The sequence below is a fragment of the Myxine glutinosa genome, chromosome 2, assembly GCF_964187855.1.
Source record: "Myxine glutinosa chromosome 2, kmMyxGlut1.1, whole genome shotgun sequence".
Classification (NCBI taxonomy): Eukaryota; Metazoa; Chordata; class Myxini; order Myxiniformes; family Myxinidae; genus Myxine; species Myxine glutinosa.
The window spans coordinates 167,022,484-167,089,020 of record NC_136262.1 but is presented as its reverse complement, the minus strand read 5'-3'; the positions used below and the strand labels follow the sequence as shown (position 1 = coordinate 167,089,020).

General features: G+C 44.5%; 1 protein-coding gene across 2 annotated transcripts; it reads left to right on the top strand.

Moving 5' to 3' along the window:
* The first annotated feature begins 27,955 nt into the window (after positions 1-27,955).
* Positions 27,956-64,635, top strand: EIF3J (eukaryotic translation initiation factor 3 subunit J). Of its 2 annotated transcripts, none has more exons than XM_068106801.2 (8): positions 27,956-28,067; positions 28,181-28,278; positions 30,662-30,716; positions 35,086-35,144; positions 37,948-38,044; positions 51,544-51,708; positions 56,469-56,542; positions 63,658-64,635. In XM_068106801.2, the coding sequence occupies exons 1-8, from the start codon at positions 28,040-28,042 to the stop codon at positions 63,790-63,792; spliced, it is 711 nt and encodes a 236-aa protein (XP_067962902.1). In that variant the 5' UTR covers positions 27,956-28,039; the 3' UTR covers positions 63,793-64,635. The 2 variants fall into 2 exon arrangements, with proteins under 2 accessions (XP_067962902.1, XP_078628034.1); XM_078771908.1 differs by having other exon boundaries at positions 30,662-30,731.
* Positions 64,636-66,537: the final 1,902 nt, after the last annotated feature.

Below are 66,537 nucleotides of genomic sequence, written 5' to 3'. Positions count from 1 at the left end.
TTTTTCCTTCCTCATCAGTCTTGGACAAACTGTCACCTCTCGCAAACATAAGTTTGCATCGCAAATGGTACAGTGTTTCTTCTGCTACCAAGTCGTTGATCCCTTCCAGGCGTCCAGTAACTTCAGTGCCCCAGTCATCCCCGCGACTCCGTGCTGTCTTCAGCAAGCTTGCCTTCAGTGTATCTGCAGTCAAATTATCTGGCACTCTGTATTTCTTTCTAGCTTGTGCTGGATTATTTTTGTAGAGCTGGGCTGGTTGGTTGCAAAGAATGCATACATCCTTATACAGGAGGTCAACTGACTGTGATCTTCTAGAACTGCAGCCAGTTGATGAACTGAACTCACAAGTAGTGCGTCTTCTCTTCAACTTTGATGACTCTTTCTCTGCCTTTGATGCTTGAGCTGACACTTCTTGGTGGTTGCAACAAAGTTGTTGTACAGATCATTTTTACACTTCTGGTGGTACCTCAGTTTTCCTTCCTTTTGAGCCTCCTTCATACGTTCCACAACAGTAACATTTTCGACAGTTTCTGCTTGTTTCAATAAAGTTGAGTATCCCTTTGGAGTTGCCTGTATGAGCCTTTCAGCTGGTGTATCCGAGCGTGCACAGATGAAGCAATTGAGCACAGGTGGAGTAACGTCTTCATCCATATTGCTAGACTCCATGTCCTGCAAAGTAGAAAATGAGATATATTTAGAAATTATTTTTCCACAAAGGAGTGTCTGTGGTGAAATATAAATGTTAACAATCAACTCAGAATCATGAAAAACCCTTATTTGACCCCTCATAAGTTACTTAAGGGCCGATTAAAAAAAAGAAATTCTCGAAAAAAAAATTTCGGTACCCGAATTCAACAGCTTTTTTTCTGGGTTTCCCACGGGAGTTTACCTTCAACATTTTACCACATGTTATTACACACCTTTACAAACATATTGGTGAAGAAATTTTTTGGTAACAATTTAGTTAACAGATTTTCATATGTTTCCCTTACTATTAATCATTGACAAACTCGTTTTCTTTTATCCAACAGACAGTTGTACTTCTGCCTCAATTGGATCTAGTGAACTTCATTCATCACCTACTCACTATTCCTCCGAAACAAAACTTTCCGCCAAATGTTCTTAAGCCACATCACTGGAGGTCCTTCCTCCCTTTCCTTTTGATATCACCAAATATATTGCACAAGGCCAGAAAACTCCCTTTCCTTTCCCAGCCTTGCCTCCCACTTTTCCGTTGCACTCCCCCATCCCCTTCCAACGCAAACTCCATCCTCTACCATTATACATCCTCCCTTCATTTTCGTAAAGCTCTTCCTCCCCATCTATTACACTCATACCCTTTCTCGCCATCTTTACTTTTGCATTCTGATGTTGGCTTGGCCTGAAGCTTTCCTTGCCTTCTTCACTATTGACTGCACTCCTCTTTGACTGCATCCTGTGTCACTCTCCTCACACCCCACACTTTGTTATAATCATACTTAAATGAAAGGATGCTCACAAAATTTTAAAGGAGGTTCACAAAGTTTGAAAGGAGGTTCACAAAGTTTGAAAGGAGGTTCACAAAGTTTGAAAGGAGGTTAACAAATTTTGAAAGGAGGTTCACGAAGTTTGAAAGGAGGTTCACAAAGTTTGAAAGGAGGATCACAAAGTTTGAAAGGATGTTCACAAAGTTTGAAAGGAGGTTCACAAAGTTTGAAAGGAGGTTCACAAAGTTTGAAAGGAGGTTCACAAAGTTTGAAAGGGGGCTCACAAAGTTTGAAAGGAGGTTCACAAAGTTTGAAAGGAGGTTCACAAAGTTTGAAAGGAGGTTCACAAAGTTTGAAAGGAGGTTCACAAAGTTTGAAAGGCGGTTCACAAAGTTTGAAAGGAGGTTCACAAAGTTTGAAAGGAGGTTCACAAAGTTTGAAAGGAGGTTCACAAAGTTTGAAAGGATGTCACAAAGTTTGAAAGGAGGTTCACAAAGTTTGAAAGGATGTTCACAAAGTTTGAAAGGAGGTTCACAAAGTTTGAAAGGAGGTTCACAAAGTTTGAAAGGAGGTTCACAAAGTTTGAAAGGATGTTCACAAAGTTTGAAAGGAGGTTCACAAAGTTTGAAAGGAGGTTCACAAAGTTTGAAAGGATGTCACAAAGTTTGAAAGGAGGTTCACAAAGTTTGAAAGGATGTTCACAAAGTTTGAAAGGAGGTTCACAAAGTTTGAAAGGAGGTTCACAAAGTTTGAAAGGAGGTTCACAAAGTTTGAAAGGATGTTCACAAAGTTTGAAAGGAGGTTCACAAAGTTTGAAAGGATGTTCACAAAGTTTGAAAGGAGGTTCACAAAGTTTGAAAGGAGGTTCACAAAGTTTGAAAGGAGGTTCACAAAGTTTGAAAGGAAGTTAACAAAGTTTGAAAGGAGGTTCACAAAGTTTGAAAGCATGTTCACAAAGTTTGAAAGGAGGTTCACAAAGTTTGAAAGGAGGTTCACAAAGTTTGAAAGGATGTTCACAAAGTTTGAAAGGAGGTTCACAAAGTTTGAAAGGAGGTTCACAAAGTTTGAAAGGAGGTTCACAAAGTTTGAAAGGAGGTTAACAAAGTTTGAAAGGAGGTTCACAAAGTTTGAAAGCATGTTCACAAAGTTTGAAAGGAGGTTCACAAAGTTTGAAAGGATGCTCACAAAGTTTGAAAGGAGGTTCACAAAGTTTGAAAGGAGGTTCACAAAGTTTGAAAGGAGGTTCACAAAGTTTGAAAGGAGGTTAACAAAGTTTGAAAGGAGGTTCACAAAGTTTGAAAGGAGGTTCACAAAGTTTGAAAGGAGGTTCACAAAGTTTGAAAGGAAGTTAACAAAGTTTGAAAGGAGGTTCACAAAGTTTGAAAGCATGTTCACAAAGTTTGAAAGGAGGTTCACAAAGTTTGAAAGGAGGTTCACAAAGTTTGAAAGGATGTTCACAAAGTTTGAAAGGAGGTTCACAAAGTTTGAAAGGAGGTTCACAAAGTTTGAAAGGAGGTTCACAAAGTTTGGAAGGAGGCTCACAAAGTTTGAAAGGAGGTTCACAAAGTTTGAAAGGAGGTTCACAAAGTTTGAAAGGAGGTTCACAAAGTTTGAAAGGAGGTTCACAAAGTTTGAAAGGAGGTTCACAAAATTTGAAAGGAGGTTCACAAAGTTTGAAAGGAGGTTCACAAAGTTTGAAAGGATGTCACAAAGTTTGAAAGGAGGTTCACAAAGTTTGAAAGGAGGTTCACAAAATTTGAAAGGAGGTTTACAAAGTTTGAAAGGATGTCACAAAGTTTGAAAGGAGGTTTACAAAATTTGAAAGGATGTCACAAAGTTTGAAAGGAGGTTCACAAAGTTTGAAAGGATGTTCACAAAGTTTGAAAGGAGGTTCACAAAGTTTGAAAGGAGGTTCACAAAGTTTGAAAGGAGGTTCACAAAGTTTGAAAGGATGTTCACAAAGTTTGAAAGGAGGTTCACAAAATTTGAAAGGAGGTTTACAAAATTTGAAAGGAGGTTCACAAAGTTTGAAAGGAGGTTTACAAAATTTGAAAGGATGTCACAAAGTTTGAAAGGAGGTTCACAAAGTTTGAAAGGATGTTCACAAAGTTTGAAAGGAGGTTCACAAAGTTTGAAAGGAGGTTCACAAAGTTTGAAAGGAGGTTCACAAAGTTTGAAAGGATGTTCACAAAGTTTGAAAGGAGGTTCACAAAGTTTGAAAGGAGGTTCACAAAGTTTGAAAGGATGTCACAAAGTTTGAAAGGAGGTTCACAATGTTTGAAAGGATGTTCACAAAGTTTGAAAGGAGGTTCACAAAGTTTGAAAGGAGGTTCACAAAGTTTGAAAGGAGGTTCACAAAGTTTGAAAGGATGTTCACAAAGTTTGAAAGGAGGTTCACAAAGTTTGAAAGGAGGTTCACAAAGTTTGAAAGGAGGTTCACAAAGTTTGAAAGGAAGTTAACAAAGTTTGAAAGGAGGTTCACAAAGTTTGAAAGCATGTTCACAAAGTTTGAAAGGAGGTTCACAAAGTTTGAAAGGAGGTTCACAAAGTTTGAAAGGATGTTCACAAAGTTTGAAAGGAGGTTTACAAAGTTTGAAAGGAGGTTCACAAAGTTTGAAAGGAGGTTCACAAAGTTTGACAAGAGGTTCACAAAGTTTGAAAGGAGGTTAACAAAGTTTGAAAGGAGGTTCACAAAGTTTGAAAGGAGGTTCACAAAGTTTGAAAGGAGGTTCACAAAGTTTGAAAGGATGTTCACAAAGTTTGAAAGGATGCTCACAAAGTTTGAAAGAATCTGCAGCTGTTCGTTTAATCCACACCACTCAGGCTGAGTTTTCCGAACCAAATTCGGCCTGCTGTGTGTGTATCATTCGCCAATTTGTTGCTGGTTCGTCGAGTGCAATATTTCATGGTAATTAGTTTGTTGTTTTTTGCTATTTGTTTCGTATTGTCAAGGCCTTAATGGCTGTTTCAGGGCCTTCCCTCTGATAGAAAAGAAAGTTTACTTCAACAAATCAGTCCTGGGTATATTCCCAGGTACTCTGCTTTTATTTCCCAACTTTATCCGATTTCGGTGATTTCCTATTATCTCCTCGTTTCAAAAAATCGGAATAAAACAAAACAAAAAAAACTTTATACTTTATTTCTCCCCAAAACGATTCCCATTTTTATTCAATTTCCTTCTGCTTGTGGTTCCACACCACGATATATGTGTCTTCCTCTTCTTCCTCAAAAGGATTATTTTTGTGAGGTTTTTGTCTGCTTTGTGCCTCCTCAAGCCTACCACCACATACTTCCCCCTCACCTCCGCTCATACAGTGCAGAGTTTTCTCATGCGTTTAACGAGCGTTCTTATCTCCCATCCCATGATCTTTGTCTCCGTTTATCAAAATTGGGAAGATGGAATCAGGAAAAGCATCCACCCTCCCAACACCCCCATCAAAGCTTCATGTCCCCCATTTCTTCCTACGTCCACTACAGTCCCTGTATACACAGAGTAGTGACAACTTGCAATACGAGGCCATTTTGTTTCCATCAAGCCAGTGCATCGAAACTGCTCCCATTGTGGGTGAAGCGTAATGTGTCCGTTTAATAATCAAACTGTCTTTCTCTGCGCCCAAAAGGAAGATTATTACTTCCGCCACCAAAGGTTTTACCCCTGTCTGTCCGTTTGTCTGTCTGTCCGTTTGTGAACAAAATATCTCAAAACGTTGTGGACGGATTCGGACGAAATTTGGCAGAGATGTAGCATGTGTGACAAGGACGACATGATTATATTTTGGTGAATATCAGGATTTAGATCCGGGTACTAGAATTGTTAAAGTGATTCTTCACCATTGGGAGATAGGGCCAAAAACGATACATAGCAGGATATCTCAAAAGGTTGTTGACGGATTTGGACGAAACTTGGTGGACCGGTTGGGTGTCTGACAAGGACAAATAGATTCGATTTTGGTGAAGATCTGAATATGGATTCGAATATGACAATTATTTAATTTTTCAAGTGATTCTTCACCATTGGGAGATAGGCCCAAAAACGATACATAGCAGGATATCTCAAAAAGTTATGGATGGATTTGGACGAAACTTGTTGGACAGGTTGTGTGGGTAACAAGGAAGAATCGATTCGATTTTGGTGAAGATCTGAATATGGATTCGAATATGACAATTATTTAATTTTTTCAGTGATTCTTCACCATTGGGAGATAAGGCCAAAAACGATACATAGCAGGATATCTCAAAAAGTTATGGATGAATTTGGACGAAACATGTTGGACAGGTTGTGTGTGTGACAAGGAAGAATCGATTCAATTTTGGTGAAGGTCCGGATCCGGATCCAGCTAGTTGAATTTTTTAAGTGATTCTTCACCATTGAGTGATATGGCCAACCAGGCGGAGGTTTGCTCTCGACTGAGTGCTGTTATAGTATTATGTAATGATTTATTTTTGTTCTTCCAACACGTCTGAATAAGCATACAATCAGACAGGATTGCTTTAACCTTATAACATATCGCAGAAACCGTGGCAAAATGAAGTGTAATGCACCAGTAAAGGTTTACACTGATGAGTGCCTAATTATGAGGTGTACAGAGCCCGTGAGTACAAGAAACACATAGGTGTAGTAACAGAATGAAGAAATTTGAAAGAAGTGGAAGAAGGAAAGTGAAAGACAGAGATGGAGGCACACTATTCATGCTGGATGTGCACACCATCAGAAGAGTAAATAATTAGTGAAAATTGTTGGAAACCATAGGAGGGTGGCTGGCAGATCTTGTGCGACCTGTAGGAATATTTGGGGGACAGAGCACAGAGAGAGCTGGGGGGGCAAGGCCGGAGAGGAGTCGGTAGAAGACGGAAAGACCACCAACCTGCCTGCGGTGAGTGAGTGAGAGGCCCTTGGAGTTAGCTTCATCGCCGGAGATTCCAATGATTCTGAAAGCTTTGGTTTCAACAGCGTGAAGACGAGCTAGGTGTGAGGCAGGAGCACCAGCCCAGAGGGGAGAACAGTATTCCATTGAGCTGCGGTGAAAGCCTTGTAGGTGGTGAGGAGCTCAGGTGTGCCAAGGAAGGACTTCGCATGACGGAGGATGCCCAGTCGGTGACTTGCTTTGGAGGCCAGATTTGAAATGTGGTTTTCCCAGGAAACATCATGGCAGATAGTGAGACCCAAAAGCTTGAGTGACAGAACTTCTTGGAGAGGATTGTTGAGAAAGTAGATGGGAGAGTTGTCCAATCGGTCTTTTCGGAGAGACGTAGTAAGAGTGTGAGATTTGTCAGGATTGAAAAAAAATTGATCAGGATGCCGATGATAACTCGCCTATTCTTGAAGGACACCGCCGGATCTTGAAGATACACCAACTAATGATAGCAGATAGGACACCTGGCTTAAAGTCCATCCGAGGAACGGCACACACACTGATTATCACCCTGTCTGTGAAGCACCGGGATACAAGTATATCGGTGTATCCTTACCTGTGTGGCGTGCACAGTGGTGTATCTGTTATGCTGGATCAGTGTGCATATCATCAGCACTGTGGCTCTTGCACCATATCAAACTTTCGCTGAATCCAAGATGATGATTACATGACTTATTTTAGTTAATTATTCTGTGAACACAAGCTAATATATGTCCACAAAGTAAATTTAGAGGAAGGGAGAGAAAAGAAAAAGGAAATGAAGATTGGCAGAGAAATGCAACAAGTAGATAAAAAGGTGAAGAGATGAAAGCTCGGAGTGATGGAAATACAGATATTAGATGAAGATACACAGCGAACATGAGAAATGAGTGAAGAAAATCAATAATTACAATGAGAAAAAGAATAACAACTAGAACGGCACTCAGTAGAGAGCAAATCTCCGCCTGGTTGGCCATATCACTCAATGGTAAAGAATCACTTTTAAAATTATACTAGCCGGATCCGGATCCGGATCTTCACCAAAATTGAATCGATTCTTCCTTGTAACACACACAACCGGTCCACCAAGTTTCGTCCAAATCTGTCCACTACTTTTTGAGATATCCTGCTATGTATCGTTTTTGGCCCTGTCTCCCAATCGTGAAGAATCACTTTAAAAATTCTCGTAGCCGGATCCGAATCCGGATCTTCACCAAAATCTATTAATTTCTTCCTTGTCACATACGCTACATCTCTGCCAAATTTGGTCCGAATCCGTCCACAACACTTTGAGATATTATATTCACAAACGGACAGACAGGGGTGAAAACATAACCTCCATCCACCTTTGGTGGCAGAGGTAAGGAAATAGAGCTACTGCATTTGAATTGGATTTGGCCATCAAGAAAAAGGTCTTTCTCCCATGTTGATATTGTTATCATATTTTGCCACCAAAACATCATGTAATCATGTTATATTCATTATTTTTTCACAGAATGGAACTGACTGATTTGTCGTGAATGGAAACAAAATGGCGTACAATGGCCTACCCTCAGCACCCCTCCCTCTAAAACCTTCTTGCCCCACACCTTTCACGCTCAAACAGTCCCCCGCACCCCACACTCAAACCTTCTGCCACTTCCATTTACCCTTGATCATCTTCCATCTGCTTGGATATAAGCCAACATCACAGCATTACATAAAAAGTGCAAAAACATATCCCCTCAATTACACATCAATTAGCTTACTTCCAATCATCAACAAGGTCATGGAATCCATCATTGCATTTGACATAAAAATCATTCCTTTTCTCCAACAGTCTCATCTCAGATCATCAATTTGGGTTCAGACCTGGTCGCACTGCCTTGCATATGCTACATCTACTCTCCCAACGATGGATGTAAGCATTTAATATCAGTCATGAGTTCAGGACCATCTCTCTGGACATATCTCGAGCTTCCGAATCAGTCAGGCATCCCGCCTTGCTCTCCAAACTGTGTGTCTATGAAATCCAAGGATAACTCCACTCTTGGATTACTGACTTCCTCCACTCTCGTAGCAAACATGTAGCTCTCAACAGAACCCTTTCTTCTCCTTCCCTATCAAGGCTGGAGTACCCAAAGGCAGTGTTCTCGGCCCCATCCCATTCATAATCTTCATCAACGATCTCTCTGACTATCTGGAAAATCCTCTTTATCTCTTTGATGACTCCACCCTCTGCTGTAACATTCCTCATCCTTCTGACAGACAGGCAGCAGCCTCTTCCCTCTGCTCAGACCATGACAAAATCACAATCTGGTGAAACGCTTCGAACATGTCTTACAATCCTGAGTAACACCACACACACGCTCTTTCTCCGAAAGGACCGTTCCTCAAACCCTCCTCTGTATTTTCTCAACAACCCTCTAGAAGAGGTTCGGTCACTCAAATTATTGGGTCTCACTCTCAACCATGATCTCTCTTGGGCAAGCCACATTTCAAAGTTGGCCTCCAAAGCAGGACGTAGACTGAGCATTCTCCATCGTGAATGTCCTTCCTTGGCACACCTGAGCTCCTATCGACCTGCAAGGCTTTCATCCACAGCTTGATGGAGTAGTGCTCTCCTCTCTGGGTTGGCTCCCCTGCCTCACATCTTGCTCACCTAGATACTGTGGAAACCAAGGCTTTCAAGATCATTGGAATGTCTCAAGATGAAGCTGTCTATGGGCATATCAACTTACCATCACCGACAGGTAGGTGGTCTCTCCATCTTGCACATGGTCCATCCATCAGCAACCCTCCTAATGAAGCAGTCTTTTCTTTTTCTCAGTTACTGACATTCTCAAGGTCCCGATTTATATTGACGCTGGCTTGACGGCGGAGTGATGCAGGCAGGGAGCCAGGATAAATAGTGTGTAAGGTTGAGTCATCAGCATAAATGGCTAACTGAGATGAAACATTGTCGGGTAGGTCATTTATGTAAAGGAGAAACAAAGAAAGCCCCAACACAGAGCCCTGGGGAACACCTGCATTAACGTTACTAGTGGGGTCACCCGTGGGAATCCCATGGGCATGGAGGTGTATCGTTGCATGGAGTTGTGCAGCCGTTTTTGTGGTAACCGGGACAATAACGTTAGGCGGGAGTCCTAACCTGAAAATGCTGGAGACCAAAGCTGAAATTGGAAAAACAATATAGCCTATTTTACTCCAAGGGGTCCCAGGATTACCCACCCAAAATTTCGTTACGATCAGTTCAGCCTTTTTTGCGGTACCTGGGAACGGACGAACGGACAGACAGATGGACGGACATTTGGTGAATTATAGTAAAATGGTCTACAGAAGATTGACCCTGTAGCCACACCAAAATTTGGTGATCTGTGAGAAAATGCGAGATTATTCCAAGCAAATGCATCGTAGAGATAAGGTTTCTTTTCTGTAGGAATCTATCTCCACTTATATAATTGGAGTATATGCGATAATTAAATTTGTGTTACTTATTACCTCCCCAAACCCCGGTTACGGTGCACCTCAGAGTCTCGAGAGGGAATGCAGCAGAAAGAATTGTTATTTTGAGTGTTCTAATAAGCCATGGTAAAACCACACCAATGCAATTGTAGAACAAAACAAGTAATTGTATTAATAACTCTCACATACACTATAATAACACTATCAAAGAGAGTACCATGAAAATATCACTTGCATCAAATGAACAATACATATGATGGTACTATCATTCCCCAATGCTCTCAAAGCAATGAACTCACGATACGCCAAACGTGAGTGGAATGTAACATTCTCCAAAGTCTGTGCATGGATCTCCACGCTGGTTGAAGCCGTGCAGAACGACGAGAACAGGCAGGTATCGGCACGATGGCGAATGAGGAGTTACGAGGTGAGAGGTCGATATGGGAATTGAGCCGATATGGGAACCAATGGCAATCAACACGATGAGGTCGATATGGAAATTCCAACAACAAAACAAGATGCACAAAGCGGACAATCTCTTCGAGGACAAAATGGCGTATCAGCCTGTAATGGAGGCGCTGGATTTTTCTCCAACAATAACTCAAGCTTGGTAATAAAACCTGAGACGCAGGTTTAATTGCACTCACAATATAGGACGATGTCGCGGGCAATCCCTTTCACGGGAAGCCTCAACTCATTTGCGACCAATATCAAAAAAGTCAGCTCGCAGCCTCGATCCGATTTACGGCTGTATCTCTCTCATGGCCGTCTCTTCCTCCTCTCCCAAGCTCTTCCTCTCTCTTCTTCCTGCTTCTTTGCCGCATTTTTTCTTTTTCCTCCAGAAACATTTCTTTTTTCCATTTATTAAAGTCATCTCTATTTCACACAAAAATCTTAACAACATTATTACCTGAAACGAAAAATCATACAAGTATATAAGGCGGAAGTGACGGATCCGTAACATTTGATAGAAGGAAATTTACCTAACAGGGAGATTTTAAGGAATGTAACCCTTCCGGACATCGAGGGATTATTGTAATGACCTTTATTTGTCGTCTTGTTAGCATGGGAGACGGTTTTGTAATCACTTGTGTGTCTTTCCGGGCCGTAACTTTTTTTTTACTATTTGAGATTTTGTCATTAAATTTTCAATGTAGCTTTATTATGAGAATATGGAGAAGACAAATTAATAATTTTGTCAAAAGCTCAAAGCTCAGCATCACATAAAATCATAATTTTTCATCCAATTGATCTGAAATTTTAATTTATAATTTGAGCTTTGTCATCAAATTTTCAACAAAGCTTCATCTTACTATAATTCACCAAATATCTGTCTGTTTGTCTGTCCGTCCGTCCGTTCGAAGGTACCACAAAAACGGCTGAACGGATCACAACGAAATTTTGGGTGGGTAATCCTGGGATCCCCTGGAGTAAAATAGGCTATATTGTTTTTCCAATTTCAGCTTTGGCCTCCAGCATTTTCAGGTTTGGACTCCCACATAACGTTATTTTCCTGGGTGCTGCACAAACGGCTGCACCGATCGCTGCACAGCTGTGCTGCACAGCTGCACCGATCGGATTTGGTGACCTCGGACAAAGACCTTTTATAAGGAGATGGGTTGAATCCCTGCTTGAGAAAATGCCAACCTCCTCCCCGCCATCACAGTCGTCTCTCCAACTCACAATCTCACGAGATATGTGGAAAGGACAACCCAAAACCAATTATCTTCTTTTTGATTCGTATATAAACATCATTAAAAGTAAATAATGACCTCGGCCAAAGTTCAAATGACGCGGGTTTAATCTCTACATGAGAGAATTCCATATAGCTATTTGGGCAGTGTATAAGCTAACAGATCGCTGTCTCCATCGATCTTGCCGAGGCCGTAACACCTATCGGCTCAAAATCCTTTTAACTGTTGACTTGGTAGTTTTTACAATGAAGGAAACATTAACAATGTTGTTAAAAGTTTATTTTGTGATTAATTTGTGATTGGAGTTATGTTGTTTGGAATGAAAAAAGAGATATCGAGTTCAAGTAAATGACGACATGCCGTGCTGGTTTCTACTTTCGAAACGTGAACTTCATGGATCGCCATATGCAGATTCGCCACGGTCCCACAATCGATGTTTCTATTCGTGAACATACCCGTTTGTTTGCGAACGGGTACGTTTTTCATGGAAGTCCTTCACTAACTTGCTGTCTATGTCTGACGTGCGACTGAGGGTGCTACAGGAATGTGGAATTTATTGGTTTCATGCTTTCGCATTCGCCGTATCTGCATTGCCTGTTTGCTTCTGGCCTCCCACCTGTGCGTAGCACGGGTATCTCACTAGTTATGAGACTATGGAGAAGACAAAATAATAATTTTGTCAAAAACTCAAAGCTCAGCATCACATAAAATCTTCAATTTTCATCCAATTGATCTGAAATTTTAATTTATAATATGAGCTTTGTCATCAAATTTTCAACAAAGCTTCATTATGAAAATATGGAGAAGACAAAATAATAATTTGGTCAAAAGTTCAAAGGTCAGCATTACATAAAATCATTAATTTTCGTCCAATTACTCTGGAATTTTAAGAATTTGCATATTGGGTCACTGAATTGGTTCACCAATCAAAAGCTGGAAGCGGATTGTGTTTTAGATCAAAAGGTCAAAGGTCAAGGCCACATAAAATCGTCAATTTTCAGCCGATTGACATTAAAATCATCTTGTATTAAAATCGTCAATTGTTTTTATATTTTTAAGCCGTTTTTGTCATGTTTGGCATACAAAATAAGTCTGAATTTAAAGTGGACGTGACGGGGTTTTGCATTTTCAGATGCTTTCTAGTAACCCTCGCCTGAGGAGAGGGTATTGCATTTGAGTCCGTTTGTCTGTTTGTCCGCACAGAATAAATATGATTTTCTCTACAACCTTTGGTCCGATTGAAAGGTAATTTTCACCATAGGTGCAACTCCACCTGTATAATATTTTAATGATAATTATGACGTCATAGGTCACGTGGTTCGGCCGCCATCTTGGAAAAACCGAAAAATGTTGTACCTCTATTTCTCCGAAAGCACTGAATAGAAAAAATTGAGACATGGCTCATTGTAAATATCTCTCCATGGGGAATAAAATATGTTAATGCTGATGTCATAGGTGCCTCCATTATGACGTCATAATTCAACAAGAACAAAACTTCATCCAATCAAGATGAAATTTCTTGAGCGTCATGTAGACATAAATTGGTGGAGAAAGAAAACAACGATGACGTCATCGGGCACGTGGTTCGGTCGCCATCTTGGAAAAACCGAAAAATTTTGCACCTCTATATCTTCAAAAGTGCTGAATAGAAAAAATTGAGACATGGCTCATTGTAAAGAACTCTCCATATGGAATAACATCTGTGAATGATGATGCCATAGGTGCCTCCATTATGATGTCATAATTTGACAAGTACAAAACGTCATCCGATCAAGATGAAATTTCTTGAGCTAGGAATAAATTAGTGGAGAAAAAAAGTGCTGACGTCATCAATCACGTGGTTCAGCCGCCATATTTGTTTTAACACAAAAGCCTTAAAAACCATGGAAAATACATCCTGGTGAGGGTTTGCATCTCTTATTGCTCTTTTTCTTGTTAAATTTGTTTTATGCTTTTGTAGAAATTTTTGATGTCTTTATTGATATTGATGACAATATTGTTACGGTCCGTGGTTAAGGATGGTATGTTTGCCGAGTGGAGGCTCCGCGACCGAACAGTTGTTCCCCGACTAAACCCGATTCACCCAAACGTTGGCCGTATCGCGCCACAGATACTCAATCAGGAAAAGACTAAGACAACGAATGCAAAGAGGAAGAAGAAGAAGACGTACAGAAGAGTAACGGGGTTTATTATTATTTACACACACATAAGCAAAAAGAGCAGTCACGGGTATTTACAGCGGACATGAAAACGCAGGTGACACAGTGAAAATTACTAGCTTATACAGACTTAGTTACTACCCAGGACAGCACGAACAAAACAAACTCACGTACGCAAATGGGGAACTTGCAGGCAGGAATGGCTGGAAAGGATGAGCAGGTGGGATCACAGGGCACAGCGAGCAGGTCCACTCCGGGCGGGAAGCGGGGAGCCAGCAGCTCCTTGTAATCCGCTTTACAGCGCACGCTGGCAGCTCCTGGTATTCGGCTTTACAGCGCACGCCGGCAGGGTCACTCTCTGCCCCGTCAGGGCTTCACGCGGCTGGTTGAAACGGGGCTGGACACATCTGTCGTATCTCTTTGCAACTCGTTCGTAAAAGTTCCTCTGCTTTCTCTTGGACCCTTTCTTTGTCATGTACCTCTCCACGCAGCTCAGCTCGTATTCCCTGCCTCTCACTTCTCTCCAGCGCGGGACTGACACGCCCTCTCCCCCGTGCTCTGTTTCGTGACCTTGTATGGTAATCCCACGGGCTTGTCTCCTTATTTGGGCATGGCGCCGACGGCACGCCCCTCGTGGCGAGCCACGGGCTTGTTTCCTTATTTGGGCATGGGGCTGAACAGCCCCGCCCTTCGTGGCGCGCCCTGGGCTTGCCTCTCCCGGGCGACCCCGCCCCTCCTGTTCAAACAGAGCATGGAGCACATATTCACTATAGCAGCGAAATGAGAGGGCGTGCACCCCACGCTTGTGAACTGCTTTACCCGCAGATGGAGAGTTTGGCTGGGAAATGGAATTATTGAAGGGGAGCTATTCTTAATTGATTCGGTGCAATGGAGTATTATTTTAATGGAAGACAAGGCCTTACTCTAAAACACATAATAAGATATAAGCTACTGAACAAGGGTTTTATCGGGTCCTGCAATGTGGTGTTTCATGGAATAACTACCGGGACGCCCTTTTTACCTTTACACAACTCTGGAGGCAGGAGGGGCCATATCCAACCAATGTTACACAACAATTTACCACTACAATACACACAATCAAAAAAATGCAATCCTCATATCCGCAACACTGCACCCTCCTCCTCTTAGGCACGTTCCGGGCCTACAACTTTTATTTAGTGTGACACGTAGGTGTAGTTCCCTCTACTTTTAACCTGACCCTGAGTGTGACAGTTTTAAAACATAGATAAATATGTCCCACTGCTCCATTGCACCCTGCCTAACAGACTCACGCCCACAGTTAACCGAATTGCGGAATGGTCTTCAAACTACACACTGACGGTGGGGAGCATTATTTACAATTGACGCTACTTTATTTACAAAACGCAACCCAGGACCTGTGATTGTTCTTTCTGGGGGGGGGGGGATGGGAGACGGTCTGCTCTGCATCAATGCACCATGAAAGCACCCATAACGCACCAACACACCCTCAAGCACCAATCGGTGCAGTCAACACAGTTCAATTAGTGTTCATGAATGTTCAATAATAAAAATAAATCAACAACCCCTAACCCTGCAGGTGATCTCTTGCTCTTCGGCTCCCTCTGCTGGCTATTATTATTTCTTCCAATTGTTGGCTTTTTCCTCTGCTGGCGGCCTATTTGCAATAAAATGCACCTAACGTATCCGTTTTTATTTATTTTATTTATAGCCCACAGGGCCGACTAGTGTGGTTCACCTGTGGGGCATGGAGCCCTGTGGCCCTGTGGCCCTGTGTACAACTTGGCCCTGTGGCCAAGGTCCGCCAGCAAGATTTCGGGCCCTCATGGCCGGTTCCAGCAGAGGGGCCATGCCCCAACCCATGGGGTCCATCAGTGGTGCTCGGCCACAGACATGTGGTCCATAATGTGGTGCATCGATGCAGACAGCTGGTTCTGGGAGTTCCGGGTGCACAATGGAGGACTCACGCACGCTCCCCTCGGCGCCCAATGGCGCACAGGTCATGTGGGAGACAAAAGGGGGAAGACAGATGAGCGAGGGGTAAGGTCACAAGGGTACACATCAATAAGGCAATGCAAGGTGAAATGCGTACGGAGGGCGAAGTGAGAAAGCTCGTCCCTACCGTACATCACCCCCCTGTCACCTACACTACCCTTGCCCTTACCCCATATGTACAAAAATCTACACATTTACAAATTCATCACTACTGTCACGTCTTCCCCATATTTCCCCAATACCAAATTCGTCTCCACAATCCCTCTACTTCAAAATTTGCCATCACCCAATTCATCATCAATCCTCATAAGGAGGGAGAGATGGAACATCAAGCACAATGTCACACCCACGTCATGATGCGTCTCACAATCCAAACATTTGCATCAAAAAATAATAAAACATGGCATGGTGTGGAGTTACGTCACCTCAGGTGAGTGGATGCAGATGGTGCAAGGAGATTCTTCATCCTAACTACTTTCTAAATGACATTAACACACTTTACACTACCCGGGGTCTTCCCTGCCAATCCATTGGCCAACTTACACTATGGGTTCTAAAAACCAATTCCCATTGACCAAACTGTGGTGCTTCTCAATTTGGGGTCTCACTCCCCCGATTCATCTCCCGGTGCCCTTGCACAATTTCTGGGCTGAAACGTGTAGCTCTCCCAGCAGGTCTACCCACCTGCACACCTCCACCACTGTAGTTGCCACCCGAGCTTACCTAGCTCCTCACCCTAACCTAACTAACTGGGGAAGGCCCCTCCTGGCTCTGTCACCCCTTGGTGCCCTCTGGCACTGGGCTACCCGGGTCCGTCCTCCGGATCCTCGGGCCCCATCCACAACTACCGGCTCCCAGAGTCCACCTGCGGCCTCACCTGGCCGACATCCTCACAGTGGTGGAGTGCCCAAACCAACTACACACACTAACAGGCTACACGCCCAGCCATTTCCACAACACTAATGCACCCATCCAAATACCATTCTCTCACCCGCACCACAGATGCCAATATCCAACCACAATTTACCTATACCCTCTACCTAACACTTACACTACCCTCCCTGGGTATTCGTGATGGGGGTCCACTCTTCCCCCATTCACACCTTCGCACCATCCACTCCACTCCATAGTTTCCACCATACTCACTCCATGACCATCCATTCCAATACTCCAGATATTCCACACTACATGTTTTCCACACAACCATTCTCCATACACCTGTCGTTGCACACCTGTGCACTCACACCTGGTGCCACCTGCACCCTCCTCCTCTTCCTGGACCAGTTGGTCAACACAATACTCATCTCACTATTCTTCTCACTCATACACTGCTCCATCCACCTGTTCAGTTGCAGACCTGTGCAATCACACTTGTCCTTACACACTTTTCACAATACACTTCTATACATCTCCAATACTCACACGGCATCATCTGAACTACCTGTTGCCCTGCTAACTTAGTGCTCCCCGTCTTCCCTTTAAACTAAGCACATACCACGTCATTATCATCGACACTAATCTACCTGCGTCCCCACTACAGGTATCATTGTCACTACCTAATCTTAACGTCACCTAAGGTCATCTCTCTAGATCCCTACACACGATATATCCTAACCCACCCGGGCTAGTTTTCACTGCCATCAACCCCATAAACTAGTGCTCCTTTGCCCCCCCGCTTGTGAGGGATGGTGGATTGGCCATCCCATCACATGGGGCATCTCTTACTATAAATTTTGCTCGTCCAATTTCCACAAATCAAAAATTTTCCAATTACTGCCAATCACTGTACCATTACCAATCATCACTCTGCCAATCCCTTGCCAATCATCAAATTTTGTTTTTCTAATTTCGGGTCCAGACCACTATCCTCATCATTACAGTCGACTTAATAATGCCTCTCGGTGCGCCAATTCGCTCCTACAGCCCGGCTTCGCACGGCCGAGCAATGAATGCGGGTTGCTTGGTGCCGGCGGCTGGATACGTCCGGCACTCGGTGCAGGGAAGGAGGTTTACCCGGGCCGAGATCCCACGCACCACCTCGGTATGGAGCCATCCAATGGCCCGATCTCGACCTGCCGGAAAGCCTCAACAAAAAGTGGTCGCCATGACGACCCTTCCTATCGGGCTGCCCGTTCCGCCTAGCGGAGCACGGACGCGGCCGTTCCAAGCGCGGCCCAGCGTGGATCACGTACGGCGGTCCTTTCGGACCCGCCGTGGTTCGGATCCCCGCTGGTCCTCGCGGCACGCGAAGCTGCCCGACGCGCACCGAGGGCCCGATTCAGCTAAATGTCGTTCTAACCGCTAACCCGGTTACCGTCGATGCCTCACCTGCATGCTTACATGCATACGCTACCCCTTTCACCCTCACCGAGCTCGGTGCTCCAACGCCGCCCGTACACCCCGCATACTTCGTCATTGCATTCGTTCTTTCGCTCACAGACTTGGTCACACACCTGACCACCGAACACCTTGGCACACATTCGTCGTTCGCACACCTCACTAACACACCTCTTCGCACCCCCTCCTCGGTCACCTCCTCTGTGACAATCACAGGTGTGCTCTCACTCGCACACCCAACCACGTGCCTCACTACCAATTCCAGTGTGCATTCCCACACACGCTCTACCATTCCCACATCCCTCCATTCCAGGTGTACTTCCTCTCTCACCTGTCACAACCAACTCACGCTCCGTGTCACTCTCACTACTTTCACCACCACTCTTGACAGCGCACTCACCCTTACTCTCGACAGCGCACTCTTTCCTCATGCACCTGTCCGTTACACCCCTTTCTCGTGCACCCTCTTGCGCACACTCTCCCGTTACATCCTCTGTAACACTCACCATAGGTGTGCATTCTTCCTTACTTTCGACAGCGCACTCTTTCCTCATGCACCTGTCCGTTACACCCCTTTCTCGCGCATACTCTTGCGCACACTCTCCCGTTACACCCTCTGTAACACTCACCACAGGCGTGCATTCTCCCTCACTCTTGACAGCAATTGTTACGGTCCGCGGTTAAGGATGGTATGTTTGCCGAGCGGAGGCTCCGCGACCAAACAGTTGTTCCCCGACTAAACCCGATTCACCCAAACGTTGGCCGTATCGCACCACAGATACTCAATCGGGAAAAGACTAAGATGACGAATGCAAAGAGGAGGAAGAAGAAGACGTACAGAAGAGTAACGGGGTTTATTATTATTTACACACACATAAGCAAAAAGAGCAGTCACGGGTATTTACAGCGGACATGAAAACGCAGGTGACACAGTGAAAATTACTAGCTTATACAGACTTAGTTACTACCCAGGACAGCACGAACAAAACAAACTCACGTACGCAAATGGGGAACTTGCAGGCAGGAATGGCTGGAAAGGATGAGCAGGTGGGATCACAGGGCACAGCGAGCAGGTCCACTCCGGGCGGGAAGCGGGGAGCCGGCAGCTCCTTGTATCCCGCTTTACAGCGCACGCCGGCAGCTCCTGGTATTCGGCTTTACAGCGCACGCCAGCAGGGTCACTCGCTGCCCCATCAGAGCTTCACGCGGCTGGTTGAAACGGGGCTGGACTCATCTGCCGTATCTCTTTGCAACTCATTCGTAAAGGTTCCTCTGCTTTCTCTTGGACCCTTTCTTTGTCGTGTCCCTCTCCACGCAGCTCAGCTCGTATTCCCTGCCTCTCACTTCTCTCCAGCGCGGGACTGACACGCCCTCTTACGCACCTGGACTCATCTGCCGTATCTCTCGCATAGCTTCTCCCAGCGATCGTCGCACCCTTCTGTCCAAACCTTCAGTGCGGGTCTGACACGCCCCCTTCAGTTTTGGTACCGCCCTCCCCCCCCCCCCCCCCCCCCGTGCTCTGTTTCGTGACCTTGTATGGTAATCCCACGGGCTTGTCTCCTTATTTGGGCATGGCGCCGACGGCACGCCCCTCGTGGCGAGCCACGGGCTTGTTTCCTTATTTGGGCATGGGGCTGAACAGCCCCGCCCTTCGTGGTGCGTCCTGGGCTTGCCTCTCCCGGGCGACCCCGCCCCTCCTGTTCAAACAGAGCACGGAGCACATATTCACTATCGCAGCGAAATGAGAGGGCGTGCACCCCACGCTTGTGAACTGCTTTACCCGCAGATGGAGAGTTTGGCTGGGAAATGGAATTATTGAAGGGGAGCTATTCTTAATTGATTCGGTGCAATGGAGTATTATATTAATGGAAGACAAGGCCTTACTCTAAAACACATAATAAGATATAAGCTACTGAACAAGGGTTTTATCGGGTCCTGCAATGTGGTGTTTCATGGAATAACTACCGGGACGCCCTTTTTACCTTTACACAACTCTGGAGGCTGGAGGGGCCATATCCAACCAATGTTACACAACAATTTACCACTACAATACACACAATCAAAAAAATGCAATCCTCATATCCGCAACAATATTTTCACCAAAAAGTGACTTTATTTCTGACTGTGTTTTTAGTAGATGCAACTCCAAGTGTTTGATTAATTGGCTGGCATTTTCAAAAACTCTCTCCACATTCTCAAAGAAAATATGCAATAATGAATATTGTAATCTCTGTGAGAACTCTGCTGGAGTTTTTCTTCACTCACCAAATGTTGCCACAATTGGAAACGTTTCTCGGCCAAATTGGGGGTTTGAAATTTGTTTTATCATAAATCTCTCAAGGCAAGAATATTCTGGAAACCATAATGAATATACTCTGTCATCGGAGCATTGAGTTCCAAGTAGAGTTGGCATCAATCTGAGAAGGGCAAAGTTCCTTGTTGTTGCGCAATAAATCGGGCACGACCCTTCCAGCTAAATCGATAAATTTATGTTCACTCGGTTAAGAGTGTTAGTGAAAATGAAGTTTAACGATTTATCTAATAAATGTTTGTTCCATATATCGAGTTATTTCAATGTCATCCAAGGGTTTTATATTACTGGTTCTTCTTACCATCATGATAGGATGGCCACCATTCAGATTATGGTCTTGTTTGGTCTATTTTGAGTTATTTCATTGTCAAGGATTCCGGTTGTTCTTCCCATGTTTGGTTTGGTTTGACTGCAATTCATGTTGAGTTTTGTATTTATGTTTAAAGTACCTAGGAGTCTTAGAAATGTGATATATTTTAGAACATTTATTTGCATCACGGTACTTTTCAAACTCTGGACGATCATGTCAATGTTCTGGTGATGTATGTGTTCTCGATGCCACCCTGCTTTACGCCGTGTGTGTTCTCTATCTCTCCCACCCTGCACGAAAATAACAAGTTTTGTTCACCGTTCAGATGAAATGGCAGTTATCTGTATCTTCAAAGAAGTCATAAAGTTTGGATTTAGCGAGGGGATGAAAGACAAATGTTTATTTTGCGGGGAGAGGAACGAGCTTTGAAGCATGTGCGAAGAAAGATACGGAACAGGATTTTGGCGCAGCAAAGCCATCAGAAAAGAAAGAATACATAGATAAGTTGGAAAACAGGTAAAGTCGTTTTTTTGTTGTTTTTTTTTGTATACAGGATCGAGGCTCGTGAAAGAGCTAACATTTATCACACAAAAAAAAATCAAACAGACACACAAAACATATAATAAGGGTAGCGGTAGACAAGATGGGGAGAGAAGGGGAAGCTTTATATATTATAACATATTAATTATATTATCATATATTAAGCTTTTATATTATAATATTAGTATTTAGAACTACTAATATTGAATACCTACTAATGTTGATGCATGGTTTTAGCTGAAACTCTTATTATTATGGGTATTATGGAGACCTGTTGGTGCGGACATGACTGGTGTCCCAGCAGTTGTTGCTTCTAAATCTAGCTGAAGGCTGCAATGTTGAGGATTTGGGTTATATAAGTTTCTGGAAACTGAGCTAGTCTCGGGGCAATTACTATGTCACTGACATGGGATTGTTGGTAAAATCACAGCTGGCTCATCATTGACCTGCAGAAGGGGAGGTTCATCTTCGGCCTCGTTTGGTATGGTCCACTGTGATTGACTCCAAATGTAATCAGGGCAACTTGGGATGGGCACTCAAAATCTCTCAAGCAGAATAGAAAACAAAAAAATTCGGAAAGAAAGTGCATAGTTATTTATTCGTGATTGTTTATTTTTATGCCTCCGCTGACAAAGTCGCCGGAGGCATTATGTTTTTGGGTTGTCCGTCCGTCCGTCCATACGTGCTAAACCTCGTTTTTCTCAGCAACCACATGTCCGATTGAGACTAAACTTTCAGGGTAGGAGTGACACCCATGCAGAATGTTTTTATGATAATTGTGACGTCATAGGTCACGTGGCATGGCAACCATCTTGGATTACAAGGAAACAATAAAAAAATTATTTCTCGGAAACCGCTGAATGGAAAAATTTGAAACTTTGCACATTGTCAAGTACTCCCAAAGCGGCACGAAAGCATGATAATGATGACATTATAGGTGAAGTCGTATACCAAAAATGTGTATTTTTTTTAAATCCCTTCTCTGAAACTGCTTCACTGATCAATGTGAAACCTGTCATGGCTGGTGAAAATATGACACTTGAAAACAGCTGAAGGGATTTAAATCAAACTTGTTTATTTTTAGGACAGTGAACGAGGGCATCTACCCATTGTGGGACTATGCGGGAGGCATATTGGCGACACAGTCGCATTGTTCTAGTTTCGTTATTTTTTAAAGGGCTCCATTGTCAATAACACTTTGTACTAAAATCTGGAAGGTTGACAGGATGACCTCGAAGAACGCACACTCACCTTAGCTGTCTAGCCTGAGTTTGAATATTGGCCAAGCTATAAACTGTCAGTCCGGTTTCACACAGGCAGGGCGATTTGTCAGTGTGTGCCGTCCCTCGGATGGACGTTAAACTGGCGACCAGGCTGCCAGCATTAGTTGGTGGACGTTGAAGATTCCCAGGGTGTCTGTGAAGAGTAGGCAAGTTATTGGCAACACCCTAAAAATTACAAATTCCTGCCCAAACCAGCAGTTGGCACTGCATCAGCATCATAGGCATATCCTCAGCCAATGATGCTACCCCATACAGCCTTGTGCTGCGTATGAACGAAGACAAAGAAGACAAAAAATTGGCAGCTACCAAATGTAATATTTCTAACATAGAAAAGTGTGAAAAATTGTGTTTTTATGTTCATCAATCATCGGCATCCTCCCTGGAAGACCGTGGACACAAGAAGAACCACCTTTAGAGGCCATTTTTCCCCGCAGGGTGGGGGTTGGCCTTTTTCGGGGACCGTGGTCCCCTTTTTGAAGCAATGTTTTACAGCCGGATGCTCTTCCTGCCACCAACCCTGTTAGTCGCCTCTTGAAACACACAGGGAATTACCAGTGAACTGGTACTCAATTTGCCGACCTCGGAAGGATGACAGGCTGAGTCAACCCCCCTGGCGTTAATTCAGTGATCGACCGAGATTTGAACCCAGGATCCTTGGATCCAAAGCTGGCACCCTAACCGCTATGCCAACACCAGGCTAAGTGGACACAAGGAAGCCAGATATTCTGACCAGATTCCCTCAGAGATGGTAAAGAGAAAAGATGTTGATAGTTTTCAAAATCGTGTAAGAGGAATTTTTAAGTGATTCATCACAATTGAGAGATCGGACCAAAAATGATATATCGCACGATATCCAAAACGTTATGGGTGGATTGGGACACCACCTGGTGGTAACTTTGGGTGTGAGGCAAGGACGAACTGATTCGATTTTTGTGAAGATCTGGATGTGAGAATTCTTTATGTGATTTCTTCACCATTGAGAGATAGGCCCCAAAACTATATATATATATATATATACAGTCACGTGAAAAAGTATGTACACCCCATGTAAAGTTTTGACTTTTTCAACATATTTCAACATACATCTATTTGATCTTCATTACAACAATATTGATAGATAAAGGTGATATATGAATGAATGAATGATCGTTTTAAGGCCATTTTCCCCGCTGGAGCAGGGGTTAGCCTTGCGGGCCCCATGACAATCATGGTTCCCTGTTTGAGGCAATGTTTTTATGGCCGGATGCCCTTCCTGACGCCAACCCTTGGTCGCCTCTTACGATGCGCAGGGATACGTTGTACCTATTCTAAATCGGGGTACACACCGTGATCATTCATCCCAGCAAGCTGGTACTCAATTTGCCGACATCGGAAGGATGACAAGCTGAGTCAACGCCCCTGGCGTTAATTCAGCGATCGACCGGGATTCGAACCCAGGATCCTCGGATCCCAAACTGGCACCCTAACCGCTAAGTCCAACACCAGGCTTAGCTATGAGTGATTTTTGGATGATTGAGCTAAAACCAAAATTGAGCCTTGGCATAGCGTGGGGAAGCCCATGTGAGCCTTGCCCTCTGGGCATGTTTCCACTAGTTCTTCATAGACACAAGACCCCTGAACATATTCATTGCTCATATGCTACCCCTTCCCTGCAATGCATACTTTTGTGACACATACAGTCACGTGAAAAAGTAAGTACACCCCATGTAAAGTTTTGACTTTTTCAACATATTTTCAACACCAGCTCAGGCGCAAATGATTAGAACATCGTTGGAGAGGATCTTGGAGAAACCAGTTTTATTTAAACCTCAGACATTTAGTTTGGTTTGCTCTTTGTTGTTGAAGTGTGCGGCGTCACCATGCCTAGGACAAAAGAGCTCTCTGAGGCCTTCAGAAAGAAGGTTATAGATGCCTACGAGTCTGTGGAGGGATTTTAAAAGATCTCCAAACAATTTGAAATCAATCATTTGACTGTCCGGAAGATCATCTACAAGTGGAGAAGATTCCAAACAACTGCCAACTTGTTCAGGCCAGGCCGCCCCAGCAAGTTCAGCCTGAGAGCAGACCGCAAGATGCTGAGAGAAGTCTCTAAGAACCCCAGAATGTCATCACGGGACCTACAGGTAGCTCTTGCCACTGTTGATGTCAAAGTGCACGAGTCTACCATTAGAAAGAGGCTGCACAAACTTGATCGACATAGGAGGTGTGCCAGGAGTAAACCTTTGCTGTCCAGAAAGAACATCAGGGCAAGACTAAAGTTTGCCAATGAACACCTAGGCAAAGACCAGCACTTCTGGAACAATGTGCTCTGGACAGATGAGTCAAAGGTAGAGCTATTTGGCCGCAGTACCAGAAGACATGTTTGGCAAAAACCAAAGACAGCATTTGACCACAAGAACCTGATACCAGCTGTAAAGCATGGTGGTGGAAATATAATGGTTTGGGGCAGCTTTGCTGCATCAGGGCCTGGGCAGCTCACCATCATAGAGTCCACTATGAATTCTTCATTGTACCAGAGGGTGCTTGAGGATAATGTGAGGCCATCTGTCGGAAAGTTGAAGCTCAACCGAAGGTGGATCTTGCAACATGACAATGACCCTAAACATACCAGTAAATCCACCAAGGAATGGCTGAAAAGAAAGAAATGGAGGGTTCTGGAATGGCCAAGTCAAAGCCCGGATCTAAATCCCATCGAGATGTTGTGGGGGTTTTGAAATGTGCTGTGCATGCAAGAAACCCCTCAAACATCTCACAGCTGAAAGAATTCTGCATGGAGGAGTGGGCAAAAATTTCTCCCAGTCGATGTCAGAGACTGGTAGACAGTTATAAGAAACGCCTACTTGAGGTTGTTCCTGCCAAAGGGGGCAAAACCACCTATTGGAGCCAAGGCTGTACTTACTTTTTCCACATGTGAAATTTGCATTTATGTTTGTTGAAATTATACAATGGACTACAAAATGTAAATGTTTCATGATATTTGTTACATTATATCACCTTTATCTCTCAATATTGTTGAAATGAAGATCAAATAGCTGTATGTTGAAATATGTTGAAAAAGTCAAAACTTTACATGGGGTGTACTTACTTTTTCACATGACTGTATATATATGTATATATATGTATATATATGTATATATATATATATAATTATATATGTATATATATATATATATATATATATATATATATATATATATATATATATATATATATATATATATATATATATATATATATAGCAGGATATCTCAAAAAGTTATGCACGGATTCGGACGAAACTTGGTGGAGAGATTGGGTTTGTGACAATGAAGAATTGATTTGATTTTGGTGAAGATCCGAATCCGGATATGAAAATGTTAAAATTTTTCAAGTGATTTTATTCATTATTGAATGATCGGGCCAAAAACGACATGCATATGGCATGATATTTCAAAAATTGAAGACAAAATTTATGACATTATGACAAAAAATATGACAAAATTTGGTGGATTTGATGTTTCGATGACAAAAACAAACCGATTAGAATTTTGGGTCAGGTTCGAATCCAGATTAGGCCTATCAGTTGGATACAAAATCAAAATGTAACCTGTTCACCTCTTTACCTAGTACCGTTCTAGTTACCCTCTCCGGAGGAATGACACCCGGAGGAGAGGGTATTGCATTGAGTCAGTTCGTTTGTCTGTCTGTCTGTTTGTCTGCACAAAATAAATATGATTTTCTCTGCAACCGTTGGTCCGATTGACAGGAGATTTTCACCATAGGCGCAACTCCACCTGTATAATTTTTAATGATAATTATGACGTCATAGGTCACGTGGTACGGGCGCCATCTTGGAAAAATCAAAACACGTTGCACCTCTATATCTCCGAAAGCACTGAATAGAAAAAAATTGAGACATGGCTCATTGTAAAGAACTCTCCATGGGGAATAAAATATGTTAATGATGATGTCATAGGTGCCTCCATTATGACGTCATAATTCGACAAGTATAAAACTTCATCCGATCAAGATTAAATTTCTTGAGCATCATCTGGGGATAAATTGGTGGAGAAAAAAAAATGATGACGTCAGACACGTGGTTCAGCCACCATATTTGTTTTAGCCCAAATACCTTTAACAGCTGTTCACCACCATCTTTTATCTTCCCCCATCCAAAACCTTCATCTTTTCTACCCCCGCTAATTCACCCCAGATCCACTTTTTTGAAATGCCGACTTCTTTCATGGAAGTCCTAGCAGTGTCCATGTGTTTTCTACCTCTCCCACCGCCCCCCCTTCCCATGCCCCTTCAACCCAAGCCCTCTCCCTCCCACAGATTTCCCGACGTCCCTGTTCTCTGCTGTTGCACTTGTGTGCTTCCCTCTCTCTCCCCATCTTGTCTCCCGCTCCCTTCATTGTTCGTTATTTGTGTCAGTTTATTTTTATGTGTTAATGTTTGCTCTTACACGAGCCTCGATCTTGTACACAAAAAGGCCTTAAAAACCACTGAAAACACGTCCTGGCGAGGGTCGGCAATCTCTGATTTGTCTTACTAGCTTGTAATTGTATATGTGAATACAGTGGGGGAACCTGCGACCAGAACTTCATATTATAAACACTTTTATTTTTAAACTTTAATGTGGATCGGGAGGGAATTTTATATTTTATACTTTGGATGTTTCCTAGTACTGAAGAAATAATAATTGTCTCTAAAGGGCTGATGTTGTTGTTAAGTTAAGGCTATCCTAACACTCAAAATAAAAAAAATGTAGTAATTAATGCTCTGAGGAAAATAATTGGTAATTTATCGTCAGGGCTTCGATGTTGAGGTGGTGTATAAGCAAAATTTCCATTACAACGGAGATGGTTTTTTTTACCTTTCTTACGTTAGGGGCACGTGCACGGTACACGAAGAACGGATGACGCATTGGGGCGCTGCTACCGGAGCGTCACATGGAGGGGAGGGGTTCAGAGTCACACTCACGTGACATCATCTTCTTTCTCCACGGTCGCAGCAATTCTTTATTTACCTTCACTGACATGATACGTCAATTTAGAACGACCTTGCTTTCTGTTGAGTTCGTCCAAAAATGTCGGAGGTGCTATTAAAATCATCAATTCGAAATTATTCGGAGTTTCCGAATTTCGAGAAAGCGGGAAGTTCAAGTGGAAGTTTGTAAAATTTGGAAGGAGCTGAAGGGAACCACTACTTCATTGACTGAGCAGTCAGATGGCATATGGCAGCGGGAAAACCAAACTTGCGGAATGGAATCTGAGGGAATTTCAAAACGCCACATTGCTATCATTCACGGTCACGTGGTGTTTTCGATTTGGAGGGGTGGGGGGGGGGGGGGGGGGGGCAAAAAACTGGCAAAAAGTTACCTATTTTGTGTAGAATGACATCACTTCATCTGAAACTACTCCGATATTGCAGAAATAACTCAAACCGAATCAATTTATCACATCGTCGTTTCTTTTTCGATTTGTGGATTCGCAAAGAATGAGAGAAAACAATTACAACAACAACAACAACAACTACGTGGGGTCGCGACGAATCGGCGAGAGCCTTGTCCCGGCATCCTTAGCGGCTGTGCCGATTTCCCAATCGGACCCGCGGCGGATTCGCCGGCATGGCCGACCATGAGATTGAGATGTGGGGTGAGGAACTGAATAAGAATGTTTCGAGATCGTTTTTGGCAATTTCTGGTAAAGGAATGTGGGTTCGTGTGTGATGTTTGTCCTCATAACGTTCTCTTGTGCGTCCATATCAGACACAGAGGACTTCGTACCTGAGGAGGTGAAAGAAATCATTACGCTGCCCCAGCACGTTGACAGGTGGGAAGGTGAGGACGAGGATCAAGACGTGAAGGTAACTGAACAACGTGCAACACCTCAAGACTCAATTCGGTTCTTTCTTTTCTAAATATTCTATCGGTTTGATTTATGATATTCATATTGGTGTGTTCTCTACCACACCATGTGCGTGCGTAAGTCTCCTCCTCCTCTTCCTCTACCCACCTCTTTCCGCTCTCTCTATACAATATACATACTCTTTCTTCTCTCTTCACTCTTTATTTCTATCCTCTTTCAATCCTCTCCACCCTCTTTCTCCTCTCTCCCCCTCTCTCTTCACTCTTTCCCCTCTACTCACCTCTCCCCCCTCTCTCTCTCTTTCCTCTCTCTCTCTCTTCCTCTCTCTCTCTTTCCCCCCTCTCTCTTTCCCCCCTCTCTCTTTCCCCCCTCTCTCTTTCCCCCCTCTCTCTTTCCTCTCTCGTCAGCCTCCTCTTTCCTCTCTCGTCAGCCTCCTCTTTCCTCTCTCTCTCTTTCCACCTTCCTCTCTCTCCACCCTCCTCTTTCCTCTCTCTCCACCCTCCTCTTTCCTCTCTCTCTCCACCCTTTTCTCTCTCTCTCTCTCTCTTTCTCTTTCTCTTTCTCTTTCTCTTTCCGCCTCCTCTTTCCTCTCTCGTCAGCCTCCTCTTTCCTCTCTCGTCAGCCTCCTCTTTCCTCTCTCGTCAGCCTCCTCTTTCCTCTCTCGTCAGCCTCCTCTTTCCTCTCTCGTCAGCCTCCTCTTTCCTCTCTCTCCGCCTCCTCTTTCCTCTCTCTCCGCCCTCCTCTTTCCTCTCTCTCCGCCCTCCTCTTTCCTCTCTCTCCGCCCTCCTCTTTCCTCTCTCTCCGCCCTCCTCTTTCCTCTCTCTCCGCCCTCCTCTTTCCTCTCTCTCCACCCTCCTCTTTCCTCTCTCTCCATCCTCCTCTTTCCTCTCTCTCCACCCTCCTCTTTCCTCTCTCTCCATCCTCCTCTTTCCTCTCTCTCCACCCTCCTGTTTCCTCTCTCTCCATCCTCCTCTTTCCTCTCTCTCTCCGCCCTCCTCTTTCCTCTCTCTCCGCCCTCCTCTTTCCTCTCTCTCCGCCCTCCTCTTTCCTCTCTCTCCGCCCGCCTCTTTCCTCTCTCTCCGCCCTCCTCTTTCCTCTCTCTCCGCCCTCCTCTTTCCTCTCTCTCCGCCCTCCTCTTTCCTCTCTCTCCGCCCTCCTCTTCCTCTCTCTCCGCCCTCCTCTTTCCTCTCTCTCCGCCCTCCTCTTTCCTCTCTCTCCACCCTCCTCTTTCCTCTCTCTCCGCCCTCATCTTCCCTCTCTCTCCACCCACCTCTTTCCTCTCTCTCCACCCTCCTCTTTCCTCTCTCTCCACCCTCCTCTTTCCCCTCTCTCCACCCTCCTCTTTCCTCTCTCTCCACCCTCCTCTTTCCTCTCTCTCCACCCTCCTCTTTCCTCTCTCTCCACCCTCCTCTTTCCTCTCTCTCCACCCTCCTCTTTCCGCTCTCTCCACCCTCCTCTTTCCGCTCTCTCCACCCTCCTCTTTCCTCTCTCTCCACCCTCCTCTTTCCTCTCTCTCCACCCTCCTCTTTCCTCTCTCTCCACCCTCCTCTTTCCTCTCTCTCCACCCTCCTCTTTCCTCTCTCTCCACCCTCCTCTTTCCTCTCTCTCCACCACCCTCTTTCCTCTCTCTCCACCCTCCTCTTTCCTCTCTCTCTCCACCCTCCTCTTTCCTCTCTCTCCACCCTCCTCTTTCCTCTCTCTCCACCCTCCTCTTTCCTCTCTCTCCACCCTCCTCTTTCCTCTCTCTCCACCCTCCTCTTTCCTCTCTCTCCACCCTCCTCTTTCCTCTCTCTCCACCCTCCTCTTTCCTCTCTCTCCACCCTCCTCTTTCCTCTCTCTCCACCCTCCTCTTTCCTCTCTCTCCACCCTCCTCTTTCCTCTCTCTCCACCCTCCTCTTTCCTCTCTCTCCACCCTCCTCTTTCCTCTCTCTCCACCCTCCTCTTTCCTCTCTCTCCACCCTCCTCTTTCCTCTCTCTCCACCCTCCGCTTTCCTCTCTCGTCAGCCTCCTCTTTCCTCTCTCTCCACCCTCCTCTTTCCTCTCTCTCCACCCTCCTCTTTCCTCTCTCTCCATCCTCCTCTTTCCTCTCTATCCACCCTCCTCTTTCCTCTCTATCCACCCTCCTCTTTCCTCTCTCTCCATCCTCCTCTTTCCTCTCTATCCACCCTCCTCTTTCCACCCTCTCGCTACTCCTCCTCTTTTGTATCTCTCTCTACCCTCCTTGCCCCCCCTCTCTACTTTTCTCCCCCCCCCCCCCTTCTCTCTCTACCCTCCTCTTTTGTATTTATCTCTTTCTTTGGTATGTTCCTTCTCATCTCCCAACCACCACCAACATCTGAGCACCATCACTACAATTACTCTTTCTGTGATGTTTCTTACAGGATAATTGGGATGATGAGGAGGAAGAGAAGAAGGTTGAGCCTATGATTGTTCTGGGTAAGCACGTGAATGGTTTGTATCCCTCCGCTGCCAAAGGTTATGTTTTTCAGGTTGCCTTGCATTGCCTTGCATTGCCCTGCATGATGATTTTGATAACTTGTGAACCACTGTTCAAAGGAATTTTGAACAAACTTGATGCACGTATGGGCTGCATTGCAAAGATGAACTGATACAATGTTTGATTAAACAGAGCAAACAAAAGAAACTGTTTAATTGGAAAGTCATGTACCCTTTAAAAATCCCCTAGTTCTTAACTCGAGTCAGAAGCATCTGATGTTTTCTTTCTTCTCCATGTCTTTTCTCTCACGCTCTTTCTCAGGTGACTTTTGATTTTTCACGTGACCTTTCATTGAGATCAAACATAATAGTGGGTTGACATGTAATGTAGGCGGAGGCATATCCATCGACACATTCATGTCAAATCCTACTTTCTTGTTTCGTATAGTGCTCTATTCTGAGGTTTGATGCATTTGTAATGCCATTGAAAGGTATACAAGGCCTGATTGCCTTTGGTGTTATACTTGGTCAACCTAAGGGGTGCTTGCAAAGTCACTCATAGCTGGATATTGATTGGTTTATCAGACTATTGACGATGCTATTTCTCAGATTTCCATGAGTGGGATAATTCTATTGATATGGATAATGAATGGATGAAATCACCAGAACCTTGAGGTATGTTCACCAGCATGTGAAGCAAGAAGAAGCTGACGTTTCGGGCGTTCGCCCTTCTTCGGAGAAAAAAAGAGCGAAGGTCTAGGGGCAAACATTGATGATAGGTGGGGGTGAGTCAGAGCAGGGTTAGAGGCCAGGATTCCCAATGATGGGGAGGGTCATGGTTGAGTAATCAAAAGTCCAGGGGAGTGGGACTGGAAGAAAAGTGAAAAACAATAGGGGTGAGGGGGGAGGCTGTGGGTGGTGGGGGCAGGTGGAAACCTAACAGAGGATTAGTTAAATAAATTAAAGCAACATTGAAAAGTAATTTAAAATGTATAAAAACTAGAGAGTTCGTTGAACACCTAACCCCATGCAGTCTTGAGAAAATGACCATGGGACGGGTCTTTTCAACTCTTGTTTTGCATTTTCAAGCACTATCTGTTTTAGTTTTCTTCGTGAACTTTGAATAACAGGTGCGATAGCAACCATACAAAGATGGGTCAACCCGAACACTCCAGAGGTGAATCTTCCACCAACTTCACCCTCAGACCACGTGGCAAATTTGATTGGGCGAGTCGGCGTACAATTTTACCCAAGTGCTGCTAAACTGGAGGGTTTTTGGAAGTCCCAAGAAGGCGCTTTGTGTTATCGTGTTCAACTATATCAATCGGTTGAAATAAAATAAAAGTTAAGGTTGGAGAAAAAACCCCAAAACAAACCATTGAATTGGAAGTTTACTGCTGTTGAAGGAGCGTTTTTTACAACACGTTATATTCGGTCTTCATGCCTGCTTGGGTCCTTTATGCCATCCCTAAAACAGTTTCCTGTTTGGAATGATTTTCAATTTTGTTTGACTGCCAAACTTTCAGGCAGACTGAAGCGAGTGCATGTGCGAACGGGACCACACTCCGTACAATTTGCCAAATTCAGACTGAAATACTGCTAAACTGGAGGTTTGTGTTCTGCATTGTTCAAAATATAAAATTAAATTTTTATTAAGCGGTTCCTCAATCATAGAAATGGAGTGAACCAAATGCTTTACCCTGATTTGTGTTAAGCGCACAGTATGATTAATCATAATAATATGCCAAAATAGTAAATGAAGTACCCAAACTACAAAAATAAAACTGATATATGTGGGTTAGTGGAATAGGAGAGAGAAGAGGACAAGAGGGTATCCTGTGTGTGGCGGAGATGGAGATGGAGAAGATCCTGTGGGGGGTGGGGGGGGGCAGAGAGGAGAGTGATGGGACAATCCTTTGGGGGAGGGGATGGGTAGGGAAGGACAGAGAGGATCCTGTGGTACATTCTTAAAAAAGAGAAACAAATAAGTTGAGGTGAGCAAGGGATTCTAGATTTTTGGAGTTTCACCATAAGAGTTTGCCTGGGGACCGCGTGGGCCCTGTATAAACCTGGTGGGTATGGGTGGGGGGGTGCAGAGAGAGCACGTAGAGACCAGAAAGGAGGCGGGAGAAGACAAAGTGACCACCGACCTATCTGCAATGTGAAAATGATGTAGGCCCATCATTTCAGCTTCAACACAGAATATTCCAATGATCTTGAAGGCCTTGGTTTCATGGCATTAAGCTGAGCAACATGTGAGTTTGGGGCACCACCTGAGGGTAGAGCAGTACTCTATATAAAGCTGAAGATAAAGGCCTTTTAGGTGGATTAGAGTTCATGTGTGCGAAGGTAGGAATTTACATGACTGAGGATGTCCAGTCAGCGTCTGGCTTTGGAGATTAACTTAGAAGTACGGTTGACCCAAGAAAGATCACGGCTGATCTTAAGACCCAAAAGTTTGAGTGACTCAACTTCTCTAAGTGGATTGTTCAGTTAGTAGAAAGGAGGCTTTGCCAAATGGTCAAACTGGGGGGGCATGGCTGGTGGTGCAAGTGTTATAAGAACAAAGGGGAAACTACACACAGGAAATCTACCCTTATACCCTTCGCATATGGAGACAAATATACACTTACACGACATCCGGGCCTGACTTGATTACAGGAAGGTTTCTTCTTTTTCGTGACAGTGGGAGCACACTACCCTATACAATCCTACCTTGACTAAGGTATTTCATTACCTACCCCCGCCCCTCCCCCCATAAACATAACAATATTATTCACACCCGTTGACTTTTACCCATTTTGTTGTTGCAGCCTGAATTTAAAATGGATGAAATTAAAAACTTTTGTCACCGATCTACAGAAAGAACCGCATGATGACAAATTACAGCTTCGGCAGCGAGTACAGCTTCAAGTCAACTTGGGCCTGTCTATATCAGCTTTGCACATCTGGATTTGGGGAGTTTCTCACATTCTTCCTTGCAGATTTGCTCAAGCTCTGTGAAGTTGGATGGGGAGCGTCGGTGAATAGTGATCTTCGTCTTTCCAAAGATTCACAGTGGGATTCAATTTTGGGCTTTGACTGGGCCACTCTAGGACATTCACGTTCTTGTTCTGATGCCATTCCAGTGTTGCTTTGGCATGCTTGAAGTCATTGTCCTGCTTGAATGTAAATCTTTGCCGCAGTCTAAGGTCTTTTTGCTCTTTTAAACAGGTTCTCTTCAAGGATTTGCCTGCATTTGGCTCCATTCCTTATTCCCTCTATCCTTAAAAGTCTCCCAATCCCTGCCGCTTAAAAGCATCCCCACAGCATGATGCTGCCACCACCATGCTTCACAGTGGGGATGGTGTTAAATGGGTGATGAGTGTTTCTGCCAGATGTAGTGCTTTGCATTCAGGCTGCTAAAGAGTTAAATTCTCAGCTCACCAGACCACAGAATATTCGCCTCATGCTCTGAGTCTTTCATGTCCCTTTTTGCAAACTCTTTTGCCTTTCTCAAGGAAAAAACTGCCTTTTCTCAGGTTCAATTGCTTCCATCTGGCCACTCTCCCATAAAGCCTGGATTTTTAAGTGCTGCAGAGACTGTTGTCCTTCTGGGAGGTTCTCCAATCTCAGTTGAGGAACTCTGTAGTTCTGTCATTGGGTTCTTGGTCACCTTCCCGACCAAGGTCCTTTCCCGGTTGTTCAGTTGAATCGGAGGGCCATCTCTAGGAAGTGTCTGGGTAGTTCTATATTTTTTCCATTTCCTAATGATAGAACTCACTGTGCACTTGGGAACTTTCAACACTTGAAATTGTTTCATATCCTTCCCCAGATCTATGCCTCCTCAATTCTATGAGTTATACAGACAAAAAAAAAAAAGTTGTTGGAGAGACAAAAAAAAACTCAATTTGACCCATTTTTAATTCAGGCTGTAACACAACAAAATGTGAAAAAAGTCAAGGGGTGTGAATACTTTATTTGGCACTGTATATACTGTATGTGATTTGAGCAGCATTTTGCTACTGAAGATTGCACGCATGACTAAATCCATCCTTTTTGGAGTTGTTTAATTGTTTCCCGGTCGTTGTATTCTGCCTGGTGCTAAAATTCAAGCACTGTTTTTTTAGAGGAACTGAGTTACTCGTAGAGGAACTGAACGACTTTGAATGGGAGATTAACGTTCCAACCACAGTGGCTGAAACAGTCCATCCTGATGCACATCACCATTAACAGATGCTCTGTCTCATAAATACTGCATTTATTAAGTTAGCAAGCATGCAGCACTTCTCCAGCTGCAAAAATTTTATTGGAACATGTTGTAACAATTTTCCACACTAAATGTTGCTGATCTCAGATTCCATTTTTTTGTTTTTGTTTTTTTTATCAGCGAAACCAACAGAAAAGAAGAAAGGAAAATTAAAAGCTAACATTGAAGCAAAAACAAAGGTAATGTTGGAATAAGCTTTGAGCTTTGGACTGCTGCCATTCTTCTCGCCCTTTCATCCCTCCCCTCCTACCCCCGCCCCCCATTACCAGGCATCCACCATGTTTCTATGGACAACTGGACATGTGATAATGAGGAAGGAGAAAAGACAGATGGATGCTATGAAAATTTTAATCTACCAAAATAAAACAAGTCGATCCAAGTAGATTGTAACCAGCTTTTGCAGGCTTTTGTAAAAGGAGAGAGGAATTCAGCAGTTGGGTATTTCGGAGATTGCAAACTCAATTAGTTCATTGTTTGGAATACTTATCCTCCCTCTAGGCTATGAGCCAGACCCCCCAAATTGACCGGTCGGTACCATACAGATGGAGTAAGGCTCATTGTGATTTTTAGCAAGATATATGTCCCTAGATATGAAAAAAAAGTGATACCAGTGTATAACTCTCGGCCATCTCTGTGTTATCACCCGAAATATTATTATACGCCCGCTTCGCTTCGCCAAAAAATGTGATATTTGCTAAAATTGGAATAAATATGTTTTTAAGGACCACAGAGTGCCAATAATTTGCATACTGGATGCTAACTAATATAGTAATAGAAATATAGAACATTTGTGGGGGTTATTTATCAAATTTTTGATATAATGACAAAACATATGTTAAATTTAGTGAAAAAGTGGTCGAAATCGCTTGAAGTTCAGAATTCACATTGTACATTTTTGTCAATATTTCAAAAATGAAAACTCCCAGAGTAACATTTGACCCCTCAAAGTCTTCGCAAGGAACCTTCAGTCAAGATGGTTGAACGGTTGGTTGAACGGTTAGGGGGTATGGTTGAACATATTTTGAACTTTGCCAAAATATGTGCCCCAAACAACCACCATATTACAAAGTAATGATATATTCCAATGCAGTGGTTCCTTGCGAAGATTTTGAGGGGTCAAATGTTACTCTGGGAGTTTTCATTTTTGAAATATTGACAAAAATGTACAATGTGAATTCTGAACTCGAAGCGATTTCGACCACTTTTTCACTAAATTTAACATATTTTTTGTCATTATATCAAAAATTTGATAAATAACCCCCACAAATGTTCTATATTTCTATTACTATATTAGTTGGCATCCAGTATGCAAATTATTGGCACTCTGTGGTCCTTAAAAACATATTTATTCCAATTTTAGCAAATATCACATTTTTTGGCGAAGCGAAGCGGGCGTATAATAATATTTCGGGTGATAACACAGAGATGGCCGAGAGTTATACACTGCTATCACTTTTTTTTCATATCTATGGACATATATCTTGCTAAAAATCACAATGAGCCTTACTCCATCTGTATGGTACCGACCAACCCCCTTGGCTCATAGCCTATAATAATATTTCGGGTGATAACACAGAGATGGCCGAGAGTTATACACTGCTATCACTTTTTTTTCATATCTAGGGACATATATCTTGCTAAAAATCACAATGAGCCTTACTCCATCTGTATGGTACCGACCAACCCCCTTGGCTCATAGAGGAACATCGTTATGTCCAAAGATATGTGGACAGGATGTGATGCGATATAATATATCTTAACGCTGCTTGATTGGATAGTCACATAAATCAACCACCAATTATTTGTGAAGTCAAAAGGATGCTCTACCGAGTGCCATTCTACTTTCTTCTCTTTTGCCAAGTGTCGCTCTGCTCTGAATTATTTCTCATTTGTTTGTCTGTCTGTCCGCACAGAACAAGTATGCTTTTCTGTGCAACCGTTGGCCCGATTGACACGACATTTTCACCACAGAAGCGCCTCCCCTGTATAAGTTCTTAATGATAATTAGGACGTCATAGGTCACATGCCACATGGTATGGGCGCCATCTTGGAATAACCGAAAAACTTTGCACCTCCATATCTCCAAAACCGCTCCATTGAAAAATTGACAACATGTCTTATTGTCAAGTACTCCCCATGGGGAACAACATATATTCATGATGATGTCATTGGTGCCTTCATTATGACATCATAATTATACAAGTAGAACGCTTGATCCGATCAGTTTGAAATTTATTGAGTGTGATCTACACAAACATTGTATGGAAGATTTTAATTGATGACGTCATCTTTCACTTGGTTCGGCAGCCATATTGGATTGAACATAAATCTACGTCATCGATAAACTACTCAAACACAGCAGCAAATAAACACCATACAAACACGTCTTAGCGAGGGTCTGCAATCTCTGATTGCTCTTTCTTGTTCTTCATATAATTTATTTATTTTTCTCCTTGCAGAATGCAAGCACAATCTATTAGTTATTTGTATAATTTATAATCTAGACGTTGCAAAATATCGTAATAAAAGCGCAGTTGACTAACGCTCTTTCATGCCCAGCCACTGAAGTATCGCACACACCACATTACTGCGAAGGAACTGGATAACATTAAACTCATCCTCAGTAATTACCTGGAACCATTTTCCACTTCCGAGGTCACTCGAGGTTGCACAGCCATTTCAGGAAGGAAGTAAGTGGCCACTGGTCACGTCAAGTAGGTGGTCTTTTAATGAATGATCATTCACAGAAACTCTATTTTGGGAGGACCTTTCAGTGGTCATTGAAGGGTTCAGTCTTTGAAGCAAGGTGGCCATGTGTGTTGTGTGCTATAAATACAAACAGGTCTACATTGTTAAATTGTATTATTATTATTTGGCTGGAGGAGAGCAAGTAACCATGGGTCTTTTTTATTTTAATTTTTTTCCTCCATGCATATGATGAGCTATTTACCTGATATTTGCATCCTCTGTTTACCTGGACAGGTGGAGCAGCTGCAGCCCGAGGATGCTCTTGCTGAGAAACTGAGATTACAAAAGCTGCAGGAAGAGGCAGATCTGCATGTTGCTTGTGAAACATTTGGTATGAAGGACTGTAGGTGCTGTGTTCAGTGATATATATATATATATATATATATATATATATATATATATATATATATATATATTGTTACAGACGTGGCTTGGATGTTATTTACCGAGCGGTTTTATGGTATGACCACGTCTGCACAAGTTACCCGATTGTGCCCGAACGTTGACTAGTCGCGCGATGCTGGCTCAATAAGAAAAAGAAGACACCCGGCTGGATTACAATAACACAATACGACACCAGGGGTTCAGTTCTCAAGACCTCCGGAGGAGGTTATATTAAGGCGGAAGGTTAGATTACAACTACAAGAGGGACAGCATAGAAAGACAAGCACTTAGACACAATCTTATATTATTCCCAACAGACGACAGATAAACGGGACAAAGCTGACTCACACGGGGATTGATGGAAAGGACAGGCGGGTAGCGATGGCTCCAGGTGCACCTGGGCTCAAAGGTCAGAATCGACTCGGTCCGGTCCAGAGATGCGGGGAGGTCGCAGCGCTCGGATGGCGTCTTGTCTGCTCAAGCTGGGGGCGCATCTGACTCAGCGCTCGCAGGTGGCTTTCCTTCTCCAAGCTGGGTGCGCATCTCTCGTCACATCCGGCGCGTGGCCGCGTATATCCGGCGGGGAGTGACACGCCCTCGGCTCGTTAGCTCCGCCTCGTGGAATCGGCACGTTGCTTCTCATTGGGTGCGTGCGGGGGGGTTTACCAGGCTCCGCCCTTGACGAGGAGCTGACAAGGAGCCCCTTCGTGGTAACCCCGTGGAGCGCATGGTCTGGAGCTAATCGAGCCGGTGTGAGGACGCATCCTCCCCCGCTCCGCCGCCATCTCCTCTGTTGTTGTTGTAATTGTTGGGGAAGAAGATGGAAGGAGGTATGGGAAAGGTCCTAAACTCACTACTGATGCCATATAATCACATTCTGGTGCAACGAAGAGTCATAATTAATGGAGACGAGGCCTTAACTGACATAGAATAAGAATAACTAGGAAGATGTCCGAAAGTTGTCTACGTGTGGTGCGGTGGACCTGGGCACGACATTTAATGGGGGAATAAGGGGAAGGTCGGCTCTACTGATTGTTATTTACATGCAATGGGACTAGGGAATGGGGGATTGGGGAAAGTTGGGGAGTATTGGAGAAAATAGGGGAATATTTACAAGCGGATATGGAGGCCAAATTCCATATTCGCAACATTGCACCCTTCTCTACCCTCGGGGCGTCCCGACCCGATAAATTTTTACCTACTTTAGTGTGGCACGCAATGTAGTTCCCTCTACTATTAACTCTACCCTGAGTGCGACAGTTTTACAGATATTCACAAATGAGTAAATATGTCCCCCTGCGACGTTGCACCCTTCTCCTCACAGAAACACACCCACAGGATAACCGAATCCGGAAAGAATTCGCAAACTAACCATACAGCCGGTAGGGAGCATTATTTACAAGACTACGCTGCTATTTACACTACGATCCAGGACCTGTCTTTGGAGGAACACATGCAGATGTTATGCATAGAGAGAGCGCGCTTGCCAGCATCGATACACCAACCCACGAGTGCTCTGTGGCCGACGGCCTTTAATAACGTGCAGAGCACCCTTTCCCAGCATCAAAAGCACCACCCCACCACACAGTCAGCACCATCCGGTGCAGTCACCATTGTTCATTGGTATAAAAATAAATTCGACAACCCCTAACCCTGCAGGTGTCTCTTGCTCTTCTTGTGGTGCACTTGGTGGTAACTAAAAGTGGTTCACCTGTATGGCATAGGTGCCACGTTGACCCATAGGTCCATCCCCGGGTGGTGCTTGGCCGCAAACGAACTGCGGTCCATTGTGGGTGGCCACAAACATTGCGGTCCATATGGTGTATCGATCCCGGCAGCAAACAGCGAAAGTGCAGGCCCACAACTGCGCAGCCAGCACCTCTCTCTCCTCTCTCTCTACCCCAAAGCCAGATCCTCGGAGGTGGGAGACAAAAGAAGAAACAAGTGAGTAAGGTGGTAAGGGCGCAAAAGTGCACGCAATGTAAGGTGATGCACACTGGGGGCACATGGGAACCAGGTGAGACAGGTACGTTCCTATCGTACGCCCCCCCCCCCCCCCCACCAGGTAACCTACATGGCCCCTCCCTTACCCCTTACTGTATCCACACAACACAACACTACCCATAAACATCTACTTTACAAATCACAAACATCCCTACTGTCTTCCCCGTTCCTCCCATAAACCAAATTCGTCTTCTCTCCCTCCTAACCAATCAAATTTGCCATTTTCAACTCATCAAAATTTGCCATCTCCAACTCAACATCAAAATTTGCCATCACCAATTCATCATCAGTCCCTCCTAGGGAGGGAGAGATGGAATCACCCCAATGTCTCATCCACGTCGTGATGCGTCTCACAAATCCAACAGCAATTCTCATTTCTGCAACACAAACAAAGAAAACACAGGTGTGGAGTCATCATCATCACCACAGGTAAGTGGCTGCGTATGGTGCGACAGGTTCTTCAATCCTAACTATTTCCTAAATGACTTTAACAACTTTGCACTACCCGGGGTCTTTCTCCGGCCAAACCATTGGCCCTCTTACTCTATGGGTTCTAAAAACCAATTCCCATTGGCCAACCTGTGGTGCTTTTCACTTTGGGGTCTCACTCCCCCGATTCATCTCCCGGTGCCCTCGCACAATTTCTGGGCTGCGGCGTGTACCTCTCCCAGTGGGTCTACCCACCTGCACACCTCCACCACTGCAGTTGCCTCCGAGCTTACCTGCTCCTTACCCTAACCTAACTACCTGGGGAAGGCCCTCTGGCTCTCTCCCCACTCCGTGCCCTCTCTGGCACTGGGCTGCCCGATCCACACCCGGGATCCTCAGGCACCCACTCACAACTACCGGCTCCCAGAGCCCACCTGCGGCCTCACCTGGCCGACATCCTCACAGTGGTGGAGTGCCCAACCAATTACACACACTAACAGGCTACACGCCCAGCCATTTCCACAACACTAATGCACCCATTCACAACACCATTCTGCAACCGCACCACAAATGCCAATATCCAACCACAATTTACCTGCACCCTCTACCTAACACTTACACTACCCGCCCCGGGTACTCGTGAAAGGGGTCCACTCTTCCCCCATCCACACCTTCGCACCATGCACACCACTCCGTACCACTCACTCCAACTCTCTCCACACACCTGTACCTGCACACCTGTGCTCTCACACCTGGTGCCACCTGCACCCTTCTCTCCCCAAGCGCATTCGCGCTGATCCACAACACTCACTACTCATACACTGCTCCACACACCTGTCCAGTTGCACACCTGTGCAATCACACTTGTTCAATCATCACACACACAGCATCATCTCAGCTAACTACTCCCTTCTGAAACTTGCGCTTCCCAGTCGTCCCTTTAACTATTGCGCTCCCTCGTCATTATAATCCACACTAATCTACCTGCGTCCCCACTACAGGTATCAGTCACTAACTAACCTTAACGTTACCTAAGGTCATCTTCTCTAGATCCCTACACACAATATCCTAACCCACCCGGGCTAGTTTTCACTGCCATACACCCCATAAGCTATTGCTCCTTTGCCCCACCTTGTGAGGGATGGTGGATTTGCCATCCCACCACATCGGGGGTCTCTCACTACCAATTTCGCTCGTCCAAATCCAACAATTCAAAAATTTTCCATTTACTGCCAATTCTATTCACTTTTCTAAATTTCGTTTTAAATCACTATCACTATCACCATCACCCGTCTACTTATTACTGCCTCTCGGTGCGCCAATTCCTATCCAAAGCCTGGCTTCGTAAAGCCAAGCAATGGATGCGGGTTGTTCTGTGCCAGCGGCTGGATGCGTCCGGCACTCGGTGCAGGGACGGGGGCTTACCCGGGCCGAGATCCCACGCATCACCTCGGCGCGGAGCCATCCAATGTCCCGATCTCGACCTGCCGGCACGTCTCAACAAAACGTGGTCGCCATAACGACCCTTCCTATCGGGCTGCCCGCTCCGCCTAGTGGAGCACGGACGCGGCCGTTCAAAGCGAGGCCCAGCACGCACCGAGGGCCCGACTCGGCTATAAGTCGTTCTAAACTCTACCCCGTCTAACGTCGATGCTTCACCTGCATGCTTACATCCCGCAGCCCGTTCCTTGCTCACACATCCAGCCGTTTCCATGCCCCTCGTACCTTTCCTTACACACCCAGGTACACCCATTCCACTCACAGCCTTGGTCACACACCTGACCACCGAACACTTTGGCACACATTCGTTGCTCGCACACCTCACCAATACACCGCTTCGCGCCCCCTCCTCGGTCACCTCCTCTGTGACAATCACAGGTGTGCTCTCATTCGCACACCCAACCACGTGCCTCACCACCAACTCCAGCGTGCATTCCCACTCACGCTCTACCATTCCAGGTGTGCATCCTTCCATCCCAGGTGTACATCCTCGCTCACCTGTCACAACTAACTCACGCTCCATGTCACTCTCACTACTTTCACCTCCATTCCTGACAGCGCACTCACCCTTACTCTTGACAGCGCACTCTTTCCCCATGCACCTGTCCGTCACACACCTTTCTCGCGCACACTCTCCCGTTACACCCTCTGTAACACTCACCACAGGTGGACACTCTTCCTTACTTCTGACAGCGCACTCTTTCCTCATGCACCTGTCCGTCACACACCTTTCTCGCGCACACTCTCCCGTCACACCCTCTGTAACACTCACCACAGGCATGCATTCTTCCTTGCCTTTGACAGCGCACTCTCTCCCCATGCACCTGTCCGTTACACACCTTTCTCGCGCACACTCTCCCGTCACACCCTCTGTAACACTTACCACACCGCGCTTCCATGTGCTCCCTCGCACACACGCTACGACCGACTCACTCTCGCCAGCACACTCACTCCTTGGCACGCACTTTTTCCTCACACACCCCAGAGTCGGACTTTCTCGCACACCTCCTCTTTCGCACACCAGACCTGTCGCACACTTCACCCACGGCCTCTCACGAACACCCGGGTCTATCTCGACCCCCAAGCTTATTAAATCCCCTGGCGCATCATACGCACGACCATATTGGTCACCACTTACACCGGGTCCTCTTCCTCTTCGCTTCTCCTCCATCACCTGCGAATCCCTCATCCGGTTAATGAGCACATCATCACGATCCAAACACAGACTTTGGACCAATTCTTTTATCTCCTCTTTTATCTCTTTGTTATCCCCTCTCCGTCGCTTCTTAATTTCGCTCACCCCTTCTTCCACTTCTTCTAATTTGTGCCTCACCTCTTTTATTCCCCGGTACGTCTCCTCAAGCTCGTCCTCCAAGGCTACCTTGACCGTTTCCATGTGCGTCCTCACCTGCCGGTCCTTCGTCTCCATTACCTCTATCACCTCGTCCAACCTCGTTGTCAGTCCCTCACGTACCATCTGACATTCCCTCTTCGTCGCTACCAAGTCATCTTTTAGTTCTTTCTGTGTCGCCTTTAAACCTCCTAATACCGCAGTGTTCCTTTGAACCTGCTCCACTAACTCCGTCTGTCCCACCGTCAGCTGCTCCACCTCCTGCGTCAGGTCCTCTATGCCCCCTTGTAACTTTACAGTCCCCTTTCTCACCTCCTTTTCCATGTGCTCCTCACAGTGCCTCACCTCCTCGCGCACTCCTCCGACCTCCTCACTCACTCCTCTTCTGATCTCCTCTCCCATCACTTGCATCTCCTGCCCAGATGCCACCCTCATCTGCTCCATTTCCTCCCTGTGAGCATCCAGTTTGGTTTCTACCCCCATTCTGACCCCCTCTATCTGCTGCTCCATTTGTTTAACTTCCCTTTCCGCTTGGTCCCTCATGTCCCTCAATTTGCCTTCCATACTGTTTTCTAACCCCTCTAACCCATTTTTCACTCCCTCTATCTGATTCTCCTGGGCAGCCATTCTATTTTCTACCCCCTCTAACCCATGTTTCACCTCTTTTATCCCGTTGTCTAACCCCTCAAATTTCTTTTCTAATCCCTCACCGGTACCCCTCATTTGGCCCTCTAATCGCCCACTATCAACCCTCATTTGGCCCTCCAATCGCTCACCCTGAGCATCCATCCGGTTCCCCAATTGGTTACTCTGCAGTTTGAGGGACGCCTGCATTTGCGCCATAAATTGCTCCATGAGGACCTGCATCTGGGCCATCCCTCCCACTTGTGCAGCGGGTGCGGCCGCCGTAGCTATGTGCGAGGCGCCATTTCGCGCGTCTGCTACCCCCGCTGTTTCGCTCTCCTCATGTCCCTCATGTCCCTCAATTTGGTCCTGGACCGACCCTGCTTCACTCTCCCCTACCGGACCCCAGCCGTCTTGATCCGCCATAGCGCGACTTTCAAAATTCGGGTTTTGTAAAACAAAACGAATTTCGGCCGCTCCAAATTTTGACCAAATTTTTTTTTTTTCCTCTATTCGTTTTTTTTTCTTCAAAATTTGGTCGGGCCTCGAATCCCACTCCTGACACCAATTGTTACAGACGTGGCTTGGATGTTATTTACCGAGCGGTTTTATGGTATGACCACGTCTGCACAAGTTACCCGATTGTGCCCGAACGTTGACTAGTCGCGCGATGCTGGCTCAATAAGAAAAAGAAGACACCCGGCTGGATTACAATAACACAATACGACACCAGGGGTTCAGTTCTCAAGACCTCCGGAGGAGGTTATATTAAGGCGGAAGGTTAGATTACAACTACAAGAGGGACAGCATAGAAAGACAAGCACTTAGACACAATCTTATATTATTCCCAACAGACAGATAAACGGGACAAAGCTGACTCACACGGGGATTGATGGAAAGGACAGGCGGGTAGCGATGGCTCCAGGTGCACCTGGGCTCAAAGGTCAGAATCGACTCGGTCCGGTCCAGAGATGCGGGGAGGTCGCAGCGCTCGGATGGCGTCTTGTCTGCTCAAGCTGGGGGCGCATCTGACTCAGCGCTCGCAGGTGGCTTTCCTTCTCCAAGCTGGGTGCGCATCTCTCGTCACATCCGGCGCGTGGCCGCGTATATCCGGCGGGGAGTGACACGCCCTCGGCTCGTTAGCTCCGCCTCGTGGAATCGGCACGTTGCTTCTCATTGGGTGCGTGCGGGGGGGTTTACCAGGCTCCGCCCTTGACGAGGAGCTGACAAGGAGCCCCTTCGTGGTAACCCCGTGGAGCGCATGGTCTGGAGCTAATCGAGCCGGTGTGAGGACGCATCCTCCCCCGCTCCGCCGCCATCTCCTCTGTTGTTGTTGTAATTGTTGGGGAAGAAGATGGAAGGAGGTATGGGAAAGGTCCTAAACTCACTACTGATGCCATATAATCACATTCTGGTGCAACGAAGAGTCATAATTAATGGAGACGAGGCCTTAACTGACATAGAATAAGAATAACTAGGAAGATGTCCGAAAGTTGTCTACGTGTGGTGCGGTGGACCTGGGCACGACATTTAATGGGGGAATAAGGGGAAGGTCGGCTCTACTGATTGTTATTTACATGCAATGGGACTAGGGAATGGGGGATTGGGGAAAGTTGGGGAGTATTGGAGAAAATAGGGGAATATTTACAAGCGGATATGGAGGCCAAATTCCATATTCGCAACAATATATATATATATATATATATATATATATATATATAGATATATATATATATATATATATATATGTATGTATGTATGTATATGTATCTACACACACATACACACACGTACATGCATAGGTACCCGTCAAGGTACCTCCGTCAAGGGGTCGTAAGTGTCTCACCTGAAATGAGCAATTTCCTTCGGAGTGTGTATTGATTGAAATGGGAATTCAGTGTAAATATTCAGTGAGCAAATGTCGCAATGGGTGAAGCTGGTAACCTCAACAACCTCGTTCCATTCTATGAGCTAAGATTTCCAATCCATGCTTGTTGCACCTCCGAAGTACTGCTCAGGAATGAGGGTGATATTATGAAAGCTCAGCTGGGAAATGGGTTTAGGCATGTTTTGGGCCTACAGCTTCATGGAATATCACCAAAGTTCTTTCCATACCAACCGACCACCTCCAGGCACCTATCCCTCTCCACATCGTTTCTTCAGCTCCAACCTTCCACCTCTCTATATATTCACCATAGCTTTGGTTTCAGCAAATTCCCACAGCATTTCATTCTGGTTTCCCATTCGATGATTCATAGATCAGTAGTTTCAGCGTCACGTTTCAACATCAGTTTTACTTTGAGATATCAGTTTAGATTCATCATCGCAACTTGTGATGCGACGTAAATAGTGCATGGAAAAGGTCGGCAAAACTGATTTTGGGAGGAAAATTTTTACAATTATCTAAGGGGTCTAAAGTATTTATTTATTTATTTTTTGGGGTCATAAAGGGGTCTCAAGTGTTTAAAGAATCAAGGATCTTAAATGGCCAAATGGGGTCTAAAGGTGTCTAAGGATGAAAGAGCAAAAGGGTTCAAAAGTGTCCAAATGGTCTTAAATTGGCCAAAGCGTCTTTAAAAAGTCAATAGGTCTGAAAAGCGTCAAATGGTGTATATGTCTCAAAAGGGTCGAAATGGGTATGAAAGGGTGTAAAGGGTCTAAGGAGTATAAGGGTATCAAAAGGGTTGTAAATGGTCAAAGGGGACCAAGGTATGTAAAGGGTCTAAAGGGGTCCAAGCGGTGTAAAGTGTCAAAGGAGCGTTAGGGTCTAAAGGGGTCTAAGGAGTATTAGGGGTCTAAGGAGTATTAGGGGTCTAAGGAGTATTAGGGGTCTCAAGGGGTATAGATGGTCAAAGGGATCTCAGGGTAATGAGTCGAACAGGAGTCTAAGGAGTGTAATGGGTCAAAGGTTTCTAATGGGGTGAAAGGGGTCTAAGGGGGGTGTAAAGGGTCTAAAGAGGTCTAAGGGGTGTAAATGGTGTAAATGGTCGAACGGAGTATTAGGGCTTTAAAGGGTCTAAGGGGTGGAAAGGATCTAAAGTGTGTAAATAAATTTCCTCGGGTTCATAAATAAATTAATTCGGGAGTGCAACACGACAATAACGGGCCAATTGACCTCCTCATCGCTGGTATAAAACCCATTTGCAGGTATATCGTGGTTAAAAATCTGACAGTAGAAAGTTTTGTTGTGATTAACCTAGGGAGCTCAAAGCAGTATGATCCCAAACAAAGAGCAAAACAACAACTCACCTTGTTGTGAGGATGAGGTAATCATTGGAGGTTCACCCGTTGTCAAGTGGTGGTTTGTCGTTGGCGTCATGTGGGTACTTTTTTCTACAAACTATTTTTTCACACTTGAGTTTTGTTAGATGAGCAGTAAAATTACCTTGAAAAACGATGTATAGGGTGTGTTTGTACTATTTTTGGTTTTTGAATAATTAGCACATTTGAGAGGTCATGTGACTCCTTCTTTGCCAAACTTACCGATCATGGTAACGTCTTAATTAAGAGTTGTTTCTCACATATGATAACATATTTTATGATCGGAGCTCACCATCAAACTCATTATATCGATATCTGTGTTGAAATCTGATAAAAATTGGGTTTTTACAAAGAAAGATTTGTAAATGTGGATCGACCCTCAGAGATCATGGCGACATGTGGCGGCTCGGATGGTTTCAAGTTATGGATTGCAAGAAAATAACTTTAAAAAACCCTATTTATGTGCAGGATGGTAACATATGTTATCCTATAAAGTTTCCTGCCCATTAACCTTGGGAGCTCAGAGGAGTAAGTTCACAAACAAACTGTGTGTGTGTGTGTGTGTGTGTGTGTGTGTGTGTGTGTGTGTGTGTGTGTGTGTGTGTGTGTGTGTGTGTGTGTGTGTGTGTGTGTGTGTGTGTGTGTGTGTGTGTGTGTGTGTGTGCGTGTGCGCGTGCGTTCAGGGTCATATGTGTGGGAAAAAGTTTTAAGGAAATGAAATAACTAATTTTTAAATAAATTGTCATTTGAGAAGATCTCAATTTTAAATTGCGATTGCAAATAAAAAAGGCAGAAACAAAAATTCCTAATGAATTGAGCACCTGGGTCTCAAGGTCGACTGTATCTTCCCTCTCCACCTTGCTTCCGAAATCCCTTGAAAGCTTCAAGACTTGGACACACATTGCCTGTTTGTTCTGAGGGCAAACGCTTTGCGATTGAAACCATTTCTCTACCTATTTTTGGGATTATGAAGCTTGCTTTTGTCTTGACACAACACTTCAGAAACGAGTGCCCACAATTCTGCTTTAAATGGTGGCTTGAATGGGATGTGTTAATTGATTGGTGAGATGCCTTCCCTCCCTCGCAGTTCTTTCACAATCCTGAAAACTGTCACCACTATTATAGAATATAATTAAAAGTGTTGTGCAATAATTATTATTATTTTTGATTTGATTTAGTTTTTACTTTGATCCTGACCGTGTTTAATTTTGTCATAGTTAAATTTGTTTTGTCTGATGCTTTAACCCTTTGAGTACGGGCTTTTTTTTGATAAAAAATACCCCCGGTACACGATTAATTTGGCATTTTAGTATGGGAATGCAACCACGTACTGACGATCTATTTATAGGTATAGTCGATGACGTGTAGTAACGTCATCCATACACAAAACTTTTTCGCGGGTTGTGGCACTGGACGTTATCCGTACTCAAAGGGTTAAACTTGAAATACAACAACCAACAACAACATGCATTTAAGGCCATTTTCCCTGCTAGAGCAGGGGTTAGCCTTGCGGTCCCCATGACAATCTTCTCCATTTTGCCCTATTTTCTGCATCTCTCCTTGTTAACCCCCTTGCCCGCATTTCTTCTTCCACCATCTTTAGCCAAGTCTTTCTCGGTCTTCCCCGTCCTCTACTTCCTTCTACATTCATTTCCATCACTCTTCTAACCAGTCACTTTCATCCTTCATTAACACATGACCAAACCATCTCAACCTGTTCCTCTTCACAGCATCAATCACAGGCTCTATTCCCATCATCTTTCGCAATTCATCATTTGTCTTCCTCTCTCTCAACGATACTCCGCACATCCACCGAACCATTCGCATTTCCACCCTTTCCACCCTTCGTTGCTGCTCTACGTTCATTACCCATTGTTGTAAAAATCAAGTCTACAACATTGTCCCAATAGTAGGTTTAATTCAGTTTCGATCTCTAGCAACACCTGTAAGAAATCAACAAGCTTTGTATCAGTATTCCGTAATCATAGAAGTAACAGTGGATTAGCAATTAGTGCAAGCAAGCCTGGAACATCTAGCAATACGCACCATTCGAGTATACACTACCACAGAATAAATGTCACAGGAATGTGTCAGAGCGATGTCCGTCCGAGTTCTTATCGGAGCCTCTCAGTGGTCGGAGACAGCATAACACCTGGGTTCAACTTAGACACAATTTCATTACACCCATGTCTCGCTCCCATAAATCATAACACTTCTCACACATGCAGCATACACCTTTCCCTTCAGCTTCAACGACACTCCCCTCCTCATCAGCACGCCACTCAGTTCCCGAAACTTCTTCCATGCACATCTCACTCTAGCAACCGTTGCTGAGTCTGATCCACCTTCTCCATTCAGCACGTCTCCGAGGTAGCAAAATGTTTTCACACCTTCCAGCTTCACGCCGTCTCCAAGATCCAACTCAACATTTCCTCCATCTGCAGCTCCCTCTGTGCACACCTTACATTTGGTTAGGGTTAAACATTTTGGTTTGGTTAGGGTTAGGGTTACAAAGGGTTAAACTTGAAATGCAACAGCCTAATCCCACGGTCTCTTTTGCAAAGAGTTTGTGAGTTATCACCAACACCCTGGCTAAATTACAAAATTCCTGCCTGGATTGCAGGTGGTCTGGTCATCTTTTGAGGTTCGCTGACACCAGGTTATCCCACTTGCTGCCTGTGCAACTGCTTATGCACTAGAAACTGATAAGGTTGATTTCATGTTTCATGTTAATGCCCTTCAGATACAAGTCAAAAACTAGAGGGGCACTCGGTGGAGTGCATACCTTTGCCAGGCTGAACAGTTTGCGTTTTGTATCCAACTGATAGGTCGGATCTGGATCCGGACCTGAATCGAAATCGAATCGGCTTGTTGTTGTCACTTACCCAACTCATCCACACTAAGTTTTGTCATAAGTCGTCCACCACTTTTTGAAATACCGTTGCGGACGGTGAAGAATCACTTATAAAAATTAAAGAAATGTCGTATTCTGATTCGGATCTTCACCAAAATCAAATATATTCGGCCCTGTCACACACCCAACCTGTCCACCACGTTTCGTCCGAATCCGTGCAGAATTTTTTGAGATATCGTGCTATATATCGGTTTTAGCCCTATCACTCACTGGTGAAGAAGCACTTTAAAAAATTCTCTGATCCAGATTTGGGGTTGAATCTTCACCTAAATTGAATCAATTCTTCCTTGTCACACACCCAACCTGTCCAAGTTTCATCCGAATTGGTCCACAACTTTTTCAGATGTCTTGGTCACAAACAGACAGGGGTGAAAACATAGCCTTCATCCACCTTCATTGGCAGAGGTAATAATCCTTTAGAATTACCCCTTATAATTAACCTTTAGAATTAAACACTGTGGGTTAGAAAAGTTATTCATTTTTGATAGATGGACATAGCGGAATATTGAATCGCCTTCATCGCTTTAAAATATCGGGTTGCCAAAAATGTCGGTATATTACCAACAAATCGTAGAAAGGTGTTGACAATCCTTAAATACATGATTTGACTGACTTTGATGTACTCGGTTACACCTGGAACAGTGAAACGTACGACGTCAAGATGTACCAGGAAGTAGGTACAGTAGGTTTTAACTTGTAACCCTCAGCAGCGTGCAAGCGATCACGTTTTCCTTTGTCTTGGTGGCTGTTTTTAAAGCAATTGGTTAATTTATCTGAATCAGGTGCACTTTAGAAAGCCTGTATTGATTACCGATATCGGCCTGTACCGATTACCGATATCGGGATTATCGACCTGTTCCGATTACCAATACTTGTATAGATGTCATCATCGCTCACGTGTGCCAATATCAGGCACTGAGCTAGCTTTTTATTCAGAGCTCTATATTTATATAGATTTTTACTGAGCTAGCAAGCTGAGCATGCGCTTGCTATCTATGATTAATGGTCATCGACTACTGTCTTTAGAAATTACCCCACAACAATATAATGTAAGCGAAGGACAAAACTAAACCCCTTTTTGCTTTCTATCAACCAAAATCTCCATCGTACGAAAGATATTTGCCAGAATTTGTAAAGATATAGTGCATGATGAATGCTGTGAATTATCGTGCCAATGATGTCGTATATGAATTCGTAATGGACCATTATAGATTTTTGGAACTTGTATTAAAAAAATAAAAATAAAAATAATATTTATTTTTATATAACTCTATTTGTAAAAAGGAAAAGAAAAAAAAAGTCTTTATCTTTGCTAATTTAAATGCATTGTTGAGTGGCAACTCAATTTTTCCTTCTTTTTAAGGTGAAAGAGGAGAGGCCATTGTGAGTATTGATACGCAAAACCCTGAAACCAGGGATGAGTTTTTAGAGTTTGAGGATGCACTTCGCAAAAAGATCACTCTGTTTGAAAAGTCTCCACACTACGTCTCCATGCTCGAATCGCTCTTCCGTGATGTCTGCATTTCTTGTGAGTGGCAATTTTTGTTTTATCTTGACAATGTGTTGAAATAAAAGTGCCTCAACATGTATGTTGAATGTATTTTTGGTTACCTAAGTGATGTTTTAAGATGCTCATAGATTGGTACCACAAGCAAGGAATGTTGAAATGTTAATGCACCCTGTTTCCTGTTTTCCTTGTTTTTCATGTGATAGCATTTCCCATCATACAGACTTGGCATTTAATATGGAATATTTTTTTTGTGGGGGTGAACTTACTTTTCAAGATGACTTAGAACCAAAAGTTCATTAGAATTATGTTGAAATTATTCTAGATTTTGTTAATGTGACCTTTAAAAGAAACAAAAACCACATTTGACATTTCGAAACAAATAAATTGATCCTTGAAAGTGATGTAAACTGATATCAAACTCGATTCACAGACAGTACTGTGTTAAACTTCTGTATGTTTTCCAGAAGTATCTTTTTATTTTGCACATTAGCCAAAAACATTTTTAAACAAAAGTTAAATTACGACTGGGATTACGGACAGTAAAATTACAGTTCAGTACTTTGTGTAACCCCCACGAGCATTCAGGAGAGCACGTACATGTCGAGGCATGCTGTTCACGAGATTTGCCAAGGTTTGGACAGGAATTGCTTGCCATGCAGTGACAATAGCCTGCTGCAATTCACGCACAGAGGCAGGCTGCTGGTCCAAGTTGTCGATTTGACGCGTTAATTCTGCCCACAAGTTCTCTATCGGATTCATATCCGGGGACATGGCAGGCCACTCCATATGCTCTACACCACGGTCAGCAAGAAAGTGTTGGATCATGCGAGCACGATGAGGCCGTGCATTGTCATCTTGGAAGACAAAGTTTCCTCGAAAGGCTGCACGAGCAAATGGAAGCAATGTTTCTTCCAGAATGGCCCTGTACTTGAACTGGTTCAGGTTTCGATTCAGAACAACCAGGTCAGTTTTGCCCCCTGCATGAAAAGCAGCCCAAACGGTCACCCCACCACCTCCAGCTTGGACTCTTGGCACTATACAATCTTCGTTGTAGGCTTCATGCACTTGTCTGCGCACTCGGACGCGGCCATATTGACGATACACCAGAAATCTAGACTTGTCACTGAAGATCACGTGATTCCAGTGTCCTGGCTGCCATTGACGGTGCTCTCTGGCCCACTGCAATCGGCGCTGGCGGTGTTGTCTGGTCAGACGTGGCTTTCTCAGGGGACGTCTGGCATGATAGCCTGCTTGAACCAGTCGTTGGTTGACTAGCCTTCTGGATACAGGCACATTTGTCAGTTGCTGCCACTCAGCCCTAAGCCGATTAGCTGACTTGGTACGGCCATTGCAGACTAACCGGTGCAGCTGGCGATCATCCCTCCTTGTGGTTCTGCGGGGACGTCCTGACCTCGGTATTGGAGTAGGGACACCCCTCTGAGCATTTTGTTTCAGGATCTTTGACACCTGACCTTGAGTGATGCCATACTGCCGAGCAATAGCATGCTGTTTCATGCCGGAATTTCGTAAAGCCACCACTAAATGACAAACAGCATTGTCGAGTTGACGGACCATCTCCAGGGGAAGCGGCAATAACTTTCGTAGATGTGCAGCAGTTGTTTTCCACTAACACAGAATGCAACAACCCTTATATACCCGATTGTGAAGCCAATCGTCAAATGTACCTGTCCGTACATTTTGTCACGCCACCTGTGATATAATCCTGTTATTGACTTCTTGCTGCGACAGACAATCAGTGACATGGTTCTTTTAACAAAGAAATCACCGAAGCGTAAAAGAAACTCACCAGATTGATATTCTGAGTTCAGAAAGGAAAGCCAAGTCAAGAAAAAAAAAAAATTCCATATTAAATGCCAAGTCTGTCGTAACGGATATGAAGGACATTTAAAATTGAGTGTTGTTCCTGAGGGTAACTGATTAAATTGGGCATCACCATGAAAAGCATATGTTGTACACACATTTTCATCTGACTTCTTGTCCAATATGGGACTTTCAAATCATTTTCAATCAAATCAATTCTCAACGTATGAATGCTAAATGAGGCCGTTTGCCTCCTTCATAGCTCCAAAACCATGAAATCTATCCGCCCCAAACTGTGAATGCATACTTCACGGACTCCAAGGGAGTGCATGAATAACAAGCGTTACGCCTAGGTCCCCCGTCGTTGAAGTGATGCGAGTTGACAAAGTGGAAGACGCAAGGCGGCCATCTTGCATTTTGACGTGGTGACCCAATTTTCAATAGCGTTTTTCCTGATGCGTAGATACACCCACACACCAGATTAGAAGTTGGTAGTTCGTTTATTTTTCAAGATATTTTGCTCACAAGGTTCAGACATGTATATGGTGGCGGCCATCTTGGATTTTGACGTGGCGACCCAATTTTCAATAGCGTTCTTCCTTATGTGTAGATACACCCACACACCAGATTACAAGTTGGTAGTTCATTTATTTTTCAAGATATTTCGCTCACAAGGTTCAGACATATATATGGTGGTGGCCATCTTGGATTTTGACGTGGCGACCCAATTTTCAATAGCGTTCTTCCTTATGCCTAGATACACCCACACCAGATTAGAAGTTGGTACTTCGCTTATTTTTCAAGATATTCCGCTCACAAGGTTCAGACATACATGGCGGTGGCCATCTTGGATTTTGACGTGGCGACTCAATTTTCAATAGCGTTCTTCCTTATGCATAGATACACACACACCAGATTAGAAGTTGGTACTTCACTTATTTTTCAAGATATTCCGCTCACAAGGTTCAGACATGCATGGCGGTGGCCATCTTGGATTTTGACGTGGCGACCCAATTTTCAATAGCGTTCTTCCTTATGCCTAGATACACCCAAACACCAGATTATAAGTTGGTACTTCGCTTATTTTTCAAGATATTCCGCTCACAAGGTTCAGACATACCTTGGATTTGGCTTGGATTGGCGGCTTGGATTTTGACGTGGGTTGCACCCACACACCAAATTAGAAGTTGGTCCTTCGCTTACGCACAGACGCACGCACGGACGCACGCACACACGGACGGAGGGGAAAACCATAGTCCCCCTTTCGCTCCGCGGTGCGACGGGGGACAAAAACTGGGTGTTTGGGTGTGTTAAAACACCCTTTTTGAAGATTATTAATGGCCTTGTTTAATTCAATCAAAAACAGGCCTTATTCTTGGTCAGTCCGCTATCCCACACAGGTGTCTTATGCTTTTTTTGGCTGCTCAAAAACTCCTTTCCTTGGAATAGGCTGTAAGTTTCTGCACGATTAAGTGCTCAAAAATAATTTTTTTCACTTTCCTCACTCGTCATCGAATGGTAGATATTCATACCTATGAATCACTGCATGCATTGCTATTGTTGGTGCTATCGCTTTCAAATTAAGAGCTTCAAGCGATTTTATGATTGGCCTCTCATGGCCAAATTAAAGTATATACTCAAGGTTCTGAAAATTTTAAGAGTAGGAAATATATATCATAATACAGATTACATAAGATAAACACTCCTTCGTTCACCGCTGTTGTCTATGACCACGTGGCTTATATAGAGCCTCGCAAAATAATGCTATAAAAGTAAGGCATTCCTTCTCAACCGATGTTTGTAAGCCATGGCAATACATTCGCAAGTGGTGTAAATGACTTTTTATCACAGCGGATGGCATTTTTTTAAATGAATACTACAAATGTTAAGGTGATAAAATAAACGTGCTATTCTTCAACCGTTTAGTTGGAGTGCTTGCGTGAGTGCTTAAGCCACTTGGCTTCCATGGTGAAACGGCGGCTCGGTACAGTACTCCGTGGGGATATCCCATAAGTTAGGAAGGCAAAATAAATTAGAGAATTAAAAGTAACGGGCCAATCATTATGTCTGAGAGGTATGCACACTCACTCCCAGCCTGGGTTTGAATCCTGACCCAGCTATAAACCGTCATCCCGGTGTTTCACAGGCAGGTTGATTTATCAATGTGTGTGCCGTCCCTCAGATGGACGTTAAACTGGGCATCACATCTGCTGAATTTTCAATCGCTACCCTTCCTCTTCCTCCCTGTCTTTCCCGTGCCCCCACTCGCCTCCTTGTACCACCACTCCCTCCCAGAATGAATGTACAGGATAGTGACATGTGGTGAGGCTTCGCTCTCCCCCCTCTCATATTCTGCCTGCCTTGATCTCTATCTCTCTCTCTCTCTCTCTCTCTCTCTCTCTCTCTCTCTCTCTCTCTCTCTCTCTCTCTCTCTCTCTCTCTCTCTATCTCTATCTCTATCTCTATCTCTATCTCTATCTCTATATCTATCTATCTCTCACTCTTCCCTCCTCCCTCCCCTCTCCCCCCCCCCCTCCGTGCCCTCCTCCCCCACTCCCTCCCCCCTCTTGCTCTCTCCCCCACTCCCTCTCTCTCCTCCCTCCCTACCCCTCTCTCAGGGTGACATTTCATGGATTGGTCACATCTGCCTGCCATCCTCACCTTGGCCATCTTCAAGGGACCTGCACCCACACTTAGCCACCATTTGTCTATTGTAGAATATGAGCGTACTTTCACCATGCACTATCTCCATGCACTATCACATGTTGGTTGGTTGATTTATTTGGAGCTAGTATTTTACCATTGTAGATTTGTATTGTTTTTCTAAATCTGTTAAAATCTGTCAGAAGATTTGATTAGTGTATTCATCATTTTCAATATTCAGGAGATGCACACCATTTTGAACATTATTTTTGGATTTTTTTTTCCTTTCTTTTTTTCTGAAATCCTTTCCACAGTGGATGTTGACAATCTAAAGAAGGTGACGAGTACACTCACCATGTTGTGCAATGAAAAGCAAAAGGCAGACAAAGTAAGTGTTCATTTAACCTTTATTTGGTTTGTAATGCTCATTGGGAATGTTGATATATCTATGTGAAATAAACGTTTTATATGTAAATAAAAATGTAAATTTGACTTTGAGGGTAATGTAAATACAGTACATTGTCGTGTCCCTGGGGTTAAGACTCCAAGAGGATGAATGACCGAAACGAGCTTTAACTCCGAGGCGTATTCCGAATTTGGTGGGATTATGTTTTCGCGCGCGGGAAAGTTTGAGACCTTATCTGATTGGAAACACACGCAGGGGTTATCCGAACCCACAAACAAAAAAACGAAACAAGCAAAGTAAAGTAAAATTCGACAGATAATAATAATAATAATAATACATTTATTTTATATGGCGCTTTTCAAGAAGCCCAAAGGCGCTTTGACAGAGTACAAAAAACAAGTGCAAAAAGACAAAAATCAATAGGTAAATAATCAAAGCAAAAGGAAGGAGAAGGAGAAGAGATAGTCAGGGGTTAAATGCTGTGGGTTAAATGTTGAATGCAGTGTTGAACAGGTGAGTCTTGAGTGATGTTTTGAATGTGGTGAGTGAGGAGGAGTCTCTGATGGTGTGAGGTAGTGAGTTCCAGAGGGTGGGAGCAGCGATGGAGAAGGCCCTGTCCCCCCAGGATCTGAATTTGGTCTGGATGGGGGGGGGGGGGGGGGGGGTCAGGAGGTTGGTACCAGCAGAGCGGAGGTTGCGGGTGGGAGAGTGTCTGGAGAGGAGGTCAGTCAGGTAGGATGGGGCCACGTTATGGAGGGCTTTGTAGGTCAAGAGGAGGATTTTGTACTGGATTCTCTGGGGTATGGGGAGCCAGTGAAGCTTATAAAGGACGGGGGTGATGTGGTCACGGGTCCGGGAATGGGTGAGTAGACGGGCAGCGGAGTTCTGAATGTATTGGAGTTTATTGGTGATTATTGAGGGTGAACCATAGAGGAGGCTGTTGCAGTAGTCCAGACGGGAGGTGATGAAGGCGTGGATGAGGGTTTCTGCAGCCGTGGAGGAGAGGGATGGACGGAGATGGGCGATGTTTTTCAGGTGAAAGAAGGCTGTCTTTGTGATCTGTTTCGTGTATTTGTCGAAGGAGAGGGTTTGGTCAAAGATGATGCCAAGATTCCGGATGTGAGGGGAGGTGGATACTGGGAAACCGTCGATGTTGAGGGCAAAGTTATGGGTGGATTTGGTGAGCGTTTTTGGGCCTATGATGATTATTTCAGATTTATCATAGTTAAGTTTGAGGAAGTTGATTTGAAGCCAGGATTTTATTTCAGTGATGCAGTTTGTCAGGATAGAGTGGGTGGCGGTGGAGATGGACTTAGTGGAGATGAAAAGCTGGATGTCATTGGCGAAGCAGTGGAATTAGAGACCATGACGGCGGATTAAGTGACCAAGGGGGGACAGGTACAGGATGAAGAGGAGGGGGCCAAGAACTGAACCTTGGGGGACACCTTGGGGGAGGGGAGCAGTGGGGGATTTGCAGTTATTGATGGAGATGAACTGGCGTCTGTCAGAGAGGTATGATTTGATCCAAGAGAGGGCAGTGCCGGTAATGTTAAAGGTGGTTTCAAGTCGGGTGAGGAGGATGGTGTGATTGATGGTGTCAAAGGCGGCGCTGAGGTCGAGGAGGATGAGAATGTTGAGGTTGCCGGCGTCAGAGGAGAGGAGAAGGTCGTTGGTGATTTTGAGGAGAGCAGTTTCAGTACTGTGGTTGGAGCAGAATCCGGATTGGAATGTTTCATACAGGTTATTGGCAGAGAGGTGATGTTTGAGTTGAGTGGCTACAGCACGTTCCAAAACTTTTGACAGAAAGGGTAGGTTGGAGATGGGTCTGAAGTTGTTTAGGGTGTCAGGGTTAAGTCCAGGTGTTTTCAGAATGGGGGTAACAGCAGCAATTTTGAGGGATGGTGGGACGATGCCTGTAGACGGGGAGGAGTTTATTGTTGCAGTGATAAGTGGAGAGAGAGCAGGAAGGGAGGCCTTGACAAAGCTGGAGGGGATGGGGTCAAGAGTGCAGGTGGCAGTTTTCATTCCTATGAGGAGTTCAGAGAGGTCAGTAGGGGAGACTGGGGAGAACTGAGACATGGGTTGGCAGGATAAGGGGGAGCAGGTGGTTTGAGGGGGAGCGGGTGCGGTGGTGGTGGTTAAGCTGTTGTAGATGTTGTCTTTCCGCTTCCGGTCCGGTCTGGAGAGGACGCTGGCGTTACTTGTTCGCCGCTTCTCCGACTGGGTCATTGTACAATGTACATAGTCTGCTTTTCTGGTGGTCGTGGTGGCTTTTTGGCCGTTGGGTCTGCTCCCTGCTCGGTCCCGGCTCTGCCCCTGGCTTCGCCTGCTCGGCTCTTCCACTGTTGCCTCAGGCCCGCTCCCGGACTGTCCTGCGCCTTGTCTGCCGCTCCGGCCTTTACTGTCTTGCTCGCCGCTTCTCCGACTGGGTCATTGTACATAGTCTGCTTTTCTGGTGGTCGTGGCGGCTTTTTGGCCGTTGGTCTGCTCTCTGCTCGGTCCCGGCTCTGCTCCTGGCTTCGCCTGCCCGGCTCTTCCACCATTGCCGCAGGCCCGCTCCCGAACTGTCCTGCGCCTCGTCTGCCGCTTCGGCCTTTACTGTCTTCCTCGCCGCTTCTGGCAAGCCGCTTCCACTGGCAAGGCCTACTCGTCCTCCTGGACCTTGGCCTTGTCCTCGTCCCCTTCGCTCCTGCCTGACATGGCTCTAAGGTACTCTGCTGCAAGGCTACTTCTGCTCAACACTTACTCCACCCCATCATGCATCTCTGCAATCAAATACCACGGACTCCTGCGACGACCCAGATATATTCATAGAGGCTCTGGTCGTAAGTTTGTTTACCTACAAACAGGTCACTTCATTCCCATACTCTGGTCGGCTCAGTGCACTCCCACTCATCGTCCCAGCGCACCTGGTCACAGCAACGCACACGATCGCACCTCCTGTCTGCAAACCCTGGCTAAATCACCTGAGTTCATCCCCACCGTACTAACAAACATGAAGCTCACCCTGTTCAATACCCGGTCCCTCAACAACAAAAGCCTCATCCTGAACGACTACATTCTGGATAATAAACTGGACTTTCTCTGTCACACTGAAACCTGGCAACAATCTCTGGACTACTTCTCACTCAACCTCACTACACCCAATGGATATTCATACATCAATAAACCACGCTCGGAGGGCCGAGGTGGTGGAATTGCCGTAATACACCGACAGGACATCAAGACCAGCCTCATCTCCATCTCATCTGCTCCATCATTTGAACACCTGGCTTTTAAACTCTCTGGTCACACACAGTCAGTCATGGCTGTCGTCTACCGCCCTCCCAAACCACACCCATCATTCCTGTCTGACTTCTCCTACTTTCTGACCCAGCTCTGTTACCTCTCCCCCTCAATCCTCCTCCTCGGTGATTTCAATATCCACATGGACTCCACTGACTCCACAATAACCACTGACTTCACTGATTTACTCACCTGCTTTAACCTCACTCAACATGTCAACTTTCCTACCCATAACCGTGGGCACATTCTGGACCTTGTCTGCGCTACTGGATTAATTTTGCATCATCTCTCTGGCTCCGACCTCACCCTCTCTGACCACTTAGCCATCACTATGAACATCAACATCCCCACCCCAGCACCAAGGCATTATCGCACTATCAACTTCTGTAAGCTAAACGCTCTTTCACCTACCTCATTCTCATCCACCCTCTCTGAAAAAATGTCCACTTCTCCCTTCGTTGACCTCCACACCCCTTCTGACCTCACTGACTACTACAACCACACTCTCTCCTCCTGCCTTGACCAGCTTGCGCCTATAAAAACCAAAACAGTTTCTTTCACCCATTCTGCTACCTAGTTTACCCCTGAACTCCGCCTGATGAAAACTCGTGCTCGCCAACTTGAAAGACTCCGCAATAAAACAGGTCTCACAATTCACTCCCAAGCCTACAAGGACCACCTACAGCACTACAATGATGCCCTCTCCCATGCCCGCTCTGCCTACTACTGTCAAATTATCCACTCTGGCTCTGGAAACCCAAAAGCACTCTTCTCTACAATAAACAAACTCCTCAGCCCCCTGAACACCACCACCCAGTCATTCACAGTAGAAAACTGCATCTCCTTCCTTTCATTCTTCCAAAGCAAAATAATGATTTAATGAAAATATATGCAAAGACAATAAAAATGTATGTGAGGTAAAAGCTATTTCCTAACTTGAGATGTCTCCTCTCGGACTTGTATACAAACAAGGGGAAAGATTAAATAAAAAGAAATGTGTCTGCCGGCCGGCACTTAGCTGTCTCAACGAGGGGGCTTGGGATTCGTCTCCTCCAAACCACCACAAGGAAAGCGCACCAACAAATGGCGCAGAAAACACCCAGGTGTGAACAAGCAGCCAACCGGCCCTCCCTCGCTTCCACCGCCAAGCGAGACGCGGCTCTCTCCTCCCCCGAAAAGCACCACAGTCAACAACACCCCCTTCTCCAACGTTGCAAAAACTCCACAATGCTCCAAAGGTTATCTGCAGGAGCGCACGTCACGTGAGGAGCGACCATCCACCACGAAACCAGGACCAGAAGACTGAGAGACAAAGATCAGACGCGGCTTTTTTTCCTTTCAGCTCTCGAATATTCCACTCTGATGTCACACTCTGTCCAATCATCTAGCACTACTCAATCATCCCATCATGCCTCCACCAATCAGGAAGGCCGGGGCGTGGCCTCCCTCGCCATGAGTTGTCGGAGGGTGGGGAGGGGGGGACGGGGTCTAGTCACTGTTCGGGAATGTTCGGATAACGTCGGTGGTCGTGAGGCAGGATTTATGTGCCGATCGGCAAATGTGCTGGGTGTTGGTTGGCCCTGGCAGCGTTGTGAGCGAATGGAGTCATTTGTTATAGCTGTTGTTTGGCGGGCTTTTTAATTGTAATAAAGACGGAGGGAAGATTACAGGGGCAAATTCCACACTGGGGAATTGATCTTTAAGCCCTAGAATTACTTAACACAAAGCCACGCCCCTCATGGAGACATGTAAACACTCTTACCCGGACAGACGGCCTACTTAGATACATCGAGATTCCTCTACACGACATACGGAGCCTTCTAAACCTACACGATTATATCTCGACTAAGGTATTTTTTATTGTTTACCCCCACGAATGGAATAATATTTTTATGCCTACATTGAATTGACGAAGTCGCCAGAGGCATTATGTTTTCAGGTTGTCTGTCCGTCCGTCCATGATAGGTTTTCATTACTGCGATAACTTGAGAACGGATGAAAGAATCTTTGTCAAACTTGGTGCAGGTATGTATAATGAGGTACAGATGAACTGATTAGATTTTGGGGTCTCAAAGTCAAAGGCCAAAGGTCAGAGGTCATGTAAGGTAAAAATCCTGTTACCATGATAACTTGTGAACCAGTGATGGGATTGTGAAAAAATTTGGTACAATTATGTAGAATGATGTAAAGATTAACTGATTAGATTTTGGGGTCAATGGTCATAGTCTGTAATATGTCCATAACTTGAAAATGGCTAAAGGGATCTAATTCAAACTTGGTATAGATATGTATAATGATGTTAAGTTTAACTGATTAGATTTTGGTGTCCTGACGTCAGAGGTCATGTCAGGTAAAAATGTGATAACTTATAAACAGCTTAAAGGATTTAAATGAAAACTTGGTACAGGTATGTATAATGATGTAAACATGAACTGATTAAATTTTAGGGTCAAGAGGTCAAAGGTCAGAGGTAATGTTAGGTAAAGATGTGATCACTTGAGAACAGCTGAATGGATTTAAATCAAACTTGGTACAAGTATTATAATGATTTAATAATGTGGACAGAGGCATATTGTTGAACGTCGTGACGTTGAAGAGTGTCGTTCTAGTTTTCCTCTATTTGTATCAAAGCTGGCCTCCAAAGCCAGGCATACACATGGATTGTCATTGCTCGCCAATCTGAACTTATCTGGGCTGACTGCACCTTCGTTTCTAGCTCAGTGGAGTCCTGCGCTTGGTTCTAGTTTTGAGCCCCATGTCACCTTGTTGCTCGATGCTGTTTTGGAATTAAAAGGTTTTGACATTATTAGCATCTCCCACAAAGTGTATTTAGCCTGTTGCTTTCTAATTTAAGACCTCTGTTTTCTACCATCTCTATTCTAATCTTGTTCTTCTTGCACTTTCAACTGTCCTCACCTTCTAATTTCTCTCGGGATGAATGCGGTCATCCAGCGTCCCCCTTGTCAACCTTTAAAAGTCCAGGCTTCTTCCTAACCTGTGTCGTCTCTTCTCTTTTTTTTTCTTTCTTCATATTGGGTGTTGTTTTATTACTTGCAAGATCGAAGGTTTTTCAAGTATATTGGTTGGACTTGTGCGTTATTCTGTCTGTTTGTTTGTCTGTCAATCGCCTACAGGTCACAATTTTAAACCGATCTTCACAAAACGTCACCAGATGGTAGAGTTGGTCATAAGGAAGAAGCCTATTGATTTTGATGTCAAAGGTCATCTTGACGTCTTATTTCTAAAATTGCCATTTTTCACCTGATTGACTTGAAAATTGAACATTTTCATATTGAGTTACTAAATTGGGAACCCGACTATTTTAAGGTCAAATGTCAACTCAAGGTCAAACTTCCAAAATCATCCATTTTCATCTGAAAAATCATCACTTTTCATCCCATTAGCTTGGTGATTAAACAACAATTACATAGTGCATCACTGATTTGGGAAATCAGCTATTTTAGAGGTCAGAGGTGAACTCAAGGTCAAACTTCTAATATCGATTTTCATCTGAAAAATCATCAATTGTAATCCTATTGACCCGAGCTTTGATCAAGATCGTCAATTTTAATCTTAATGAAATAGACAATTTGATGTATCCATGGCAACTTTATTTTGGGGAGGGGTGGATTTTGCAAGTATCGTGCTCTGCATGACTTCTTGTTTTGTCCATAGTTTTAACACTTCCACATATTGGGATGTTTTGATGGTTTCGTTGCTATTTCAAAGTTTCACAAATGGCAAATGATTGGTTATTTTGGAGACGAATGTTTGGTTCGGTTTTGTATGAAGGTTTCCATATTTCTTTGCAGGAGAAGAAGCTCAAGAGTAAAAAGAAGAAAACAAACATGCCTGGTGGTGGTGGGTTCAAGGGCAGCTTGAAAAATGATTTGGAAAGCTACAATGCAGTGGATGACTCGTACTGCGAGTACGATGACTTCATGTGACGTCAGGTGCTTGAACTTTGCCCCAATATCCACCATCCCGCTCATTTTCCACGTAGGTGCAGCTCAAGGTTGCGATGAGGCCTGGCAGCTTGGACTCTTCACTGTGGAAATGCTGCCATAGCCGTTTGCCCTCCTCCCTCGCTGCGTCTCAGCAGTGTGCTTTTCTCTTTTTCTTTCCAATTGGTCTTAGCCTGCCCTGTGTGAAGCTTAAGTGACATGGGATGGAAAACAGCATACGTCATGCAGTGCTGTTTATAACTGATTGAAATGCATTTAATGATCGTCATTTACTTTAGTCCCTTGCTTTATGATGCTTTATTTTGAATCAAAACTGCAATGCTTTTGCTTCGCCAGTTACTGCTCACCGTGTGATTTAAATTTTGCTGAAAGTTGTCATTCGGTGGTGCGGTCATGGCTGAAAATGGGGGAAGTGTTTTGATCTTCCAGTAGTTTATTTAATAAAGGTTGGGGAGGGAAAATAAAGATGTCAATGATGCTTTAAGTATTGATCACGAGCAATATCAAACTTGTAAGATCTATTTCAAACAGTACAACCTTGGATACATTAATTGTTGGAATTTAAACATTGTATATAAGGAATTGTACAATATTTTATGCTCTGTCATGGACTTGGCAGAATTTGATTCGATGCCATGAACGGTATAGTAGCTCGTGGTGTGTGTGACTGCTATGAGATGATTACAGTGAAGATGGGTGGAAGTCATGTGACAGTCGTGACTAACTATTCCAACTTTTGCGTGGATGAAAACCATTAGATTGAGGTGGATCTTTGATACATCATGAGTATTCAGCACTGGCATCCATTATATTCTGCTCCGGTGAGTTTCTCTGTCTGTTCATGGGTGTGACTTCCCCCTGTTGAAGTGGGAGGGGCTTCAAAAACAAATCTCCACCATTTTGTTTGCTTCGCGTACCTCTGAGGTGCCATAGGCCATTTTGTCCATTTTTGTCCATTTTTAGACTGAATCGACGCGTCTTCTATCACAAGTTAACTTTTGAAGAAACAAAGGTACATTTTGATTATAACTTGTGCAAAGGAAGCAAGGTAATGCCTGTTTCATTCGGAGCAATCGTAGCAGAACCTATATGGTTATGTATGCGACGAAAGTCTTCTTCAAATAAAATTAATACCCTCTAAATGAACCCTCTTAACCCCTCAGAACTTTGATGACCCTTTAATTCCCCCAAGACCCCTGAAGACCCAAAACACCCTAGAAGGCCCTGAGGCTCAAAAAGACCCTGCAGACCACAATGACCCAAAATACCCTTCAAGGCCCTGAAGACCCAAAGCACCTTTTTTTTTTTTTGTATACAAGATCGAGGCTCGTGAAAGAGCTAACATTAATCACACAAAAAGTTAAACTGACACATAAAATAAGGGGAGCAGTAGACAAGAGGGGGAAGGACACAAAACATTTGAGAGCAAGGACCGAGAGATCTGTGGGAAGGAGAGGGCTTGGGGGAGGTGGGAGAGGTATAAAACATATGGACACTGCAAGGACTTCCAGGAAAGAAGTTGGAATTTCAAAAAAGTGTATCTGGGGTGAATTAGTGGGGGTAGAAAAGATCAAGGTTTTGGATGGGGGAAGATAGATGGTGGTGAGCAGCTGTTTTAAAGACCTGGAGGGACGGGTGGGATTGAAGGGAGTGGGGGAGTTTGTTCCAGAGGCGGGAGAAAAGGGGAATGAAAGAGAAGGTGAGCAAAAAGCCTAGATTTTGGCAGTTTAACCATAAGAGGGTTGCTGGCAGATCTTGTGCGACCTGCAGGAATATTTGGGGGACAGCACAGAGAGAGCTGGGGGAGCAAGGCCGGAGAGGAGTCGGTAGAAGACAGAAAGACCACCAACCTGCCTGCGGTGAGTGAGTGAAAGGCCCAAGGAGTTAGCTTCATCGCAGGAGATTCCAATGATTCTGAAGCCTTTAAGGGTCTTAAGACCCAAAACACTCTGAAGACCCTTGAAGTCCTTTCTTTATACCCTGAAAAACCAAAATACCCCAAAGACAAAGACCCAGAGGATCCAACAGACCCAAAACACCATGAAGACCCAAGACACCGAAATGGTCAAATATGCCTATCCCTCTGAAACGACGTGTGTTGAGGCGCGTGGAGCACGCCGAGTCACGCTAGTTATCATAATGCAGAGTAAATAAAATCGTGGACTTTAAAAATAAACTTGGTTTTCGCACGAGTTTTCAAGGCTGAATCCTGTGCAAGTGCAGGACATGCAATTCACATGTGAAATAAATAAACAAAGGGAAATTGCAGATATTTTTTCATTCTTATTTTAGAAGTTATGCACATGAACACAGTTTATTTGAAATCTTTCATTTCAAAAATGTAATTTTGTATGCTGTAACAAAAGGTCATTTTCATTTTCGCCAGACAGAAGGATGTAATGTAATTCCCATATACACTGCCCAAAATACTTTTTCCAGGGGCTTTTCCTTTTGAGCTATATTCTTTATACAGTGGTCACAACAAAATGTTTCATTATTTAGACGTAGTCACAAGGGAGGAGGCGGAGCTTCATTTACGTGTCGCCACTTACTCATGGTAACTTGCACATTGCGTTTGTAACTGCCATTTCCAAAATTAATAAAATAATGAGGGAACAGAACGAGACCACCAATGAACGTCGTGATCCTCTCCCCCTGTTTGGGATCCTCTTCCCTGTGTATGATCCTCTCCCCCTCTTCTATGTGTGATCCTCTCCCCTATGTATG

What these genes read in the sequence shown, in the direction of transcription:
- EIF3J (XM_078771908.1), top strand. Translation starts at nt 28,040, where the DNA reads ATGGCCGACCATGAGATTGAGATGTGGG. An exon ending in ACGAGGATCAAGACGTGAAG is followed by an intron (nt 28,279 to 30,661) that starts GTAACTGAACAA and finishes TGTTTCTTACAG; the next exon opens with GATAATTGGGATGATGAGGA. An exon ending in AAAAGCAAAAGGCAGACAAA is followed by an intron (nt 56,543 to 63,657) that starts GTAAGTGTTCAT and finishes ATTTCTTTGCAG; the next exon opens with GAGAAGAAGCTCAAGAGTAA.